Source organism: Juglans microcarpa x Juglans regia, chromosome 3S (assembly GCF_004785595.1).
Source record: "Juglans microcarpa x Juglans regia isolate MS1-56 chromosome 3S, Jm3101_v1.0, whole genome shotgun sequence".
NCBI classification, from domain to species: domain Eukaryota; kingdom Viridiplantae; phylum Streptophyta; class Magnoliopsida; order Fagales; family Juglandaceae; genus Juglans; species Juglans microcarpa x Juglans regia.
The window spans coordinates 3,466,823-3,538,494 of NC_054599.1; the positions used below are offsets into that span (position 1 = coordinate 3,466,823).

Consider the following 71,672-nt stretch of genomic DNA (forward strand, 5'->3'; position numbering starts at 1 on the left):
TAAGAGAAAGAGGCAGTGAAAATCTCATTTAGGCAATCTAGACCAGCAAATTGTAGCACATAACAATTCACTGCGACTTCTAGTTGTAGTATTGTAGTCTATTTATTGGACTAATCAAAATTGCTTCAGGCGGCTTCCTTTAGCCTCCTTTTGTGGGCAATGGGTGGGGGCCAAGTTATTGGCTTTAGATCTTTTTTTTTTTTTTTCCTTGTGTTGTATTAACTGGTTTGAGATGAATATTGGGGCCTCCCATCCTGTTTACTCTTGTATTTTACAACTGCTAGCTTAGAAAAAAAATACTAACTAATCTCCCATTGTATAGGATATCTTCTAGACCCTCCAAAATGTCCGTGGAAAGCTGTCAAGATATATACAAAAATGTTAATTTTACTGTACACAATCTTGTTAGATGGACCACATCCTACAATACTAGAGAAAGCCCCACTATGGAAAAGGAAGTTAATTACCTGCTCAAAACCAAGCACAAGACTTGCCAACTCTAAATCCCGAAAAAAAAAAAAAAAACCTGACCAGAACAATGGCATTATCTGCATCCAAAAAGTGCAAGCAGGGCTAGAGGCATAAAAAGGATATTGCCAAATTTCATATTAAGTATAAATTAATATCAGCCATTCACTCTATCTTCTGAAAATGTTAGAAATCTGAGGTCTAGACAAAGAGTTGGATGATAAGCATGGATTTTGGCAAAGCATTTCAGCTATATGCAGTAACAGGTAAAAGATAATCTCCAAGTCCACGCAGCTATGTCTACCTTTCTCTTGTGTTTTTTCTTTATTCCTTCTACTCTTGCTGGACTTTCATTAACCCGTGTCCTAACTTCACAGACACAGTATTTCGATTTTCATTGGAATTTGAAATAGCTATAACAAAATTGTAGCAAAAGCACAGTGAAAAGGCTGATGCATTCACCAAAGAAAATGATAGGAGCAACTGAACATTCATCGGCACGCCACCTATCATATTATCTCTAAGAACAGATTCTCATAAAACTCACCTCCTCTAAGACAGATTGGCTGAGAGGTGGTTCAGTCAAAACTGGATTGTCCTGATTCAAGAGATTACCTTCTGTAAGAGATGCACCTGAATTCCATCTTCCACATTGATTTTGTTTATCATATTGATATGGTGTTACGCCAAAATCTCTATGCTTTACAAATTTCTGTCTTCTTTTCCACTGGAACTTTTGATTTTCCTATCTGCAACCCAAAGCTATGCAAGAAAATCCCTATTCAAAACAGCCACCTTTCTCGAAAAACTATTACCCCACCCCCACAAAGCAACTAATTGCCACAAAGATCTTGCCGCTAGATATCCACTTTGAGATTGCAATCAATGACGGACTTGAAACTTCTCACTCGTAAAAGCACCATTTTGATTGATATTTATAGTGTGATACAATGTCACAGTAGTTCAGCAGTGGCGTTGGCAACCGCCCGGTACTCTGCTTCAATGCTAGAATAGGCCTCTATGGTTTGCTTTTTAGAGCTCTATGAAATTAGGTTTGGTCCCTAGAAAATACAGTACGATCGTCAGGTAGTTGGTAGGCGATTGATTAGGGAAATCATATAAATTGTAGTCATACCACATTTTGGAGGACAAGACATTTCCGTGTATCAAAATGCCAAGTAAAAAGCACAAACTGTCTCATTTTCTGTAAGGAATAGATTTAGATAACAGTTTATCAGGTTGTGTTATTGGCAAATCCAAGAACTAATGGATGAATCTATTAATAGTTTAGTTTAAATTTAACAATTTTCTTTTTACTCAAAACACATACAGCTTAAGAAAATAACACTTCAAATGAAACGATGTTGCTGAAGCCAGATTGAAGAAAGTCCCATTTTCCCCAGAAAGTAAAGAAGACCAACATCCTTATTTTATCATAGCAACGAATGCAATTCACCAACTGACGTATCTTCGTGCTCAAACAAGTTCTTGAGCATTATTATTCTTCTGAGGGAACTGAGGTTCTCCAATGGCTATCCCTTCCTGCCCACCTTGCTTAGGATTGTCGGATGGGATATCACCTTGGTTTGCAGAAATTAAGGTGAAATAGATAATACCAAGAATCGAACTCACGAGGGACAGAACAGCACCAGCAGCAAAGACTCCAGGTCTCACTACAAGGCAAGGATACGTTACAGTGTAGTTTCCAGAGTACGTGGTTTCTATATCATGTTTATTGCTAACTGCAGCAGCAGCCAACAATATAGTAAGAGCAATGACAAACGTGATCCTGCTCGAGTTTGAAACATACTAATCAATTAAGAAACCAATGCGCAAATGAATATGTAATGGGCAAGAGCTAATTGTAAACATAAACTCTACACAAAAGGGGTGGATACAATCCTACATACTGGACTCTCCCCACTGCCAAAATTAATCTGCTTATAAATCTGTGTTACACAACATCATTTGATACTGTCACAGTTATATAGAAAGAAGAGTCATTCTATTCACAAACTGGTGTTAAAAAACAGGAGGATTAGTGCTAGGTGAAACTTCTCTGTAACCGCGCGTGTTTATAAAAAACACGTCCTGGCCCACTTTTATGCTATGAAAGGGGGGGATTGCTGGATCAAAATGAGAAAGGGGTACTGCGAGTTGGAAATGTCTTAGGGCACACTTGATGCATCTATTTCTTCTACTGTATAATTGAGGCGTTGAGATATTTTCATTTATGGGCAGTTAGTGCACGAAACTTACCAGGCAAAAAAACGGAGAAACCGCGCTACGGTAGAGGTAGAGTTAGAAGGATGAGTACTTCCGTGGCAACAGCCACACCGAGTTGCAAACGTTATAATTAGTCGAGCTATCAAAAGAGTCAGTGCTGCAGTTGAAGCAAGAGTAATAGCTGGACTCGAAGGGTATAAACATTGATTTTGTGCAATCTGAACTTGAGAACCCTGTTGAAAATAAACATATATATATATATATATATTATATGCACATGATAAGACTCGATCAGGCAATCATATATATAATTGTGCATGCATGTGTATGTGTTTGTATTGGGGCTTCTTGTTGAAGCTGTGCTGGAGGCATGCTATGCACTTTGCATTATGATAGAACTAACAACTATATTCCAATATCATTTTCCTCTGCACTTTTTGTATAAATAAGTTGGGAATTAGAGATTATATAACTTAATTTGTTGTGTTGGGTTTGTCTTCTGCAATTCTTTCTCTGCAGGTTGGTTTATGATGTTTCTCTGCAGATTATATAACTTAAGTAGAGAATAGGATACTCTACATTTCAACTCAAATATATAGAAACATAAGATATTTCGATCATTTCTATTGTCAATTTAATCCATGTTCGAGTCTAAATGAACAAAATACTCGAATGTTTTTCCTCTCCAGGAATACTATCAATTTCAAATGAAAATGAATAAGAATACATAAGATATGTGTATGTATGTATGTCTAACTTTTGCTTACCTTAATTCTTTTGAACTCTGCAACAAAAGCAGTAGCAGCTGATAGTAGCCCCAGAAGTCCTACGACAATGCATATCAGAACAACCTTTTTCTCCGTCATATCTCCGATCGATCTCTTTGTTTGAGGAGAGGATTAGCGTAAATTTGATCAAGTACTAGTGATGTTGAATTGAGTTGTGGAGTTATGATGTTGAAAATCAAGAGGGCGCGAGGATATATAAAAGCAATGCATGTTCTATTTTAAGGTTTATGATCAACTATGTCAGCAATACTTTAATGCATGTTGTTTCCTCAGCTGGCCTGCCTGAAAATTGGGAGAGTAATGTTGTGAAGCCTTGTTTCATTAATTAATTTCACTTTTCTCTAGCGATAATATCACTGTGTCTATATATACGACATGTTTTTCATATCTGTATGACAGCTCCTTTCTTATATTTTCTCAGACGTATTTCTTAATCAAATATTATACATTCATTTCGATTACAGTACCACTGGCCTAATTATATTAGAGTAATGTTATACATCACACTACCATCCTACTTTCATTCTACTATATAAGATGTGTCATATTTAATACCATTGGATGATAAAGAATTATATAATAAATGATCATTCAATGGTAATAAATATGCCACATCATGTATAGTCAGTGGCGGACCTATTAAGGGGCAGGGGGGCCATGAGTTTGAAAAAATATATATATATATATAGATTATTTTTTTTGATTTAATAGGATTATATTAATCTCATATTGTGTTGACCCTTTCTCTAAAAAAATTATCTTGGTCCCTTCTATAAAATTATTTTGATCTTATAGATTATTTTATCTCAGAAATAGAATAAAAAAAATATTTTATTATAGTTTTTAACTTTGCTCGGCCCCCTACAACAAATTCCTGGTTCGTCATTATATATAATGAGATGATGATGTAGTGTATAAAATTTTCCTTTTATAATTGGTACTGCAGCTTGTTATGTAGAAGGTGTTGTTAAGTAATTACTATGTTGTTGCCCTTTGTTGTTTGATTACTAAAGTTGCATGGGTTTACCGTATACGCTGTTGTTAGCTAATTACAATGTACATTGACCGGTCAAGTACCCTATTTTCGGGACCTATGTCGTTTAGGGGTGATACCCGCCCCCTACGGGGCGGGGCCACCCCTCCCCCGCCCCCTGCCCCCGCATATGCGGGGGTGGGGAATTTCTCCCCGGACCCCGCCCTCGCATGGCGGGGGCGGGGTCCCCCGTCCGTTGGGCCGAGGTGCGGGGGTGGACCCCCACCCGTCCGCACCCCCCGCACCCCATACTGGGCCTTCGGCCCAGTACATTTTTCTGGGCCCTAAATGGCCCAGAATCGGTTTTTAGGCCACTTTGGGCCCAGAATTCGTTTTTGGGCCATTTGAGCCTATTATTTAGATTAAAAAGTATATAGATTTAAAAAAAGGAAAATATATATATATATATATAGAATCATAGATTGAACTATTACGTTATTAACTAATTAAGTAGTAATCATCACTAAGGCAGTAAGGCACTATGCTAAAATATTTTGTTTACAATTATACAAATTAAGAAAACTAATAAACTATTACACTATTACAAACTCCTCTAAAAGAAATAAATATTACAAATTGTACAATTAACTATTGTAGCAATATTACAATTAATTATAAATTAACAAAATCATAATTTTTCAATTTGATCAATTTGATTTTGGGGTGAAGCCGTAGTGGTGAGTTCACTGAGTGGTGAGTTATGTCGATTGCTGTGAGACTGAAAATCAAGATCATAAAAGTCAATAAGTTATAAAACCTGAAATATTAATAAGTTAAAAATAAAACAAATTAGAATTAAAAGTTATAAAGATGAAACAAAATTTTAAAAGCAAAAAACAATTATGGAAGAAATTGTGCAAACCATGACAATGGTGGGTCAAATACAAAGTCATACTGCATCGGAGGTAGCCGTAGACGTCGTCTCATGTATCACTATAAGTATTAAATTTGAAATCAAATTAATGAATACCAATTAAATGAAAATAAATAAATTAAAATAAGATATTAGAAAATGAAATTAAAATAAATACCAGATCCAAACTGATCATCACTATCCTCATTGACGTCGGCCTTCTCATACTCAAGAACATCCGGAACATGAATTGGAGTTCCCTTGATCCAATTCTGCGTGCAAATCAAAGCCTCCACAGTGGCAGGAGCTAATGAACTCCGAAATGAATCTAATACACGTCCTCCCGTGCTAAAGGCCGACTCTGAGTCTACTGTGCTAACAGGGATGGCCAAAAGTATGCGGGCTATCTCTCCAAGGATGGGATGCTTCACGGCATTCACCTTCCACTAACTTAATATATCAAAATCTCGTGAAAATGATAGAATCTCTGCTGCTAAGTATCTGTCTATCTCTGGCTGAGCCTCTACAGAACTCCGAAGGAAGGGGGTCTGCTCATACCTCTCACCCCACTCCAATCTACGTCTTTTCCCAACCTCGACTTCAGGAAACTGTGAGCCTGAGGCTGAGGGGGTAGGTGTAGGTGTCGCAATATTACCACCCCGCAGGGTGGAAAACTCATCAAATAATCTAGTAAGGGTTTCCCGAACCCTTGCTGCAATAAGCTCTGCCCATACTTGCCCGTACGCAAGGCCCAATCCAAATATCATGCCATCCAACTTATACTTCGGGTCAAAGACGACAGCTACATATAACAAAATATTAGCCTTCGTTAAATCTCCCCAATACTTGTCGTACTTTGTCCTCATAATCAATGACATCTCCCGCATCCTAATGTGACCACCCGCGACCATGTCATCTAATTCTTCTTTTACCCTACATATTTGCTGACATACAACATTGGATGTAGGGTACAAAGTTCCTGATAGCCTCATGGTGACATCGTAAAAAAGCCTCAAAAACTCTACAAAATTAGTTACAATTTCCCAATCATCCTCTACGGGTTTCCCCAATCCCCCGTGATCATCAAAATATTTAACATATTGGATGTCTTCGTCACCCAATAATGTAAATGCCAGCTTATATTCTTGGGCCGCCTCCAACATCAGAAATTTTGAGTTCCATCGTTTAGGCATATCAGTACAAAGGCCCCTCTTAGATGTTAGGCCCGCAGATCTCGCAGCAACCTTGAATTTGTCCAACCTCGAAGGAGAAGATCTCACCCATCTCACAGTAGTCCTAACCCGAGCAATCGAGTCATGAAGATCTCTCAAACCATCAGTGACAATCAGATTCAGAATATGTGCCGCACATCTCACATGCAGATACTCACCACCCATGAGTGTCTTATTTGCCTCTCTAAGATAGGTCTTTAGATGTCCCAATGCAACATCGTTAGACGAGGCATTATTGACTGTGACTGTAACCACTTGCGTCAACCCCCACTCCTTTATTGCGGCCTCCAAGGCCTTTCCAATTGTCTCACCCTTATGATCGGTGATTTTACAAAATTTTATAATTTTCTTTTGCAATGTCCAATGACAATCAATAAAATGCACAGTCAAAGACATATAATTAAAATTTTGGATCGATGTCCAAGTGTCAGTGGTGAGACAAACAAATTGATCCGCCAATTGACCTCTCAACTTCTCATTTTCAATGTAATAATGTTTTTTTACATCCTTTGCCACCGTGTGACGAGAAGGAATATTAAACCTTGGTTCCAAGTAGCGAGAATGTAACGCCCCAAACCCGGGTGGCTTGGAGAATTTCTACTTGTCACTCATAAACATACCTCCCAACACATCCAAAGAATAAACTCCAAAAAACTTCATAAATGAAATCAATCTCAAATCTTCTCAATAATCTCATTACAAACTCCACACAATCTTTAATGCAATAATAATAAATCAAAGGGGTCCATAACTTCCCGATAATCATAACAAACCAACTAAATATTTCATAAATCTTACTAAACTCAAGACATAAATAACACTCAAGGATATTAAAACTAAGAACACCAGAAGTCCTTCTTCTACCAACATCTCCTCAGCTTATACACAACCAGCATTCTAATCCAGGTCCTCATTTGGACTCACCACATCATCTGAAAAATATTATAATGATAGGGGGTGAGTCATCAACAACTCAGTAAGCAGAAATCATATGCTAGCGTGCAAATATGAGCATTTATCAAGGAGAGTATGCAGAACAAAATATTTTTTTTTTCCAGAGTTATCATGCAGAACAGAACATATTTTCAAAATGACAGAGCGATGGTTTTAAAACAAGTAAAACCCATGGTACTTTGGCATAACATAAACTGAGTATCATCGTCAAATCAAAACAGAGCATCAAACAGAGCAGAGACCATGTTTCACCCCCGTGGTAGGGTTGTGCTAACCCCGGTGGCCAAACCAGGCAGAGACAGAGGTGAAATCTTTCCTTTATTCTTCTCGGAGCCTCGAGTGTGCACACAGGAAAGACCACAATAAAACCACTTTGTTTCCAAAGTGGGTGCACTCAGAGATAGAGAAGTTGGTACCAACCCAAACAGAGCAGAGCATAACAGAGCAGAGCAGAGCAAAGCAGAGACAGAGTCAGATACGAAAACCAGTACACCATGCCAAAGGTTTTCAGATGTTATAACAAAATAATACAGAGTACCAAAACAGAATCAGACAGTTACACACGCTGAACACAAAAGCCAGAACATCTTTCTAAATAAATGCACAACTTTTCATATCCTCAATATCGCTCTTTTTCCAGATTTCAGAAACCACATGACAGATTTTAGCTCATGTCTACACAATGCATGCCAAAACATATTTTTTCCTTTTTCACACAGATTTCATGAATAATGCAGATGAGTGACCGAGGTTGATCTTTATTTTCACAAGTTCCCAACATAACACAAAATATGCAAGTTTTTCATAAAATCAGCCTCAGTCTTATTAACTTGTATAAAACCTAGCATAGGAACCCCACTTACCTGACTCCTGCAGCGTATTATCTATGACTTGAATACGATCTCTATTCGTCTCGCCACCTATTCATAAGATAATATAAACTAAATATTAAAGTCCAACAATACACAATTGGTCTTAAACAACTCAAGACTCAAACTCTAAACCATAATTCAACGAGTTTAATCACACTTAACTAGCCAAATAACAATCCGGACAACCCACACTTCGACCCAAAATATTCTATACTAAACTCAGTATGCTGGTTATAAGTGGAGACTGATTTGGAACTGAAAAAGTGTTTGCTGAAAGTTGGCTCGACAGTTGGCTCGAGCCAAGTTCGCTCGACAGACCGCTTGAGCGAATGCAAGTCAGAGAGGTTCGCTCGAGTCTCGCTCGACACTCCGCTCGAGCGAAGGCAAGTCAGAGAGGTTCGCTCGAGTCTCGCTCGACACTCCGCTCAAGCCAATGTTCATTTGGCTGTTCGCTCGAGTTGCGCTCGACAGTCCGCTCGAGCGAAGTACGCAGATTTTGCCAACTTAACCAGTTTACACTACACAAAGCACTCTTCTTTCCATTCCCAACTCCATAACATAAAGTATAAACTAATACTTCCAAATATTTTCTCAACCACCAGTCCAACAATTCCACTACAATGAAACTTCAAATAATCCAAACCTAGGACAAAACACCAACCCGAAATACTCACCACGCAACAACCAGAAAAACTCATAAAAAGCTACTCAATCTCACAGCCAAAACAGATACTGCAACAAAATGAAGATAAACCAAACCCAAAACTAAGAAGCAGAAATCGCACGGTTACAGAAGGAGAAACCGAAACTTGGATGAGAAAGAAACCCTTACCAGTCGAAAATGGAGGAAAAACAGGGTGTAGCAGACGGCAACACTCGGGAAACCAGAAGCAACGCAGCAATAGAAATCCACGTGAGGAGGTCTAGGGCATGGGATTCGGAAACTCAAACTAATGCCAACAACAAGAAATGAAGTTGAAACTGAAAGGAAAAAGGAAAGAAACGTGGGACGGAGAGAGTTGCGGAGAAAGAAAAGAAAGAACTAAACAGAGTAACTGCAATGCCGAAAGAGAAGGAAAAGAAATCGGGGGAGGGAAAAAGAAAAGCTTACCCCTCCAAACGACGTCGTTCGCCCACCGAAAATGAAAGGGCTGGGCCCTCAAGCACGGACCGGCTTCACAACCCACTGGGCCTTACAGAGAATACGCTTGGAACCCTTTCCCATCAACAATTTGAAAAGGTAGCTCGTCCATTATGACCATACGAGCTAGGTGTCTTCTACACTCATCGGGATCATACTTAGTATACCCCCTCAAAGTTGCACCCCTACTAGTCCCATCCACCATTTTTTTAAGTCCAATTTCTAGCCTAGATTGGCTTTTGTCTTGTAATGATCTTAATATTGAACTTTTTTTGCATTGCTCTTCTAAGTGCACCTTTAATTGTGAGGTGCCATGTTTCCTATAGTGACATCCATAAATTTTTCCACAATAGTTACACTTGGCTTGGGGGTTACTTGAGTCACCACCCTCCAGTTTGGTGAAATGACTCCAAACTATTGAAGCAGGTTTCTTGCTGGGCTTGGGGGCGGGGCAAGGTGCCGTAGGGCTATGGGTAGGGGTTTGAGTAGGAGGGGTAGGTGTAGGTGTAGGTGTAGGGGTAGGGGTAGGGGTGCCCTTGGCCTGGAAAGGAGAGCTCGCACTAGAATCTGTTGGCATATCCATGAACTCAAGCAAACAACAAATCTGAAATTATAGAAAACATAGCAAATATATAATGAACATAAAAAAAAAAGTAGAATAAAAAATTAGACCATATAATTCATCAAACAATTGTAAAAAATTTAAAGTCATAAATTTTAGGCATTAAAAAGACACATTAATTATTCAAGTTATAAAAAGACTTGTAGTGGTTTTAGTTATTTTTTATTGTACTATTTTAATTATTTCCCCGAACTCAAAACAGACAAATTTGAACCAACATATTAAGAAAAATGATCACATCCGAGAATATTAAATTAAATAAAGAAATTAAATACAATACAATAAAAATGAAACGTCTAGAAATCAACTCAAAACAAGGGATGAGATGTTGATATGAATGGATAATAATGATTATGGTCGCTTTACAAAAGGATGGATGTCCATATCGATAATGGGCATGCACCATAATTATTGTGTTAGTATGAATGTTCCAAATTTGTTGAGGGCTTTGTCTTGTCACCCTAAATGCTTTCTTTTTACTAAAACAACATGTTTATGCAAATTCTCTTTTGTGTTCAAATGAATTTGACATTCATAATATATATATATATATATATATATATATATTTATAACTTGAAAGACTATAAGGCGTAAGCATAGCAACTATATAAATTATAATGAACATAAAAAAAAAAAAGTAGAATAAAAAAAGTACCACTTGACATTCATAATTTCATATATATATATATATATAAATATATATATATATATATTTCATCTTAATTCATTATATTGAATTTCGAAATACTCTAGTGCATTCTTTTTTTTTTTTTTTTTGTTCAATTTGGTAGGGAACATGAAATTCTGTTTTTAAACCCCTAAATTAATTTTTTTAAACCCCTAGTGCATAGCAATTTTAAAGATTAAATCCCTAAATTAATTTAGAGTTTTCAATCTTTGAAACCCCTAAATTAATTTAGGGTATTTCGAAACCCTAAATTAATTTAGGAGTTTCAAAGATTAAAACACCTAAATTAATTTAGGGTTTCGGATTGGAGCCCTAAATTAATTTAGGGCTCCAATCCAAATTAATTAGACAAAATAATAATCAAATTCAGTGATTTACACACATTATATAATGCAAAAAAAAAAAAAAAAAAACAATTCACAGCACACAATTCACGGGTCACGGGAGTCATTCAAAATTTCAAAGATCAAACCACATGCACAATCTAAACTCCACAGCACACAATTCACAAAATCCCATCCTCCATCTCCGATAAACCCCATCCTTCCTCCAATCTCCATTAAATATGTAAATCACAAAAAAATTAAAGTGTCGAATTTGGGTTTCTTACCTTCGGAGATGAAGAGAGAGAAACCGGGTGCGAGCCCGAGTCGTGCGACGGGGATGGCGATGCAGATAGACGGATAGGGCGACGGCTCATGGCTGCGAGAAGTAACTCAGAGAGAGAGAGGCGAGAGCGACTGAGAGTGAGAAGAAGAAATCGGGGGTAGAGGCGAGAAAGGGGGGGGCTGGGTTTCAGTTTTAAGTCTGGGAATTTTAAACCCAGGCATGAAACGACGTCGTTTCATGCCTGGGTTTTTTTTTTTTTAATATATATGTAAATAACGTATATAATATAATTATATATAATTATAATTATATATATATCCGGGGCGGGCGGGGCGGGGTATATATGGGGCGGGGGTCACCCCAGCCCGCCCCCGCCCCCGGATGTTGCCCCAGATGCGGGCGGGTGGCCCCGCCGCCCGCATCTGACGGGCGGGGTGATCCGCCCCGCCTAACGGAGGCGGGGCGGAAGTGGGGCGGGGCAGTGGGGGCGGGGCCCCGCTGCCCACCCCTAATGTCGTTTGCCTTTCTCCTTTTTAACAATGTTGACACCTGTACTGTGTACTCTGTTTGGTGAGAAGTCAGGTTGTCTTAGGACTGTTGATTCTTTTCCGGCCCGGAATCCAGTATACCCCGACCGGAATCGGGCCGGAACTTGGATTGAAGCTGATTTTTGAAAACTCAGAATTTGGATATTGGGTTGCACTCGTTTATCTTTTTTATTAAATCAAAACCTACATGTTATGAATAATTTTTCATAAAAAAATATTAATGCAGCATTCAAATTCTATTTATTTAATTTTTTAAAATAAAATTGTTTATAAAATAATATTACATTGTTTATATGAAAATCACATATTACGTTGTTTATGTGCAGTTTAAATCTTCAATCAAATGATAATCATCTATTAGCATTAGGACTGATATTTAATTTCTAAGAATCCCAATTAGTAAATAATTCTAACCCAACTTAATTTTGTTACTTCTATAGACCATCATCCCCAAGATCAAGTATAGGTTGTACCCACGTCTCTTTGTTCCATTTTTGGGATTATAGGTAAAGCTTATTTAAACGGTGCGTTTTACATTTGTGTTTCTTGGTTTCTCTCCCTCTACTCGATCTCTCTCCCTTGCCCTCTCTCTATGGGACTCCCGTTCCCAACCCTAACCCTAACGCGACAACGACGCCATCCTAGGTACTCAACTGGTTCGCAATAAAGATTAGGATTTGCAACACCATCTAACTACTGATTCACAATCCAGATTATGGAAATAGTTTCTCTACCTTTTTTTTTCTTTTGTATTGTTGTCTTTTCATAGATGCTTGTTCGGTAAGATGCTTGTCTTTTCATAGATGCTTGTTGACCTTTCTTCCTCTCTTACTAGCCACGTGAAATGAGCTATTTTTTCTGTTTTGGGAGTATATGAAGATAATTGTACTTGTAATTATCTTGTTAAATTGGCCTGAGACAAGGGGCTATGTCTTTAGCAAGTTGGGTCCTGTTGGAAGAGAATGAAATTGTGAGAGATCTTACGTGAGGAAGAGAACAAAATGGTGTTTGTCGCTACGTTTTCTCCTTTCAAGCTTGAATGAACAAAGCCGCATTCACACTCGGTTGCTTTTTCCCCCCTTCTTCTTCTTCTTTCTCTCTTTTTTTTTTTTTAATATAATTGCTGACGTGGCATCTTGCCACGTCAGTGGGGTTCGCGGGCAGGCACAGAATGTGCTTGTCTATAGCACTACTGATGATAATATCCCTTTTCATCTGTCCTTCCATTAAGGTTGTACCTCGATTAGAAAGGCTTTAGTCATGTGTGTATGCAGTATGCATGCGTAAATGCCTTTAAGCTAGCGTGTCCATTACGCTTCCAACCCCTGTTAAGCAACAAGACCCATTGGGCTTCGTTTGACGTTATTTCTAACTTGACAGAGTTTGGTCCATTTCCCGGAGTGAAGATCAGGCCTAACACTCCAGTAGATTAGGGTCCGTTTAGATTCAGAGATGAGATGAAATAAGTTAAGATGTGTTATGAATAGTAGTGAGATTTTTAATTAAAATGAGATGAGATGAGATTAGGTGTTTCGAATGTTCTATTAATATTCAAGGTCGATGCCACTAGATATCCCTCCCCAGAACATTGTAAGCATCATATAGACATATACTCTTTGCATGGATTTTTATCGTTAAGTGTAGCAGAGAGAATGCAAGCAGTAGGAATATGTATTAGTCTCTACAACGATTACATGGGTTGTGGCCTAAGGCTTAATTTGTCTGGTATCTTAGAAAGTATTTCCGGAATAATTCATGCCTCAAGCTCTCACAATTATATTCGGGCAAAAGAATTATTTAATTAATAAAAAAGAAAATAGTATAGCCTTTGATCATCAATTATAATATATGTGCATGCATGACAATCATTTCCGTCAAGAATATGGAATATGGATGGTTATGCTACATACAGTTAATTTTGTGTATTCTTTGCACATCCCGTTAATGTGATTGACCAAAATATGAACTATTTTATATTAAAAAAAAAGTGATGCAACCAATTACATTAGTGATGTGCGTAAAGAGTACACAAAAATAACTACACATAGAGTTTTTATTTATTTAAAGGGAAAAGCTTCAAACCGGATTAGGTGTCGTTTGATTTTACACCCTCCAACAAAATTTAGACACGTAGGAGATTTATATGTGTTATGGTGGGTGTGAGTTGAGGTTGTCTTTCCTTCTATTTCAATTTTCTGTGTCTCCCCCGAGCTCTACCCTCTTCTCTCTCATTTCCCTTTTCATTTCTTCTCTTTTCTCCCCCTCACTCTCCTCTCCCTTTCAGAGATAATATTTATATTTTTATATTTGAGAAGAGAAAGGAAAAAATTTGTAGGTGGAATAATATGCAAAAAAATGTTTCTTCAATTATTACATTAATATATTAATGCACAGAAACATTTTTATGTTTTTCCAAAAAAATGTTTCTTCAATTTTTGTGCTTAACAGAGGACTGAAACTTGACAGGGATTATTTGATTTTCTTTTGGGCTTGAGAGAGAGGGGGAATGTTGAGATACCCACCTTCGAAGGGGAGAGAGAGAGAGAGTGGCGGGTAGGAGAGAGAGAGGGCAGAAAAGGGATCTGGGAAGAAGATGATTTTGTAAGGAATAGCCTACATACAATTCTATTACTCATTTTGCTAGAATCTCTGTGTCATGCGTCTATTAGTGGGTGTAAAACAAGAATTCTCACTCATCCGGTTCCTAGCGCCTCCCTTATTTAAACACATACAACTTAAGAAACCACACTCATTAAAAGACAAGTCTAGTAATTTTGCCGATGCCAGATTGAAGATAGACCCCTTTTTCCCAGCGAGCCAAGAAGACCAACATCCTTATTTCATCATCATAGGAATCATGAACGAAATTCACAAACTAATATTTCTTCATTCCTAAACAGGTTGTTGAGCATTATTATTCTTAGGTGTAAACTGAGGTTCTCCTATAGCAATAATCTCTCCCTGCCCTCCTTGCTTAGGATCATCAGAAGGATTGTCCAACGTCGGGGTATCAGCTCGGCTTGATCTGGAAGTTAAGGCGATACAGGCAATGCCAAGAATCGAACTCACGAGGGACAGAACGGCTCCACTAGCAAAGATTCCTGGTTTCACTACAGGGCAATAATGTTTTATAGTAGTACTGAAGCCTTCATAGGAGTTTCCATCGTACCTGGTTTCAGCTGGTTCGCGTTCATCGCTATGTGAAGCAGCAGAGAACAACAAAATACATGCTACGATAGCCGTGATCCTGCTCCAGTTTGAAATATACAAAACCCATTTCTAAATGATCAATATCATGATGTAATGGGAAAAATTAAGCTAATAAACCACAAATTACTCTAAAGGTAAGGGTCCCCTCGTACCCAAATAATTTAAACAAGTTCTGCTACTTACAAATTCGATCGCGTGTACCGCGCGCGCTAACAAATTACTAGTACTTGTGATCATGATCATTACAGTAATTATTTAAAAAAAAATTATGATAGTACTTGCAGTCATAGATTAGTGTGTAACGCCGTGCACTCTTTTTTAGAAAAGTGAGTAAATTATATGAGTTTCACATAAAAAATTTATTTTTTAATAGTAAATCTCACTCTTTTTAAAAAGGAATGTGTAATACTTATAAAATCCATAACTATATTTAACATTACTTATTTTTTTTTATGCCAGTCGATGCGGGAGGCTGCTAGATCAGTATTATGTTAAGTAATTTGTCAATAATAGGTTTATAAACAATTTTTTTTGGAGTAAAAGAGAACATGACAACAGTGCAGGGAAAAATAAAATGGTGATGATGTTAAAGAAGCACGTACAACCATGAAACTTCTTTGTAGATAAGTGCATGCAGGCCGGTCAAAATAATTATTTATGCCACAAAGAGAAAAGGAGTGCAGGTTGGATATATATACTTTTCCTGACTACCAGAGCATTATCATCGGCATTACTATGATGCCCAAAATAAGATAATAAGATTCTTGGAGGCGCCCAGAGAAGCATATATATATATATATATATATATATATATATATATATATATATATAACACAGGCGCCTTCTTCGACTTGATCTCTTTTTCTCCCAAAGGTTTTAGTATGTTAATTTGGTATGTGAGAATTTCTGTACTAATTATTCGATCTTTAGAGTTATTGAAAAGAGTTTTGAGCTATATGTGTGTATATATATATATATATTTATTTATGGGCGATTAATAAGTAGGAAACGTACCAGGATAGAAAAGAGAGAAGACGTGGTATATTTGTGGATGCGGTAGACTTGGAATTAGGATGATCAGTTGTACTTCTTCCGTTGCCACAGCTACATCCAGTTGCTAACGTTATAATAATTCGAACTATCATAAGAAGCGCTGCTGCAGCTGAACCAAGATCCTTAGCTGGATTCGAAGGGTACGAACATTCATCATAATATTGTAAATAGTCAATCTCACGAGAACCGGCCTGCGAAAATTATAAACATATATATATATATATATATATATATATAAAATAAGATCCAAGCATATATAATTATGCATGCATGCATGTGTTTCAATGGAATTAACCATGCGCGCATCATAGATTTTTAAGAGATCGATCAAGACATGTACGTGGTTAGTGTTACAAATATAAATAATAAAATCTATATCTTTTAATCAGTTCAATCTTTTGAAAGAAGCGGTGATTTTACGGTTAGACTATATAGTCTAATTACTTACAAATGTTTGTTGTAGATCAATATTGGAGCCATTATTTCCATTGAAATATATGCATAATATCATCCATTTAGAGAGAAACACGATGGATATATTTTGATCATTTCACTTGTTATTTTAATCTTTATTCAAAACATAATGAACAAAATACTCTATCTTTCACTAGAGGAATGGTATCACAGGTTCCAAATGAAAATGGATACGATCATCCTTATCCATGAAACGAGATAGATCTTTCGTTGAGCTTCCAAAACGTATGCAGAATTTCATGCTCCCAAAATTGTTAATATATATAAAAGTATAATATAATGTTTCTTTAGTACCTTAACTTTTTTGAACTCTGCAGCAAGACCAGCAGTGGCTGAAAGTAGCCCCAGGAATCCCACGATAATAATGCATATCAGAACAGACTTTTTCTCCATAATCTCTCTCTCGATCGATCGAAATTCTAAAAATTAGTGTAAAGTTGTTAATGGTACTCAGGTACTGACGTTGAATTGATTTGTGAAGTTATGAAGTCTACATTAATCATGAGGGCATGCATATATATATATATATATATATATATATGAGGGCGCCGACGATCGATCGAGGGATAAGGACTTACAATGTTTTATTGATTTTAACGTACTACTTTTATCAAATGTGTCAGCAATTCTTTGATCTTCTTGTTTCCTCAGCCCTGAAAATTGGGAGAACGTACGTACAATGTCGTGAAAGCCATGTTACCTTAATTAACATCACTTTTCGTAAGCATCATTGTACGTATTCGAAAGGTTTTTTTAAATTTTTTTTTTAAATTTAATTTAATTTTAAAATTTTTTAATTATTATTATTATTTTTTATCGAGCTGTATGACATGCAGATGCAGTACCCCGCTGATCCTTTCTTAATATATATTTTCAGCTAATTAGATCATGTATTATACATTATATTCATTTCGATTCTACCACTCGACTAATTATATATATAATTTATAGATCAAATTATTATTTTAAGCTGCCATTTCAATATATCATTAATTTGTCTGCATCTGCATTCAGAAAGTCAAAATGCATAGGCAAAAATCATTAAGCTTACAATAATGGGTTTTATTATATTTATAATTTTAATCCAAAAATCATGTTTGATTAGATTTTCACCTTCTAACAAAGAGGTATAAAAATGGAATATATAGATGTTCTTGTTAATGGATTATATCATTTGATTTTCAATTAATATTTCTAAAAGTATGCTTTCTAAACTATAAAGCAATATTTGACTTATAATAGGGACGCAGGAAATATTTATTGACTATCTACACAAAAATGTACTAGTATATATGATATATTGTAACAATGGATAACATTTAAAAAAAAAAAAAAAACAACAACGGGGTTGTTAATTTGGATTGAGAGATTTTAAACTCATCTCATGATCTCATCTCATCTAATTATTATAATTTTATTAAATTTTTACATAAAATATAATAAATAATTCAATTTTTTTAAATTCTAAAATATTAATAATATTAAAAAATAATATTTTAATAATATTTTATTTAATTTTTAACTTTCGTCTTAATTTACTATCCAAACTTTCTCTAAGAGCCGACGGTTGGCTCAAGTGGCCGTAAGGATGCCCTTTATCTTTGAAATATGCTCCTCTATGGTTTAAACTTTGGGTGTAAATAATTTGTAGACATTAGTTATAAAAAAAATAAGTATTTGTACACGACAGATTATTTGCAATAAAAATAATTATTTATAATAAAAATATATTTATTTTAATAAAAAATAATTATTTTTATAAGAAATAATTAATCACAAATAACTAATTTTTTTTTTTTTTTATAACGAGAGATCTCGTCACATCGGTGAAAAACTGATGATTTAACTAATTTGTATAAAATTGCACACGTCCGAGACTTAACTGGATGAAAAGTAGACACATGTTACGTTTGCACGGTCTCCAAAGCTCCTTGTCATAAAAAATATAAATCGAAAAACCAAAAAAGATGTGGTAGTCTATAAATCTTGTTTTATCTACTACGTACGTTCAACTGATCTTCAAATGATATATGTATATATTTTTTATTTTTGGCTTTTATCGGTACTTTGTTAATTAGTGGAAGTATGTTGTTAGTTCCCATGTTGTTGACATTTGTTGTTTGGTACTGCCATTGTTTTTGTTACCAAGCTGTTCATGTTGTTGGTTAATTACAATGTTGAGCTACATGAAGTACAATACTTTTGAGACGGCCTATGTTACTACATCATGTTGTTAGTTACTATGCTGTTGGCTTTTCTCGTTTTCTACATTGATGATACCTATTTTGTATTAAATTATATTAATACATAGATTTAGTAGTGTATATTATATTAATATGTTTCCCACCATAAAAAAAAAAAAAAAAGATTATGACCATTTGCTAGTAGTTGAAGGATAGTACTAACTGTTTCCATTATTTCATGTGTGTGATCACTGATTTTTGTCTTCTACATATAAGATATTCTTAATGTATTGTTTTGAAGAAAAACTAATGTTTAGACCTCAAAGATGAGGACGTGATGCAACAATTGTGTGATACTATCTATATATGAGATGTTAAAAAATTATTCAGATCTTCATTACCTTTATTGATGACAACCGGCCACCTTCCACGTACAGTACTTCCACTTGTTTTAAGTCTTAAAGCTATTAATTAAACAAATAGTAAAAGCAGCGTTTACAATCTAACGTACTATATTAAGTCAGGTGATCAGTTTGCGAGTTTATTTTTATAAAATTATTTTGTCAATGAAGCATTTCTCATTTTATTTATAAGTTTGAAGACAAAGGCCGGTTGGAGAAGACTAAAGAGATCGAGTACTTACTATAGATAAGAGTCAATCTAGATCGAATAAGGGAGAAAATAGACTAGTGTCAAAGTCTATACTGCAATCTTTATAATTTACTGCACTGCACGCTAGAAAATATAATGGAGAATATCTCTATTGTAAAGCATATACCCCACATCATTTATGTGACATAATTTAATTTAAAAAATGTATAGTAGTGTAGAGAGCTTAGAATAACATTTTTCGAAAAGCAAGAAAATGAATATAATTCATTTTATAGTTGTTTTGTTGGTCAATTTTTGGTTGGGCATTTCATTGGTTGGTGACTATATATTTTAATATTCATCATGTCTTTTGATTGTCTTAATGCATGCTTTAAAAGTTTGTCACTATAAGTTAAAAAAAGAACTATAAACTAATGATTATTGTTTCCACTCAAATGAAGTTGGTGAGGTTTTCAAATAATAATGTACAAAAGTAAAAAGAATACAGAGGCCGGAGAAAATCAAGATACGTAACTAAATGTTGAAGATCAAAAAGTTGAGTCTTTTAAAAGATTTATTTATTGCATAAACTTCAAAGTAAAATGTCAACTTCATCATATACATTTTTAATTAATTTCATTATATACATATTTTTATCTTTGATTATATATACTTTTATTTAATAATTAATTAAGTACTATATATTCTCACACATCGCCCGTTTCTGCAACTAGTTGTAACAATCATGGACCAAAAGGCATATATATATAGACTGCTTCTAGTTCTTTATAAAAAATACAACTTAAGATCAAACCATCTTTACTGAAAGAAAATTTAACAGATTTTACCGATATTACTGACAAATTAACAGCAAAATGATGTGACTGAAGAAACCCCCCATTTTCCCATTGAGCCAAAGATCATCGAAATCCTTATTTGATGAAAGGAACACATGAATTAATTAACAAGGTGGTGCATGGTGTTTGGACATGCATGAAACTACTCATGATCATGGGCCAACAGGTTCTTGAGTACTCTTTGGTGGGAACTGAGGTTGTCCCATTGCTATTGCTGTCTCTCCTTGGCCTTCTTGATAAGTAGCAGAAGGATTTCCGGACGGATTGTTCATCATGTTACTGTTGTTTGCCGAAATTAGGGTGAGATAATAGTTAATGCCAAGAATCACAGTCACAATGGACAAAATGGCACCTCCTGCAAAGATTCCAGGTTTCACTACATAGCAAGAGTAATAGCCAGAGTAGTACGAGCTTTCTCCATCATGTTCATTATTAAGTGCAGCACCAGCCAGCAACAAAATAAACCCAGCCACAAATGTGATCCTGCGTGCTCGATCGAATTTGAAACTCAAGGATCAATTCATGAAAAACTCTATAATATTTATCGAAAAGTCACGTAAATAATAATAAATTTTTATTTATTTATAATCTCTAATAATGATAAAGCCTTCACATTCGGACAAGATCTTGAGCGATCCATCTTCCCAGGTCTAAACAATAAAAGCAAATTACTAAAAGAGTGAAGAAGCCGTAAATAACTCGTCATGCTACAGATAAATAAGGGAATTAATGGAGATCGTGTGATTGAAAAAACATGCAACGTCCAGGCACTTATTTGCAACAGTGTTTATAAAAATTACCTGGCCGGCTTTTATGCGTAAATATTTAGTAACAGGCCAATCGATAATCAAACTGCAGCCAAAGAGTTTTATCCGGAACCTCATGTCATGTATGAAAACTTACCAGGAAAAAACACAGAAAACTACATGTTTTGTGGACGTAGCGTTAGAAGGATGAGGGCTTTTTTTGCAACAGCCACACCCGGTTGAAAAATTTATAATTATTTGAGCTATCAAAAGAGCCACTGCTGCAACCAAACCAAGAGCCATAGCTGGACTCGAAGGGTATACACACCCAGAAAAACGAGTAATTCGAACCTGAGAAGCCTGTGAAAATAATCTGTTAGCTAGTAATTAAGATCCAACTATATGATGAATTATATATGCATGCATGATGCATGTGTTGGAATGGAGTTTGCGATGCGTCGAGTTCTAAGAGAAAGACAACTTTGGCAATATTTGCATGTCATATCATATAAAAGAAAAGTATTAATTCAGCTACAAAGAGATCACATTAAAGTAATTCTGGTCTCAAACTGTCATTGTTTGTATGTGTTAGATTTACTTTATAATAAAAGGAGTTTTACAATCTAACATACCACATCGAACTACATCATCAATTTAATTGTAAATTTAATTTATGAAATTTGTTTATGACTAAAATTTTTCTCCATATAAAATATCGAATATATTACTGATACGGAAGTAGTATGCATGATTAATATTAGCTTTATATATATATAATTGACTTTTAACCTTTTTTTAGAACTGTTCTGATTCCACAATAATTGGCCTGTTTATTTCTACTCACGAAAGCAAAAATAAAATAAGGAATGTTGGAATATCAAGGATACAAACTAGCTAGCTATCTAGGAAATCATCAGCTAATTTAGAACTTAAATTTCCAAAAACTACTTGCATATATATGACTGTTCCAATGATTTCCTAAGACTTCTGCATCTCTTTTATCTCTCTTTAAGTGGTTGTTACCATCAGTATGTGTCTTAGAATTAGCTGAAGTACTTACGTTGTCAGCCCACTTTCTAACATCTTTAGTTCGTCAAGTGATTGTTGCAGACACAACATGCCTGGTGCTGCATGGCCCCGTTATCTTTGGTTTGAACTAATCTTCTAATTGTTCACGTGTACTAAGGCTAGCTAGCAATTATCTGGTCACCATCATTGAGAGGGTCCTAAGCATATCCCTAATCATATTTCTTATACATATTATAGCGGGTTCGCTATTTCTAGAATCACGAGACTTATGTAACAAGTTAGGTAGCTAGCTAGCTCGGGGATATCCGCGTGGGTAGGTAGTGTTAATGAAGCTAGGTATATATAAATAACTTGTGGTATTTTGTGTTTACGTACCTTAACTCTAGTAACCTCTGCAGCAAAACCAGCAGCAAACGATACTATCCCCAAGAATCCGGCCACCAAAGTGACGATAGTACTGCATTTTAGCACAGCCTTTGTCTCCGTCATCTCTGATCTGATCTTTTGAAATTGGAAATACTTGGGATTCTTTGTTAATTGAAGAGAGGTCTAGCAGTAAGGTTGGTCAAAACTAGAGCAGTTTGAGCTGAGCTGAGCTGTGGATTAATTATGAGGTCCAAAATGATCGAAGAAGTCTGTCGACTTATATACAATGGTGAGACCGATCAGCGAGGAGGAAATTATTTCATGATCAATTGTCGTGAAAGCACGTTCTATTAATTATTTATTATAAAGGTTTATCACTTCTATCAACAATTAATACTTAAATTCTATTTAAGCATTTAGCCTGAAAATTCGGAGAAGATAGTTGTCATGAGACCATGTTCTTTTTAAGTTTTATCAATTATATTATCATGACAGCTCGTTTTCTTACAAACTTTTCAACAATTTCTTTTATCTTATTTTTCTGCAACAAAAGTCAAATATTCCGAATTAAAAAAAAAAAAAAAAACCAGTTTTGATTAAGTTTTTTCCTACGTACATTAATGGTGGAATTAATTTGTCGTTTTCTTCATTGTCAATACCTTCTTTGTCATGTTGACCTTAATTTGTTGATAATTAAGCATAATATATATTGTTGCATGCATGATCATATAAAGTCTATAATATTTTATTATATACTTTGCATTTATAATATGTGTATACGAGCGAGGATACAACTCATGTCTGGCTTATAAATATATAGATTATGAAAGGCCTATAAAACTAAACGAGCCAGCTTGTTTCTTATATCTAAATATTAAATAAAATCAATTTTAACTATTATATTCTTCTTTTTATTTAAAATTTATTTTCCTCTCAAAAGCTAGCGGTCAGATCGAACAAAGGAAAAAAAAAAAAAATTAAAGAAATAAGAGTACGGCCAACTTTCCACGATATATATCTTTGAATAAAAAATAAAAAAAAAGAATTCAAAGAAAAATCGATCGTAACCCACCAGGTGTTTTAAGGATAAAAAGGAAACGAACGTATCAGAGAGAAAATGTCTTTACATTGGGAATGTTAGGTCAAGTATTGTCAATGGGTGAAAAAATTGTTTTATGTGATAATCCTCTCGATATATATTTTTTTTATTGGGATACTAAAAAGGTACCGAATTATTAATTTCTTGATAAAAAATCGCTTTAATTTGCGGCATAGAAAATCGTAGCAAAAATTACTAAATGCGCCGTAAGAAGTTTTTTGCATCTATTCATTTTCGCCACAAGGTGGTACGGTAATACTACGTCAAAAAAAAATTCTATTGCATCGCGATTTTATTCGCCGCAAATAGTAAGATGTTCTGCCGCAAAATGCCATCACAAACTATTATTATTGTTGTCTTCGCAATACCTATTTGCTACGAATTTGTTATCGCAAATGAGTACTTCCGGCGAAATAAAGCGCCGGCAATAAATATTTGCGACAACAAAATAACCTGTTTTGGCTTTTGACCATGTTGTTTGGTCGCAAATATGTATTTTCGGTGATATTTGTTGATGCAAATAAGTATTAGTGACCAAAAAATATTTTCGACGTGTAAATATCGTCCCAAATAGTGCTACAAAATAAAAAATAATAATATTGAAACAAAATGCATAAAACAGAATTACACATTTTACATTATATTATAATCTATAAAACAATTAAACAAAATACTTGCTTTATATTCTAAGCAATTAGATTATATTACAATGCATAAAACAATTATATTATAATATTCATAAAAAAACTCATTATTGACTTCATAAATAACAAAAAGCAAATACTGCTTAAGAGAGGTGTCATGAAGTGAGGTTAGTAAATTAGTAAGCATCTTCCTTTTTCCTGTATATACTGTTATGCACGGGTAATTTTAATTTTTAATTTTAGCCTAACAAGTAGCAAAATCGAGAGAGAGAGAGAGAGAGAGATCATAGAATAATAAGGAGCTACACGTTCAATTCAAGACATAAATTGAAACAGGAGCAATTCTGAGATTTCGACTCAATTATCAGTGAGAATTTTCAACACTTCAAGCATACTTTAGTACTTTGAATTAAAAAAATAGTTGAAGGGCATCATAAACTTTCTTTTTCTCAGCAAGAAAGTTGATGAATCATTAATCCCAATGGTCATTTCCACCATTCTTCCCCGACTGAATTATATAGGGCATGCCTCACAAATTTGGTCTGCGCAAAACTTTACTAATTAACTCGCTTTTCAGAATCCAAAATCAACTTATATTCAATCAAATGATATTGAGCATGTTTACCATCTCTTCTCGAAAAACCCAAATCAAAATTTAATTGTAACAGAATACATGTAGCATGCCAAATTTGGAAAATTATTACAACCATGGACCAAAAAGCATATTTCTTACCTCAAAATGATCCTAACAAATTCATATGGAAATATATATACTGCGTTGTATATGAACGTATACGGCCTAAGAAAACCCACTACTGCAAAACAATTAGTACTTAAAAGATCATCTTGCTAATGCCAGCCAAGATAGTGAGATCGAAGAAAACCTCACTTCCCGCAGTGAGCCAACAAGATCATCCATTTCAAGACTCAATGGAGCATGTTGTTATCTGATGATAGGAGACCATGACTCAACAAATGCTGTTTGAACATCAAACTACCGATCATGTAAATTGTCGTCTGATATAAGTGTTTTCGTGTACAAAAACAGGTTCTTGAGTGCTCTGTGGTGGGAACTGAGGTTGTCCCATGGCTATCCCTCCTTGGTTAGGAACTGAAGAATTGCCCCATGAGTTGTTACTGTTCTTTGCTGATGTTAAGGTCAGATAATAGATAATACCCAGAATCACACTTGCAAGGGACAACAAAGAACCTCCAGCAAAGACTCCAGGTTTCACAACATAGCAATAGTAGTTGCCAAAGTACATAACTTCACTATGTCGATTATTGAGTGCAGCACCAGTCAGCAACAAAAGAAAGGCTATGACAAATGCGAACCTGCTCGAGAGTGAAATAGAAAAGTTCAACTGAAGCCAAAAACACTCCCAACTCTCACCCTGTGGGTTGGACGGGATGAAGAAGAAAAGAAAACAGCAGTGAAGTGTGGAAATGCTCTTCCTGTGTGCTATATTATCAGCAGGACTATATTCTCCATTATAAGATTGTCAAAGACAGGGAACCATATACAAGCACCCTATTTCATGTAGAGAAACTATTCTGTATTTGGGAATCAACAAAATGAAATAAGTAATTCTAGAGGGTATTGAACTTCGGGTATAGGGAATGCTGTTATTATCACTGTGGTAGTACCAAAGGGGATAAGCCTGAGCAAGTTAAAAGAAAAAAAAAATCGTAGCTTTTCAAGTCAATCTGTTAATCTTCAGGGTGCTCTTCACCAAGTCCAAGTTTTGAGAGCAGGAAAGTTGAAAAAAACTACAGAGTCATTTCCTTATTCCTCTATATTAACGGGTTGGTCATGAAAGGAGCATGTACGAGATGAAGGGCACCCAAACTTGCTTAGGGTAGAAAAATACAGATGACAGTAAACAAGGTCTTACATTTGCAAGACCTATGGCCAAAGTATGGATTCAGCAAGTGAAAAAAAAAAAAAATAACCCATTAAGTGGGGAGCAACTATCCCTATGTTAGAAGGAAGTATTAGGAAAAACAGTATATATATATATATAAAGAAATGTCCCGACAGGGACAGCTCCAAGTTAATGAGAAACCAGAATATTGGTATCTTGTCAAATTGAAAATTTGATGGAAGTGGAAAATATACTTTCGACATTCTAACAAACACATGTTTTGCAATGCGCATCCTAAAATACTAAAACTAATACATTGCGCCCTCCAACCATCAACAAGTTATAATATGTGCTCTTCATTAATCCGACTATCAAAATTCTGCTTTTCACCTATTTTCATCTACCTTAACAGCCAGGGTTGGATGGCGGTACTATTTGGTAGTTGGAGGGTGCAATGTATTAATTTTGGTAGTTTGGGGAACACATTGCAAAAACAAGTATTAGCTAGAGGGTGGCATGTATAGTTTCCCCTTTGATGGATAGTATAGTTGAAGCCATTAAGATATAGTCATTTACTACAAAACAGTTACATGAAATAGTGTTGCTCAGGGAAAAAAAATAGAAACAGTCTCACACCAATCTGGTTTTATATTTTGTCAAAAGCCAGGTCCTCTATTGAAGAATGCCCTTAAATTCCAACACAAAGGATCCTCATCAATTAAAATTTCACATGGGATAAAACTAAGAAAATCAAACCGGAATGATTACATACAAAACCAAAAAACCAATCAAACAGGAATAACTCTTACTAGCATTTTGTGCTGAGAACTTACCAGGAAAAAACAAAGCAGACCAATGCTACTCTCCAATTAGAGTCAGAAGGATGGGGACTTTTTTGGCAACAAATACACCCAGTTGAGACGTTTATAATTATTTGAGCTATCATAAGAGCCAGTGCTGCAGTTAACCCAAGCGCCATGGCCGGACTCTGAGGGTATATACATTCAGAAGGTGAAGGAGACTGAACCTGAGAACCCTGTGGATAAAAGTACTGTAACATTTCTGCATTGCTTCCATCATAAAACCGAAGGCCACTGTTGTAAAGAATAATAGTTCTTATGCATAAAAAATCTGAACCCAATATAGGAGGCAGTTGCTGCAGTATGCATCTCAATTTCATAGATGTGGAAAGGATTTCTATTGGCGTAATTCTTTCAATTGTGGAGTGCTATGGGGTGGATGATTTACTGACTGGTGTCAAATCTCAGAGATCTGGTGATGGTTGCTGCAAGTAATCAAGTGTAGTACATTTATAAACGCATCTATAAATCCTAGCTACAGTTTGAAAGGTTTGTTGAATTAAGTTCTTAAGCTCCTCAAACAGCTTTCATTCCTAGTAGATAGATTGCAGAAAATGTGTTGCTTACTCAAAAGATTGTAAAGAACTACTATCATATAGATGGATATACAGTCAGATCCACCATTAAAATGGAATTTATGGAAAGCTTAGGACGCTGTGTTAAACAAAATGGTCATTGGTTCTGGCCTCTAGCAAGATCCGAAGAATTGATGTTGATTTAAATGACACACCATGAAGTCAGACTAGACAAGATGAGGCGGGTATTTCATTCCTTTGGTTACTGGAGTATATCTGCACCCGACTTGGGAGGTAGTCTGAGCTAAATTTCCAATCATCCATCGATGATAACTTCTTCAGTTTGCAAAAGCTATCCCTAATCATGCATTTATTAGCTGTTAAGATGTACTTACAACTAGGAATAGATAGGCAAACTGGGGCTACACTGGAGACATTTCACGCATTTTTTGCATGGGCAATTTGGAAGCTATAGATCATCTGTATTTTAACGAGCATTGGAATTGGCTTCTTCAAAAGCCAATGCATCTTCAAAATTTAAAGAAATATAGATAAAATGATCTACATTGGCTTCTTCAAAAAGTAAAAACTTGAACTATGAGCTACAATAATTTTAAGTATATCTTCAAATTTGAAGATGTACTATTCATCTTCAAAAGTAATATTTTATTGTAAAAATTACCCCAACTGTTTTACTTTTCAGTTTTCATTTCCAACGGTTTTCACTTTCCCCAAACGCCCTTTCACTTTTATTTTTTTGTTCAGTTTTGAAATATGTGAAGGAATAAATATTATTATCAATTAACATATAGTTAGTGTCATTGCAAAATATGAAAAGAAAACTAAAAATATTATTATTAAAAAAATAATATTATATTATTATTTTGACTAATTCAACGTGGGGTTATGGCTAGAAAGGTTTTGGATTTATGGAAAATATGTACTTTTTATATCAAATTTTGAAGATGTTTTTGATGAAGCCAATACTAATGCTCTTATATGTATAAAGTATTACTGTCTCGTAAATGCACTTTCACAAAGGGAGTTTGAAAAGAGGTGCTAAAGGGAATGTTTGATTAGAAAAATGTTGGAAGCTGGGATGATGAGCTTGATTGGGTGGTTAACTAGTTAAAAGGAAAGGGCTTTAAGAGCACAGTGTGTAAGATTGTTTGGGTAGCCATCATCAATCGTCTATCTGATTAGAAGGAAATGCAAGAATTCACAATGGGAAAGTCAAAAGTAAAACCGACTAGCTGCAGTGATGGATGTGAGATGTAGATTGCCTATTAGCAAGAGAATTAAACATTCTATTCAAATAAGGTGCTTTGTAGCATTTGGAGGATTAATTCCTTCTCTATCTTTTATGCATTAGGTAAGTTTTGATATTGATAGTTGAGGTGCGACTGGCGTGTAACACAAAGATGCCAGATAATTTGTACTACTGGAGCAGGTTTACATGTGATTTTTAAGTTGGTTAAATGAATATTTTACCCAAAAAGACAAAGATTTAACGAATTAGAGCAGTAACTCTCATATTCTCCAGTCTCCACCATTAAAGTTCCTCCTCAGTACCGTAAGTTTACTGGAAGAGGAAAGTTTTTTCTCCTTTTCTTTTCACATTTCCTCAGGTTTCCCAGAAATCAATCAGAGGGCTAGGGCCATATTAGATAAAGAAGAAGCAACAAAACGAAGATCATAAATGAATCCATTAAAGGATAAGCCCAATAAAAAGCAAGCAAACACACACACACACCATATATTGTCTTTTTGTTTACCTTAATCCTTGTAGCCTCTGCACCAAAACCAGTAGCAGCTGAAAGTAGACCCAAGAATCCCACAACACCGCACATCAATACAGTCTTTCTCTCCATCATCTCTCTCTCTCTCTCTCTCTCTCCCCCCTTCTTAAAAGTATTTTCGCCTCTTTAAAGTTGGTGTAGTACCTTTGTGATATTATGATGTCTAATATCATGGCCAACAAACAAACGTCTGAAATCACGAGGGCAGCAATATTTGAAAAACAGTGAGTTGGCTTCAATGGTATAATGGTAATACGGCTAAAATGGTGAAGAAGGCATATACGGGACGAGGCCTGCAAGGCTGCAATAACTTTATGTTTCGTTTGAATATTGAAGTAAATAAAGTTGAAATGATAAAATATTGTTAGAATATTATTTTTTAATATTATTATTATTTTAAAATTTGAAAAAATTAAATTATTTATTATATTTTTTGTTGAAATTTAAAAAAATTGTAATGATGAGTTGAGATGAATTGAGAGGAATTAAAGATCTAAAGAAAATTGTTGTGTTGATCACCTTACTATTATTCAATATTTTATCACTATTTTTTATTACTATTTATTATTTTTTTATTAATATTTTTTTTTTATTTTTTATTACTATTTACAGATCATCTAAGATTACCTTACTATTCAAACATAACCTAAACTCTTAACAGTGGGATGAGTTTGGATACACAAACTTTCCTATCTCATCTCATTTCATCATTACAACTTTTCTAAATTTTCATACAAAAATATAATAAACAATTAAATTTTTTCAAATTTTAAAATAAAAATAATATTAAAAAAGTATAACTAACAATTTTTTATTCAACTACTATTTAAAATAGAGTCGGGTTATTTTACCGCCTAAAGTAACCTGCTCAAGTTGACTGCTTATTGCTTTTTGGTTTTTTTCTTTTTTTTTAATATATTTAAATATTTTAAAAAAAAAATCCTAATACACTTAAAATTACTTCCTTAATTATTAAGTTAAAAAAAAAATAAAATTTGTCAAGCAGTCAAATTGAACGGTACAATTGGAAGGTAAAATAGTTTTTTTTTTAAAATATTTTATTTCATCTTATCTCAACTGTATATTCAAACCCAACCTGAAATTCCGAGAATCGGGAGCAATGTTGTAAACGAAACGTTTTATTGTCATAACGTGTTAAAGATTTAGGCTCAATTGTAATACACTTTCTGGCAACCAAAACAAAGAGGGAAAATGCTACGTGTATTTAAGAAAGAATTACATATGTTGAAAATTATAAAATTTAAATTTTAAATAAAGCTGAAAATATAAATCTTACAAATAAAATTATAAGTATATATAACAGTAATAAAAAAATAGAATACCCGGCATAGGATTATCTCAAAATAAATTATTAGGCAACAATGAGAGACTGACTGCTAATTTCTTTGAAAAATTATATATACAAGTCAATGTATAGAATACACTTTCATATAATTATATGTCATAATTTGATTTATAAAAAAAATTAAAATTAAATTCTTTTATAAATTGTAACTAAATGCTTTTATTCAATTTTCGTTTAGGTTTTTAATAGCGTAATGTCACTTGGCACTAATGTCATATGTGAAATAATATAGGGTACATGTAACACCAAGCTGCAACATTAACAACTATATTTAAAAATTATTGTAAAATATAGTTTTAAAAATAAAAAAAAAATTATTATGAAACTCATTTAAAAAAAAAACAATAAAAACAATAAAAAAAGTAATCATGAGAAAAATAATTTATTAAATTATAAAACTGTAATCTTTTATTTTCCCGAACATCAATACCGTCACAGAAAATATCCAAGGATTCCATGTGTTTTTCTCAAAGAGGTAGAGAAATATTTTAACCAAAAAACATTATATAAAAAAAAATTTATAAATTGATGTAATATGATAGATTATAAAATAAATTTAATATATTATATCAAATCACATCAGTTTATGAATTTATTTTTGTTTGAACTTATCTTTATAGATATAACATTTCTTATATTTCAATCTTGTTTATTTTCACATATGAGATGAGATGAGATAAATTGAAAGTTGAATAAAATATTGTTAAAATATTTATTTAATATTATTTTTATTTTAGGATTTGAAAAAATTAAATTTTTTATTTTATTTTATATGAAAATTTAAAAAAACTATAATGATTAGATGAGATAAATTGTGAAAACAAACTTTATCCCCAGAAGCTTATCTCAAAGCAATTTACGGTATAGCAAATTACCGACACAACCTTCACCTTTAGATTCACTTTGTAGAATAATGCTAGAGCCACCGCCGGATGTTGGGAGCTACCGTATGTGTTTTTTTTTTAGTTCTTTTTTTTATAAAGATTTTTTTAACAATTTTAAATATTTTAAAAAAATAAAAAAATTTATAATATCATTAAAAAATACTTTTAAATATTTGTTAAAATATAATTTTTATTTCAAAATTTAAAAAATTGAATTATTTTTATTTTTTATTTGAAAGTTTGAAAAAATTGTAATAATTAATTTAAAAGTATTTATATTTAAATTGTGTTCGGAAAGAAAATGAGACGGAATAAGGTGATGTACTTGTTATTATTAGGCTGCAGATAAGATGTAATAAGCAGCAAGAGACCAAATTCCGAAAGTAGCTAATAAGTAGACAATTTACACAAGCCAATTAGTAGTTGGTCCAATTGTCCTTGAGATTCAGGCACCTGGAAGTATTGAAACTTTCAGCACAACGCCATTCTTCTTGATCAGCTCAAAGACACAAGCATCTCCTACTTTTAAATTATGGGTTTTCCAAAATGCATTCCATCCCTTTCCCATTCTTGAAGGCGCGTTTGTACCATTGGTGCGACGGCACACGCAATGCCACTGCTTTCCTTCACAATCCTCAAGTTCGATAGCTCTTTTCCCGCTTAGATACTTCGTAGCAAATCCCCTCGGCAATGGCTGCGCAGAAAACAAAGAATACCAACTAATCATACTTCATCATGCAACTTTTCATTTTCAGTCACATTGCTTATTACCTAGTATAACCCACCACCAATGTCAATAGCTTGATGGCATGGTTCTCCAAATAGAAAACCTGGATTCGAAACTCCCACCCCATTTTTCAAAAAAGTATAATCCACCAGTTCGAATAATTAGAAACGAAAAAAATCATCTTAGAGGCTCACCACAAAAGCGTTGGTTAAATTATATTGCCGAAGGATCGAGATGAAATGAGGATTTCTAGGCTTGAACATTGCGGCTGCTTGCTTTGCCATTTCTTTTACTCTGGACCTTATGATTCTTCTTCTTGAAGACACGTCAGAAAAACTTCTCATTTCTGTGTTTTCTTCTTGTTTTGTGAACAACTGATGATCATCATGTAATTCAGTAGACATTTCATTTTTGTCCAAATTGCGCTGCCCTGATTCTTCGACTGAACTATCTGCTTCAATGATTTCAACCTGGTTTCCCAATTTTGGATTTTGGGTCATTTTTTCATGATCTCCATTAGAGGGATACATGATCTCCGTAGCAGTCAGATCAAAGACAATAACATGGAAGTTTGAATCCCCTTCGTATCTGAAGACTAAAAAGTAGCCTTTCTGGATGGAATGATGATGTACAAAATCCTCCCAGCCATGATCATGAAACCAAATCATGTTTTCAGCTTTCTCCAATCCCACCTTCCAACTGCAACCATTGGGAACAGTGAGTACTGCAACAGTGGACAGTTCATCACCAAATTCCCTAACAAATTTTGCTGGGAGCCTCTGCATGCAGGTGCTAAAACTTAGTAATAAGAACTTTATATCGAACCACACAACTCTTTACTCCTAGCCCCATTTCGTTTCCCTAAACCCTCCTCCTCCGGAGATTTTCATTCCCTTCGATTTATAGAAATATGAGCCCTTGGGTAATTTGTTCTGTATTTCCTTTTTGCTGCAAAAAACCCATTGACTTCTAAAGCTAATTTGGTTGTGGGCTTCACTTTTGTTTAAGCTACATTTCATCATATTTTCTTTGGTTTTGATTGCGGATTTTCTTGTGGGTTTTGGTAGCCGTGCAGTAGTACTTTAGTGTGGGATTTCCGTTTCTCGGCAACCAAACAGAAGATTAAGAATTATTATTAAAAGGATAAAAGCTGAGGTAGTGATGTACTTTACCAGTTTCATGTCATCCATGGAATAGGGGAGAATGATTTTGAAAAAGTGTGGCCGGGCTCTATCACATGACCTCGACCGAGAACTTGACGGCCGCTGATGATCCCTGTCAAAGACAACTGCAGTCCGGCGAGTCCTCGTTTGAACTTCCATGGGAAGATTATATCGGATCAAGATCGTTCCCTCCTCAGGGCTTGTACTCCCTCTTTAGCCTCGCCACTCTCAGTCTCAGATCTCTCTCCACCTCAGGTGAGTCACCTGAACTTTCCCAAGTCTCATTCCCTTTTTGGTCTCAAAAATGAAGACCGTGCAGCGTGGCTTGCTCAGAAAAAGACAAAAAGACAAAAGAAAAAGTTTCCATCTTCAAGTATCGTCCGGTTCAGAGATGTGTCTATATCAAACAAATTTTATCCGTTCTTTGATTTCTCTCACTTCATTTATTTTCGCGCAAAAAGACAGAATTCCATGAAGAGAAGCACTCGGTTTCAAACTTTATATTTGGAGGCATTCACCATTCTCTAAAATCAATTGTAAAAGATTTTAGAAACGGAAAAAAAATCAAACAAAAGATCGTAATACTCTTTTAATTTTCTTCCTTTTTCTTAGTAATCAAACAAATTAAGAGGCTAAACTGAAACTGGAGGAACCGATTCCCATTCTTAATTTATATTTATGAACAGATATCTCATCAAAATCCCATAAAAATGAACAGATAACCATCACCACCAATCGCTTGTGATTTGTGATTCCGATTATCTAAACTCAAACGTAATGATCAGAAAAGCCGCTATAATATTGTTATAATTATAATCGATGAGGAGGACTACTAATTAATAGTATTTCAGTTGATCTTCTACTAGAATACAGTCTCTGAAGTCTGAATGGCGAGGTTCCTACAAATTTTTCTAACAGTCAACAAAACGAGATGGATCAAGTACTGAATCAGTTCCAAAAAAGACAAAGAAGAAGACTAGATATCAAACATGCATGAGCCTCCCTGATGAATCGATGATCAGTTTATACAAGTACTTCTTGATCATAGACTAAAAGTTAGTTCAAACATAGTCAGCTACGCGAAATATGGAGACCTTAAGCACAGTAGGCATCCTCTTGATGAGCTCAAAGACAAAGGCATCTCCTTCTTTCAAATTGTTGCCCCTGACAAATGCACTCCATCCCTTTGCTATTTTCATTGACGAACTGGTCTTGTTATGGTAACAGCACATGGCATGCCATTGGCTCCCATTATCAGAAGTCTGAAGTTTTACACTTTGGTTCAGAGAAAGATATTTTGCAGCAAATTTAGCAGGCACATACTGCACAGCAAAGAACTGCAACTCATCAGCATATTTCAAGAAAGTATTTGAACAACTTCATGCATTGCATCATCATCATGTGGTGGCTCACCATAAAACTTTTTCGTATATTATGGGGCCGCAAGAAACGCACGAACGAAGGATTTTTAGGCGTCAATGTTCTGGCTGCTTGGATTGCTCTCTCTCTTCCTCTGCAAATCCTGAGTCTTTCTTTCTCGGATGTGTCAGAAACTCTTTCCCAGTCGAATGTTTCTGCATCTTCATGTTTTATGGAAAACACAACTTTGTTTGACATTTCATTTTCTTTCAGCTTGTCGTGGCTTGATTTTTCTTCATCATCCAATACCATATGGTCAATTTCATCATCCGTTTTTCTTGATGGATACTGGATCTCAGTAGCAGTCTTGTCAAATACGAGAAGATGGAAAGTTGAATTTCCTTCATATCTGAAGACTAAAAAGTAGCCATTATCTATAAAATGATTCTCTACAAAATCATGCCAACCTTCATGAAACCAAATCTTCTTCTCAGCTTTCTCCAATCCCACTTGCCAATTACAACCGTTGGGAAGAGTGAGTGTAACAACGGTTGCAAGTTCATTCCCAAACAACCTTACAAACTTTTCAGGGATTCTCTGCAAAGATCAAATGAAGTTATGATTTCATAATCACATTGTAAACTTTTGCATCCAATTTATCATTTAATTTATATAACAAAAGATTTATCCCTATATTCTTACACAAAAAAGGGTAGGGAATTATTGGTATACAATTTGAATATTTAAAATATTTTTTTTGTTAAAATATTAACTAAGCATGAAATATATGTGATTTGACATGGTATGATAGCATTATTAATGCTCAATGCTAGAAACCACTTAGGGGATGTTTGCGAGTAGTTTTCATCTGATGATCTCATTTTCAAACATCTTTCAAATATAAATATTTTCAATTTTAAATTATCAACTTTTTCATCTAAGAATTGTCTAATCATTACATAAATTTTCCTAACCTTCCAAACAAAATACAAAAAAATAATTTCAACTTTATATTAAAAAATAATATTCTAAAAAATATTTTAACTTTATATTATTTTTATTCAAGTTTTTCTCTAATTTTCTAAAATCCAATAAAATATCATAACTTAATCATTTCATTACTATTCACAAACCATTTTACTACTATTCATAGATTTTTCATCTCTCATTCCCCAAGCATCCTCTATTATCTCACTATTATCTCATTTTGTGATGTTAGTTGTAACGTCCTAAAGGAAGCCCGAGGGACATCTGAGTTTTAGTGATACAAAATGATTAGTCAATGATACAATTAAAGATTCATTGAGACCAATACTATAAAGAGGAATAACTTCTCCACTTATATAAATTGTCTAAGTTCGGGTCTTTATAACTAATTTGTAAAGATATATATATAAACAAACTAAGATGTTCATGGAATTTAAATCGAGCTTGATTCAAACAAACTTATTTTGGTTTGATTTGTTTGTTAAACAAGTCAAATTGGAATAAGATTGACTCCACTCATATAAATTTGTATAAGCTCAAACATGAGAAATCCTCCTTCTAAAATAATAAAGGAAGTTCAAAACTAGTTTGAATATACAAAATTATCAATATACAAATTATATAAGAGGTGTGTATAAATTGAATATGGTTTATCTAAATTTATAGATCAAGTAATAGAAAATAAGGAAATTAAGCATCATATAACAAAGTGGTCCCACCATTCATTAATTCTCAGCTAAAGTAAAGTCGAAAAGATTAATGTAATCTTGTTAGATCATTATGATCAATAAAGTAAACTTAAAGTATATAAATGCAATGTCAGCTTTTAAAAGTTAGAAACATCATTTATTACCATCAATGTAAACTAAAATATTTAGAAAAAAAAATAATTTTAAAAGGATTTTTTAAACCAATCAAAACTTTAGAGAGAAACTATAATAAAATTATTTATTTGTGATCAATTATTTTTTGTCAAAATGAATAGATTTTATCGTAAATAGTTATTATCATCGTAAATAATCTGTTATAAGTGTATGATATTTTCTTATAACATAGAGAATACTCAAGAACTAAGCAATCCATTGCTATATAATATATTAATGCTGCATGCATATCACAGAATTAACCAGATAATTAATACTAAATGTGAATTTAAATAAACAAACAACCCCCTGCAAGATCAAATAATTAATAGCAAAGATTCCGCCCTCATCATGCTTTATTTTCCAGTCTTTCCGTCTTGATCCGAAGGTCAAAAACGCTTGATAGATCGGAAACAGGGCGCATGCATGTTAGACTAGAACTAAACAAGCAAGCCCTTGCAATGTATATATGGATATATATGCCTTAATTACCAGTTTTTTGTCGGCCATGGTAGATGGGAGTATTATCTTGAAGAAGTGCGCCGGTGATCTCCTACTCGCCACAGAACTCGACGGCCGCCGGTGATGATTATCATATTTCCAGTTGGGGACCAGTGCTGATCTACTCCGGCGAGTCATTGGTATATTATTAGCTGACATGCATGCAAAGTACAAAAAACCGAACTCAGATCACAATGGCCGTCGACGGTGGTTGAAAATTGAACATACATTAAGGGTTGATTGCGCTTAGAAAGAAGAAGATGATGAATTATGATAATAAGGATAATGCTAATAATAAAAAGGAGTGGTATCACGATGCATAGAAAAGTCACATGACCTTTCGACAAGAAATTGATGCTTTTAAGGACATGTGTATACTAAAAAACAGATGTTGGATAGTGGACAATCGATGTCTTGACGTACGTTTCCTTCTTTCTGAGGTCCGGGCCTTGTAATTTGTAACGTTAAATCGACATCAGTACAGGCCGGAGTTTTTTCTTTCTTTTTATTTATTTTTAATTCAAGAATACATGATATTTCTATCAATTTATCGTCAGATAATATAAATTTAAGAAATCCAGAATAATATTACAAATCATACTGATATCTTGTTGTTTCTATTTAAAAAATAAAAATAAAAATAAAAATAAAAAATTACAACATCATCATCTCATCCAATGAGTGCAATTTCAATCGAAACTAGATTCGATCTACAGCCTTATGAAAATTGGATGAATACCATTTTTCTGGCATCAGACCCGGCCCAAGTTGAAGGAACCAAAACAAAAGCTAGTACTTAAATAATCTTTAAAAGTATCCTTCTTCACGAAAACAAATCAAAGAAAAGACTGACGGCACCAAATGTGCATGAACATTGGCCTGAGTACTATAGACAATTCTATATATATCGTTGTGCTATACAAGGTGGCCTATATATAAGGTTAAAGGTTAGACAAGTGCCTTACTCAACTAATGGGGAATTCATATATAACACATATACACTAACACTGACATATACACTAACAGCTCCCCTCAAACTCAAGGTGAATAAGAAATTACCTTGAGGCTAGGTTGTCGACCAAATAACAAAACTGAGTCATAAGATGAGACTTTGTAAAGATGTCGGCAAGCTGATCTTGAGAGGAGACAAAGAGCAATTGAAGAGAACGCTAAAGCAAATGATGACGAACGAGATGATAATCAATCTTAATGTGCTTGATCTGCTCATGGAAAACATCATTATGAATAATCTGGATGACACTGTGATTGTCACAATATAGATGAGTTGTAAAGGTGATAGGTACACCTAAATCCTGTAGTAACCATGAGAGCCAAAAGAGTTCAGCCACGCCAAAAAGGAAGCAATAACCTGTGGTGGAACGACGATCAGTGGGATCACCTGCCCAGTCAGCTTCAGAGTATGCTCAGAGAAATAGTGGAGACTAAGCAAAGAAGTGTAGGCCAAGGAAGAGAGCGCCCTTAAGATACCGAAGAATGCGTAGGACAACAGTATAGTGGGCTATTCAAGGGGCAAACATGAGCTGGGTCACCTGATGCACAACATAAGAAATGTCTGGACGAGTGACTGTAAGAAAAACCAGGCTGCCAACCAGTTGCATATCGATAAAGTGTGGTCAAACAATAATTCTCCACACAAGGGAGTCAGATGTGCATGATGCTCAATGGGTGTATCATCAACCTTGTTGTCAGTAAGGCTAGCTCGAGATAGAAGATTAGTGACATACTTGGCTTGGGTGAGGTAGAATCCATTTGCTGAGGGAGTGATCTCCAAGCCAAGAAAATAACTGAGGTGACAAGATCTTTCATCTCAAATTGCTGATTGACGGAAGTACTTGAGTTCTTGAATGTCATTAAGATCATCAACGATAATAATCATGTCATCTACATATAGTAGTACCAAAATGAGACCTTTGTCGAAGTGACGAATGAAGAGGGCCGAGTCATAGCAACTAAGGGAGTAACCAAAGTGAGAATTTGTAGAGACGAGTTTTGCAAACCAGGCGCGAGAGGCTTGCTTAAGGGCATAGAGAGCATGACAGAGGCAACAAACCTTGGCTGATGGATGAGAAAGACCAGGCGAAGGCTGCATATAGACCTCTTCACACAAATCACCATTTAAGAAGACATTTTTTACATTCATCTGAAAGAGCTTCCACTGACGAGAGGCCACAACAGCCAAAAGAGTGTGAACATAGGAGAGATAGGCATCTAGGGCAAAAGTCTCCTCATAGTTAATGCCATATTCCTGTATGAAACATTTGGCAACAAGTCGAGCTTTATACATCTCGATAGAACCATTTGAAGCGAGTCTTGATTTTATAGATCCACTTACAACTACTCACAGACTTTTCAGGAGGCAAATCAACCAGATCCCATTTATGGTTCTTAAATAATGCATCAAGTTCCTCAATCATTGCATCCTGCCATAAAGAATTAGTGGAGGCCTCATGATAGGGTGAGGTTTTGTAAAGTAGTAAAGGCATTGTAACAATTGAAATCATGCAGATGATTAGGAAGAGATCTTACTCAAGAAGAACGGCAAAGGGAAAGGTCAGTTGTGTGATCCGCAGGCGGGGCAAGAACAAGGAATGCAGTCGAAGAGGGAGGCAGCTCAAGAGATGGAGATCCTGGCCTAAGAGTGTCTAAAGAATGAGTAGGTGGAATGCATGGAACATCGGATATGGACACAAGCGAAGAATGATTGGATTGCTCATCTGGAAAAAGCTCTAAGGCAGAGGATTGAGAAATAGAGGGACTAAAGTGGAACCTCAGTAAACAGGCGATGTTCCCATAACACAACATGACGGAAAATGCAGAGTAGATGAACAATAGAATCTTAACACCAATAGCCCTTGTAAGTCTCGTTGTAGCCAAGAAAGCTACAAAGACAAGAACATGGCTCCAACTTTGTATGTTCATGATACTGAAGAAGGACAAAGCAAGTAGAACCAAAGGAATGAATGTGGTAATAGTCAGGGGTAGATCCAAGCAGACGCTCATAAGGAGATTGATTTGAGATGAACGGACTTGGAAGGTGGTTAGTATGAATTGCAATAAGGGCAGCTTCACTCTAGAATGAGGTAGAGACTTTGGTAGAGAAAAGAAGAGTCCGAACTATGTCAAGGATATGATGAAGTTTTTGTTCGGTTTGCCCATTCTGCTGAGAGGTGCCTGGACAAGAAGTTAAATGGATAGTGACATATGTTTGTAAGATACTTTGAAAAGTAGATTGTTTGTATTCAAGACATTACCAGATCAAAAAATTTTGATATGTTTAGAAAATTGAGTTTTAATCATTTTTGCAAAGTTATAATATATATGCAATAGTTCAGAAAGAGTGTATAAGATAAATTCAACTGTAACAAGTGAAATTATCAATAAATACAACAAAGTAACGAGATCCACCGATACTAATTATGGGGCCAAGTCCCTAAACATAAGAGTATATTAAATAAAAAATACTAGTAGACAATGACTCACTACTATGAAAAGGCAAAACAAGTTGTTTTCTTATTGAAAAGAAATACAATCAAAGGTATATTGGGACACAAAACCTAAAAGACCTCAAGATACTAATTGTTTTATCCGGGAAGGTGATGCATGACCAAGCAGAGAGTGCTAGAGAGCGAAGGAAGGAGAAACAGATGTGACAGCAGAATACCAGCTGGTGCACCAAGAGGAACTGAGGGAAGATGCAAAGTGCTAATTGGAAACATACGCTCCACTCTAGGGCTTTTTCCAAGTGCCTGTCCCATTCGTGGATTCTGCACAAAACAACTAGAATAGTAAAAAATAACGCGATAGCCAAGTTGAGTCAATTGCCCCCACAAACACCAAGTTATAAGAGACTTTAGGAACATGAAGAACTTAAAAAATGGAAATGTTGGATGTAGAGATAGAGCCTATAATAGGAGCAAGCATAGTGGATCCATTGGCAGTGTGTATAGCAAGTGGTGGATATGTAGAGTGCATTTTAGAGAACAAGAACGAGAAATGTGCCATATGATTGTGACAGGTAGAATCTGTAAGCCAAGAGAGAGACTTACCAAGCAGAACATAAAGAGTAGATGATGATGCATTACCATACCGGATCAGGATTTGATTGAGGAGATTCTCCAAGTCATTTGTGGAGAGAGTGATGATGGATCCATAAGACTGAGACGCATCTCTAATGGTTTCAGAGACTTGAGGAGTGTCTAAAATAGCAACAACAGTAGGAGTTCCTTTCTTGTTGCGACATTAACATGTCTCGATGACATGGCCAAGCCATTTACAATAATGACAAAACAACCTTTTGGAGCAGCGGTTGCTAGGACCATGCTTTCCACAACCAAACTGCTGAGGTTGGTTAGGAAGAAACTGATAAGGTGGTAGCCAAGACACTGAGCTTGTTCTCAGTCTATAATGTCTCCAAACAAGTTTCCTCACGGATAAGATCATTGATAACAATATCTAGAGAATGAGTCATAGTGTGATTAAGCAGACAATATATAAGGAAGGAGTCAAAGCGTGATTAAGCAGTTGACCATAGATTAACTCAAAGTCATCCTGTAAGGCCATGAGAAACTGATAGAAACAATGTTGATCATGAAGAATGGCATACATGTCAACACTAGTGGGTTAGAGAGATCAATTTGATTCCAAATGTGACAAAGACAATCAAACAAGTCATTGATGGATTGGTCAGGCTCCTGTCTGAGTTAATAGAACTCAACCATAAGTTGGTACTCTTTGGACTCCTGAGGAGTAACATAATATCTGACTAACATGGTCCAAGCAGATAGAGCATCATCATAACTACCAAGTAGGTTGGAGATAGTCAAAATGGAGGTGTGCGTTGTGCATCCAAGCAAGGATATGGTGATTATGGCTATCCCATTTGTGAAGACATTGTTGAAATTGTTCTGCTTATTCATCTCCTTTTTGCACTGGCTTTTTCTAATCATCCGTGCAATAAAACCAAAGTTCACAATCTTTAAGAAAGCTGTGAAAAGACTGAGATCACACCAAATAGTTTCTACTATCTAATATCACATGAATAGGACAAAGAATTTTGTTGTTTGAGCCATTATGAGATTATATCTGCAAAAATAGACTATAAAAATGAGATCAGCATGCGAAAATATGCAGAAAACACTTGGATAAAAAAAATCAATGCATTGGTTAAAGTCAACGATCAACAGTGCTGACGTGGCACCTGGTTATAGCAGGATGGTGTGGCAGTGTGGTGATGTGGCTGCTGACAAGACTAGGGCTGACGTCAACAATGATACATGCGCGTTTGGTGCATGGATGTGAAGCTTTAGAGCAGTTGCAACGCGTGGGTGGCACAACAAAAACTTTGGAAGGTGCATGAAAGCGTGTGCAAGCTTCGATATGACTGATTTTGATGGCGTTGATTTAGTCTCAATGAGATTTTCCCAACAGTATGTCGTGTGATCAAAACAAAACTTTAGGCATAATGCTTCCGAAATTTTGTAGCAATCCTTATAGCGATTGCAACTATCCGACGGCAATGAGCAACATTTGAAAGAGTCAACCATGGAAGAAAGAGGCAGCAAAAAAATGCTGAGAATGATTAACTACTAGTACTTAAAGGATCAAATTAGTATCTCTGATTCTTTGTTAGAATTGTATTAATCAATTCTATATATATCATACAAAGTGGCCTATATATATATATAGGAGGCCAAAAGCTAGATAAGAGCCTTACCAGCCAATGTGGGACTCACAAAACACATATACACTAACACTAATATATACACTTAACAAATTAATCATCAGATAATATAAATTTAAGTCACTTGGTTCAGTCTCCGTTTCCAGGATAATATTACAAATTATACGTATCTTTTTTATTTATTTTTATTTATATTTATTTTTTTTCTATTTGAAAAGAAAAAATAATAAATAAAAAGTTGATGGACAACATCATCATCTCATCCAACGAGTCCAATTTCAACCGAAACAAGATTCAATCTACAGCCTTATGAACATTGGATGAATACCATTTCTCTGGCATCAGACCCGGCCAAAGTTGAAGGAACCAAAACAAAAGCTAGTACTTAATAATCTTTAAAAGTATCCTTCTTCAAGAAAACAAAACAAAGAAAAGACAGACTGCATCAAATTAACATGAACATTGGCCTGAGTACTATATTATATAGACAAGTTAACTTATTAGCTTACGTACTGCAAGTTCAAACATAGTCAACTACGCGAAATATGGAGACTTTAAGCACAGTTGGGTTCCTCTGGACGAGCTCAAAGACAAAGGCATCTCCTTCTTTCAAATTGTTGTCCCTTGCAAAGACTTTCCACCCACTTCCTAGTTTAAGTGACAACCTCGGCTGCCTGTTATGATGGCAACGGCATATGACATGCCACTCACGTTGTCCATCATTCTCATCGGAAGTCTGAAGTTTGATACTTTGATTCAGAGAAAGATAGCTGGTAGCAAATCCACTAGGCACATACTGCAACAGCAAAGAACAATCTAGTAGTACTGCATGCAACTCATCATGATCATGAGCACCATATATATAATAATATATTTCAATTTAAAGAAATAATTGTGATCACACATATATCATGCATGTAAAAAGGCTCAGTACCATACGATAAGATGCAGATGACCGCGGCATGATACGCATGAACGAAGGATTTTTAGGCTTGAAAGTTATGGCTGCTTGGATTGCTCTCTCTCTTCCTCTGGACATCCTGAGACTTCTTTCTTTCGTGGATGTGCCAGAAAGTACTACTGGTCTTTCCCTATCATGATCAGATGTTTCTCCATCTTTATGTTTAGACAATATAATTTCACGAGTTTCTTTCGACTTGTCATCATGGCTTGATTTTTCTACATCATCATCTGATACCATAATCGTGTGATCATCGTCCAAGTTTTTAGATGAATACTGGATCTCAGTAGAAGTCTTGTCAAATACAAGAACATGGAAATTTGAATTTCCTTCGTATCTGAAGACTAAAAAGTGGCCAGAATCTATAGAATGATATTCTACAAAATCATGCCAACCCTTGTGAAACCAAATCTCCTTCTCATGAGTAGCTCTTTCCAATCCCACTTGCCAACTACAACCATTAGGAAGAATGAGTGTTACAACGGTTGGCAATTCATCCCCAAATAATCTTACAAACTTTACGGGGATCCTCTGCACAAAAACAAAAAACTATAAGCAATTAACGTACATACGTTCCTATATATATATATATATTGGTCTTTGGAGTTTTGATCATTAACGAATTTCAAATTGGTCCATGCAAGCGGTGAAAAATTCGACAAACCTACTGATCTTGTGGCCGTACTAAGCATATCATGGAATAATATATATGAGATCATGATCATGACCAAAAATATTCTAGAATAGCATGCACTACTACTCTCAAATTTTATAAATTAAAAAAAAATATCATGATCAATCAACATGCAACATGATCAACTAAATGAGTAATGCTATATACAATCGTGAAGTGAACAAGTATCGTGCAGTCGCTTTGAAAAAAGAGTGAAATCCACTATTAAAAATTTAATTTTTTTCATGTGGATCCCGTATTCATTCACTTTTTTTCAAAGTGATTGCGCAGTGCTTGTACACCCACAACTGCAACTATCATTTCTCTTTTACGAATTAATGATGTTACGTTGGACTGGCTATTGCACTACAAAAATATATATTACAATGCCCATCTCGCAATTAGGGGAAGGGATTAATTTAAGGTATAAGTTTAGTTTAAAGGTTCATGATATAAACTTTATTGTGCTCAAATTATATTGATGAAAATATTGTAGCTGGTATCCCATTAATTTATCTTACATAATCAACATTGTTGAGGTCGTGTTTTGCAACTCGAGCAACTCCTGGGTCGATCTATTCCTACAAATATAGGAAATGAGGGCTCGAGATGGTAGGGGATACCTCCGATACCTAAATCAATTTGGATTATGGGTTTGTGATTTAAGGGAGTTTCAAATGAAAGTGTGTAGAGAGTTTTTTACCCCCGAGAGAAGGATATATATACCAAATAGGGGCGATCTCTTAACAAATTGATTGTGGTGGTGCCGCTCTGTACTCAGATCGTGTCCTTTGCTAACTCCCTGCCATGAGACAGGATGTCCATGCCTAATCATGGCATGTCCGCTTCCGTCCTTCATTAAATACGATGTGGCCTCGGTCAGACATGCCTACCTTCCAAGTCTGTCCAACCGTCTATGCCCAAGGGTTAGGATGGTCCCTGACCTAGTGGGTGCAGATTGTCTGCCAGTAAAAGTGTCAAACCTTCTGACTCAGTCCAATGCCCCTCACGTGCTACCTCGCTGCTTCTTTATGGGCTTCTTGGGCTGTCCTCGCCCTTCATGGCCTGGCCCGACCCATCCTATTCTCTCATACCAATTTTGTCTTACCAGGCTGTCTTTAGACCCATCAAGGCCTCGTGGGCTGGGCTCATGTGCGCAGTCGTTGGTTATTGCTGACAGCTAATTGATCAAAACGTTCAAATATTAGCTATTGCGCGCAGGTTTCAATTCCTGCCTTAATTAGTCTCAGAATTGGTCAAAAAATTGGATGACATACTTTTTTGGCATTTTTTACAATCGTCATTTATTATTTCCAATGAAAATTTCGATGCGACAAAAGCGATCGACGACTCCAAGACGAGAAAATATAGCCGGAAAAGATTATTTCTAACAACTTTACCTATTATTTCCAGTGATTTTAATTGCTGAAAAATGTCAATATTCTTGTAATAAGCCAAGCAATCGGCCGGCCATTGCTATATGGACACTGCTACGTCCACAGGATTTCTGCCGATCAGTTAAAATCTTTCTTTTATTTTTTTAACTTTTTCTTTAACCATTTTTTTAAACTATTTAGATATTTTTTAAAAATAAAAAATCATATATTTATTTAAAATACTTCCTAAGTAAAAAAAATTTAAAATAAATTTCGGTAGAGGAATTCGGCTGTGAAATTACTAGTGTTTTCTTTGCTATATATATATATATATATATATATATATATATTAATGTTGCATTAATATTCCACGGAGCAAGAATAAAATGACTAAGAATAGAGCGACAGAAAATAACTAGCGGCAAATTTTCCTGCAGTGTTAAACAAGCAAGCCCTAGCTAGCTCGCAATGTATGTATATCGGTGAGGTACTACTAGATCATTAGTTTATATATTTGCAATTAATATGGGTGCATAGCATTACCAGTTTTTTTTGGGCCATGGCAGAGGGGAGCATTATCTTGAAGAAGTGCGCCGGTCTCCTACCTGCCACAGAACTCGACGGCCGCCGGTGCTGATCATATTTCCAGTTAGGAAACATTCCGCTCCGGCGATTCTTTGATATATTACCAGCTGCTGCCATGCACATGAGTACAAAAACCTAACCAGTCGATATATATATATTTATGGCTGACCCTTACGACGCCCAGCTCCTTCCAATCTGCCAATGGCAGCCCTATAAATGTCTAGCATTCACTCACCCGGAATTCATGCAAGGAAAAGACGAAATAGGACATCGTTTTGAAGATAAAGACAATGCATTCATTATTAGTACTTTTACAGATAATTTCACACGCAACTTATCTTCTGGATATCGCATTCATGAAACTGAGAGCTTATATGAGCCCATATGTGCCCACTTGAGAGTTAGTTAAGAGTATTAGTAGCAGGCTCAACAAATTTTAGTCAAAATTAAATTAAGAAATTTATTTTTATAAATTTAATTAGTCACTTTTTAATAATATCAAATAACAGACTCAATAAATTTTTTACTATTCTATTAAAATATTAATTTTAAACTTTTCATTTATTTTAATTCTAATTATAATTTGAATTTCTCCAATAGTTATATTTTTTAACGGCTATATTTCTCCAATGACTATATTTTTAAACGGCTATATTTTCTAACGGATATAATTCTCCAACGGCTATATTCTTTTACTATAAAACATAACATTTTATCAACAATTTCAATCACTTCAACTCAAGTGTTCACGTGAAACCTTTTCTTTTCATTTCCTCTCATTGGATCATTTACTTTTTTACAAAATGACACTTATCGATTCAGATTCTGATGAAGAATTTGAGATAGCGAGATAACTTGTGGAAGAAGAAGGATCAAGCTCATGTAGTTCTTCTAAAAAATCACGTAAATTCATAAGGTGCGATCGATTGCAAGCCCACCAAAATCTTTTTCATGACTATTTTGCTAATCCTCCAATCTATCCTCACAAATATTTTCGAAGGAGGTTTCGAATGAGTCGTTCTCTATTTTTTTGTATCCAAGCTGCAGTAGAAACCCATGAATCTTATTTTGTCCAAAGACGAGATAATTCTGGAAGGCTTGGTTTTTCTTCCCTTCAAAAAATAACAGCTCTTCTGAGGATGCTTGCATATGGTGTCACGACTGATTTTATGGATGAATATTTGAAGATTGGAGAGACTACGATATTAAGAAGCCTAAAAATGTTTATCAAAGCAGTTGTTTCAATTTTTTCTGAAGAGTGCTTAAAGAAACCCAACAATGATGACATTGCTAGACTGCTCGCAGTTGGTGAAAAATATGGATTTTCAGATTTGTTAGGGAACATCGATTGTATGCACTTGAAGTGGAAGAACTACCCAACTGCTTGGCATGGTATGTACTCTGGTCATATCCATGAACCAACAATTATTTTAGAAGCAGTGGCTTCTTACGATCTATGGATTTGACATGCTTTTTATGGATTATCGGGATCTCATAATGATATAAATATGCTTGATAGATCATTTATATTTTCTGGCCTTGTTAAGGGCTTACTCCGACTGTTAATTACACTATTAATGGTAATAACTATGCAACGAGATACTATCTTGCTAATGAAATTTATCCGCAATGGGCAACATTTGTTAAGACCATCTCAGCTCCCCAAGGAAACAAGAAAAAATATTTTGCTGCCGCCCAAGAGTCCGTAAAGAAGGATGTGAAGCGTGTTTTTGGTGTGCTTCAAGCACGATTTGCTATAATTCGTGGACCTGCATGATTTTTTCATATTGAAACGCTCAATGATATTATGATGGCATGCGTAATTTTACATAATATGATCATTGAAAATGAACGGGCTGACAACGAAGAAGAAGAGTTCGAATATGAACAGTTGACAAAAAGCACACATGATTTAGTGTCAACTAGCCCTGCACCTGAATTTAGCGAGTTCATTCAACGCCATCATGCTCTCAGGGATATGAAAATCCATTGTCAATTCAAGCAGATCTCGTCGAGCACTTATGGCGACAATATAGTGCCTCATAATGAGTTAAAGTTTATGGTTGTATTAAAGTTTATGATTGAATTAGAGTTTATGATTCTTGGTCTATGGTTGTATTAGAGTCTATGGTTGTATTAAAGTTTATAGTTGTATTAGAGTTTATGGTTCTTGTTCTATGGTTGTATTAGAGAAGCTAACAAACATAAATGTGAATATAACACATCAAGTAAACGTTACTCCATAAAACATAACCAACAAGTCACAAATAAAACATTACTCCATAAAATACATAACCAACATTAGAGTCAAAAAGGGCAACAGACATAAAACACTCATAAGTTCAAATCACAAATAAAATATTACTATTACTCTATAAAATACATAATAGTTAGCTTTTACTAGCATGACTTGCAAGTATTTCCATTTGTCGTTGAAGATAGTATTGTTGTAGTATTGGAGGCATGGTACTTGTATTTAATGCCATAATTCTTTCATCTTCTTTCTTTTCTTCATTCTGTACCTTCTCCTGCTCAAGTAGCACATTCTTTTTCTGAATATGCACTTCTTCTTCCCTAAGACTTACTTCCGATTGTCTAAGACTCACTTTCTCTTGCCTAAGACACAACATCTTATTGTCATGATCACGTGCTTCTTGCATAAGTACGATTTCTTTTCTCTTTCGTTTCTCTTTTTCTGCTTTACGGCCAATTGGTCGATCCAAATTTGAAGATACTGTAAGAAAATCCTCATCTTCGCCTAAATTTATTGAATTTGGTGTCGAACCATTCGAACTTGGTTTTTTCTTCGGCTTCACTATTTCCATATGTTCCACTCACTTTGGATGGAATCTCAACACCCGCCAACAATGATCAAAGTTAAAAGTTTTCTTTTCTAACTCTAGGAACATGACCTTTGCCTTGCCAATCTACATACATAAAGTACCATGGTTACTTTATAAAATCAAGTATTTTAATAAATTACTAGCATGTTAAAAAGACGAAATAAAAGGTGGAGAACATACCTTGTCTTGCTCGTTAAAACCACTTGGATGTATTCTCGACTTGTGCCAAGTAACCACAAAACTAATTTGCCGCTTGTTGAATCGTCAACCACTGATTCATTAGAGATGAGTAGTTACGTAAAGAGTCAAATTTTTTGTTTTCCTCAAAATATTTATGAATTCTTTTCCATAACATTGTATGCTTTTGATCTTTTCCTTGTACTGCATCTAATGAAATTTCAAGCCATCCCTCCACAAGCATTAAATCTTCCTTGTTAGTAAAATTATAACCTCGTTGTGGTTTTCGTTCACTTGGTTCAACCTCAATAATCTCAACTCGGGGTGGAGAGAGTTGAGATCCATTAATCTCAGTTTTGGCACTCATCAAAAAGTCATTGTTGTTTAAAAGATTTGTGAAGTAGGCATCGTGGTGAGTGGATGGATCTATTTCTAACAAGAGATGTGAGAATTGATAAAATTTACAACTTAACAAAATGTCTTATAAAATGGAAATGCTGAAAAATGCTGCTAGCCGACTCATAACAAGACTTGATGAAGTGGGAACAATACTTATCGGTTTCAGTAAAAATAAAAGGAAGTGGGAACAATGCTTATCGGTTAAGGAAACTAAATTCTTACTTTATTGACCCGTAGCAAAACTTGATGAAAAGTCTATCAATAAATAGAAGAACAAGTTATATCTAACAGGGTATATCTATCAATAAATAGAAGAACAGGGTATATCAAAGTTTGCTCTAGAAGAAGTCTACTTTAGTAGAAGTTTCCCACATGTTTGAAACTATGGAGCATTTTCACAAACACAAAGAAGGCACATGCGAAAGAACTGAAATAAAAAAGTCTTGGGTGAGTACTGAAATAAAAAAACTGAAATAAAGTCTTAGCTATTATTTTCCATATCAAATAGTGTTGACAATAAAAATCAACACGAGGGTAGAGAAAACTAAAAGCCATCTCCTCCATCCTCTGCCAAATGATCTTCCCCATCACAGCCACTGTTACCGCAACCACCTACCTAACAAAGAGTCTCTTTCATCATGTGTGTCTTCTTTCACAAACACCACCAATCCCACGAATACAATATCAACCCACTCGAAACACCGACCAACCAACCAAAAAGGATATAGATAGATAGAACAATTAGGGGAGAAGGAAAGAAATCGCAAAAGAGAGGAAATAAATTGCAAGAGATTATCACACCGAAGGGAACTTTTTCCTTGGTTACTTGGGAAGGTGGGGTTGAAGATTGAAGATGTCTTGTGATCGTCTGCGTTGAGCCTTTGTTTTTTGCAATTGTGGGTTTTGTTCAAGCTACGTTGGAAAGGAAGAGAGTTGTCTGAAGTTTGTAGATTTTTTCTACTGTGCGGGAGAGAGAAGCAGCGGGAAGGGAATATTTTAGTCAAAAACAATATTTGGCTAATCTCCTTTGGCTCAATAAATTTAGCCAGCCAATTCATCTAAAACTAAAATTACTGTACATTTAGCTAGCCCATTGCTACACTTTATTTTACACTTTAGTTATTCTTTGGCTAAAATTTGATTTTAGCTAGCCCACTACTAGTGCTCTTACCTTTCAAAGAATAGGGTTCTCCATTGGCCAAAAGATATCTTCAAATTCCCGTAAAAATTTGTGGGTCTCAACTGAGAAATATATATACATATAAATAAGAAATAAATAAGTAATCGAACTCTTGAGAAACCCATCCATTTAGAGATGCCAATAAAGCCCATCCCTAAAAAGCCCACAGAAGCCTTTTGGCCGATAGCTATGCTCCATCCTCTAGAAGGAAATCTCCATCTTTCGCTAGATCCCCAGCAAGGAACGAAGATAGCAACCCTAATTGATGCAAAACAGTTAGGATTGGATTTCCCAGACAATGAAATCCCCCCAAAAAGGAGGACGATCTGTCACTTACTACATATCTTCAGAAGATTAAGAAGGAGAACAAGAAAAAAAAAATGGAAATGAAATGAAGTAGCAACCTGAAAAGATTTCATCCATACACAAAGAACAGAGTCTTCAACATAGGCTGTAAACTCTCTCAATCTTCCTCAATTTCATTACTTCAAAAGTCCATTTGGCCAAGGAGGCAGGGCCTTACTTGCCCCAAGATGACAAATGAGGATCCTATCATGGAACTGCAGAGGCCTGGCCCGACCTATTGCAAAAAGAAGCTTGAAGGCCCACATTGGGACTCACCAACCTGATGTAGTCTTCATGTCGAAGACAATTTTGCAGGATAACAATATCACTGGTGTTGTAAATACTTTAGGTTTTTCCTTGTTTATAAGTGTGCCTAGTGTAGGGAAAAAAGGGCAACCTCTTGTTAATGTGGCGCCCAAGTGTGGATATGGAACCAATCTTCATTTCTAGTAATATTATTATTGTAATAGTGTACTTGGATCCTATTTACATGCCATGGCTCCTATTATTAGTCTACTGTCCTGTGCAGCGATCTCAAAAATTGAGCTTTTGGGATTTGCTTAGCTCTATAACCAATAGCTACCCGGGTCCTATTTTATGTATTGGGGATTTTAATTCTCTCTTGAACCAAAAAGAAAAATCAGGGGGTAGGCCATTTGCTTCTTCATCTTCTCCTACTGGGCTTCAAAATTTTATGAATGTCAATGGGTTTGCAGACTTAGGCTATTGCGGTCCTAAATTCACATGGACTAATAATAGGCAGGGAAAATGTAGAATTAAGGAAAGACTTGACCGTGCCATCTCTAACTCTCAATGGACTATGCTCAATCTTGATTCTAGACAATTCAATCTCCCCATTCATAACTCAGATGATTCACCAATTCCGCTATCACTATAAGAAATTTTAGTTTTAGGGAAAAAATTATTTGGGGACGAAATAAATTTCACCCCTAAAATTAATTATTGGAAACATGGATGACTTTATAAAAACGTTCGAACGGATTTTTAGTCATTCGAACCAGATCTTTTGTGATGAATTAGATCTTCTCATAATGTCATAACCGTTCGAATCGTCAAAAATACGTTCGAACCTAGAATTAATGTTTGTTCGAATGGTTTATAATTTGTTTGAATCGTAATCTTGGCGAGGAAGTAATTTATTTTGGTGAAGAAAGTTAAAATCCTTTCGAACATAAATTGGTTCGTTTGAACCAGGAAAGATTTGGTGGGAAAAATAGGCGGGAATGTTGCAAGCTCGTTCGAACATAACATTTATGCATTCGAAAGGAACATTTGGTGGGAAATTAAGTTAAAATTGGCAGAAATTTTTTTAAACCTTGTTCAAATGGAAAATAAAATATTTACGAATTCATAAATTAATTTTATGTAATTAATGTAAAAATATTTTAGTGATTTATTTTATCTTAAATAAATATTACTTATAGTGTCATTTTTTATATTATTGTGAATGCTAAGTAAAATGAAAAAAAAATAATTAACAATAAACTAGCTAGCAAGTACTAAAAATAAAAACCATACATTAATTGCATCCCAAAAATTATAATGTATGGCGGGAATATAATGTATGACTATTTAAATATTTAAATTAATTATACAAAATACAAATAGTCATAATTGTCATATAAAAAAACACATTTAATATAAATAAAAGATATACACTACTGGGCCAGATCATGTAGCACCGCCTTGACTCCAGCAATACGTTCCTCAATATCAATCGCTTGAGACATGAGCTTCGACTCAGTCTTTGCGAGGGCAACTCAGACTGCATCAATGATCTCTGATGTCCGTGTGCGCATCTTTGCAAGCATGATATCTGCAATCTCCTCACAAATAGCACTTTGTGATGCACCTTGTGTCGATGCCTCACTAGATACGCCCTGTGCACCTCCCTGAGTGTTGACTGCCTCTGTAGTGGGTGCACGAATACGAAATCTGGAGTGTCCGGTGCTACGAGACAAGGTAGTCGAGTTGATCGATCCAATCGGGTCTCAAACACGCTCAAACTCATTTGGCCTGACTCCTTTTGCTAAAAGCAATCATGCGAGCATGACTCCAAACTACATTATATATGTCATAAATTTTTTTGATAAGTACAAGTATTATATATATCAAAAGGAGTAACCAAGTACACTAAATAAAATAAAACTCTAACTGTCATAATATAGGTGGCCTCTGATTGAATCCTAGCGAATATATATCTCGCTAGGTCGATAGGCACCTCATGAGCGACCCGTAACATGAATCTTGCCTGGTTCATGCTCATCTCAGTCTTGTGCAGTCAATGATCAATGTTGTTAGCTATTATAATGTTCATGATCTTAAAAAAACTAGATAAGTCCATCTGCTTGATGCTCTTGCTCCCATCATAGGAAGGAGCATCTAGACCCATAACCAAATGACAAACCTCATGATTAGTGAGGCTATCGATCTCATCAGGCACCACATTATCCTCTTCCTCTGCAGTCTCCCCATTGCCTGTGGTGTAGACTCTTTAGGCATTACGTTAGGATATGCAGTGGGCAGTCGAGGGATACCTAGAAAATCAGTAACTGCATTAACTGAAAATCATACCGAGACACCTTGGACTGAGAAAGTGTATGTGTCGTCCTCTTGGCTGGCACGACCAAGTTCTCTAAAGAACTCAGATACAATATTGATATACGAAACTACCTTGTCCGTCCCTTCATCCTTCTGATCCATGATCGGTGTTCAATCACTATCGAGAAAAACAGATGCAAGAGAATGTCTCTCCCATAGAAGATCCCTAAAATCATCTATTTTCACCTGCCTCTTCAACAAAATAGTCATCTCTCGGACTTCTTCACTAGATGATTACCTTGACGCAACTGGCTTCTTTCCCCGAAAAGCCATTGAAATGACGCTAAATTTATGATATAAAATTAAGGACAATGATTACAAAATATCATAATTATAATTAAATCAAAGTAATTATATCTATAAAAAAATTAAAATTAAAATATACTGTTCGAATGCTTAACAAGTTCCAACGATGTTATAATGCGTTCAACTGGTGATAAATAAACGTTCGAACGCTCATAGATTTCCGTTCAAACAGTCTAATTGTGGTTCGAACGATAAAAATTCTAGGTTGTTCGAACGTATATGACACGTTCGAATGGAGATTTCTGGTTCGAAATCGGCAATACTCAGCCATTGCCAAAACCGTAAGTAATCAGTTTATAATAGTCTTTTTTCCTCCCACAACAACAATGAGAGGCCGGGATGATCATAGGGTCATCTCGTCCTCCATTTCCAGCCAACTATGGGATTGAAATGGGGTTTTTTCTTTTAAATCTCATTTCCAACCTATTTAAAACATGTTTTATGAGAAATTAATTGATAAAAATAGTTGGGAGAGGGCATACCTGTTGCGGGTTGGAGAGTGGTGGTGGACGGTGGCTTCGACGGCAGCATTTGGCAACTCGTGGCACTAGAGCGGCCGTGTGGGAGAAAGATTTTTACGTTCTAATGACGCTGGGTCTGGACACAATGCCTAATATTTATTTTTTCTTGTTTGAATGGATAGTAGTGATGTTCGAACTTATTTCAAAAATATTTTATCCGTTTGAACACTTAAGAATACCATTCCAAAGGGAAAAAAATATTGCGTTGGCTATTATATATGGGTGCGGCTACTATGCCGCCCCATCTTGACTGTTGGGCTTACTGCCTAGCGTAAAAATGTTGTTTTTTCTCTTTTCTTTTCACATTTTTTTAACATATTTAAATATATTTAAAAAATAAAAAAATACACCAATACATTTAACATCACTTTCTTAATCACTAATTAAAAAACAAAAAAAAATTGACCAGCGGTCAAATGGAGGTGTCAAAATGAGTGGGCATAGTAGTGTTTTCCTTATTATATTTGTTATATAATATAGTATATATACTTATATACTACAATATATTATACTTATATATACAACTATAAAATTATATACTACTATAATTATAATATACTTATATAGTTATAAATATTTGTTAACTTATTCTCTGTTTCGATATTGTGTACGCTTTTGAGGCTAGGGTTGGCCGATGGCGGCGCCCCTCGCCCCCACGTCTTCGGTGGGGGCTGCTGTAGGAGATGGTGGAGCTTTGTCTTTTTCTCAAATGGTGTCAAAGTCGACTATGCCGTCGTCGTTCAAGATGCAAATGCGGTACCCTGTTGATGTGGATGGTGAGCTTGGTTTTATCTTTACGAAATCTGAGATGTCGAAGGCGGCTGAAGATTTCCTTTATGCTCTTGTTTTGAAATTTGTTTGTACACGGCTAGCCATTGATGACATTCGGTGAGGCATCATAACATCTTGGGGTTTGTTGGAAATCCCAACGGTGAGTATTATGGATGATCACCACGTCCTGGTTAAATTGCAATCTGAACGCGATTTTATTCATGGTTGGGCATGTGAAGGAAGATTGTTGGCGGGGTGTATCTTTCGTCTTTTCTGATGGACTAAGGAGTTTGATTTACGTAAAGAATCAACGTTGGCCCCGCAGTGGATCTTTCTCCCAGGTCTACCGCTACATCTATATATAACTGATTGTCTATAGATTTTTGCATCCCTTTTTGGGAGATACCTGGGCATGGACAACGCTACTTTGCATAGAACTCGAGCCTCAGGCGCTTTATTATGTGTGGAGGTGGATCTAATAGAGGATCTGGTTTAGGGATTCCAGGTTATGGTGGGCAATAAGAAACTGTGGCAAGAGGCAAGATATGAAAGGAAAGGATATTATTGTTTGAAATGTTGCAGACAAGGGCACACGTCAGTAGTTTGTAGGGTTGGTGCCGATGTTTCTAAAAAAGGCAAGGACGAAATGAAAGGTGGGGTTAAGAAAACTTGGCAAGAGAAGCAAAAGCAGGGCTTTAATCATGGGGAAGGTGGTGAGCCAAGTGGGACGGATAAGCAAGGTACATAGGTGGATACTGCGGTGGTTGTGGAGGAAAATAATGTTAACGTGACAGTTATGCAGGATGTGCTGGGTGATGGTCAGGATAGTCGGGAGGTTGTGGTGGTGGGGCGGATGCCGATTGAGGAGGTGCGTGGGGAGTGTGATGATGAAAATGCGGACGCTGGAAATAGTGATGTGGCTATTGTAGAGGAGTTGGAGTGTGAGCGCACTTTGGAAGAGTTTCCTTTAATCCAAACAAGCCCTGTGGATCAGGGGCAGACTATAGTGTAGGGCATACGCGGTGACCGTGAGCCAGAAGTGGTTACCACAGCTGTGCACTTGCCGTCTGATGAGGGATGTGGTAATGTGACATTGGTGACAGAGGTGCTCGAAATGGAATGTAATGTTGTAGTGCAAACGGAGACAATGGATGTGCAGAATAATTATTTTATTTCTGTTTCAGATGCTGAGGAGGATGACCAGGTACTAAGGCTGGCAAAACATAAGGGGTATGAGTCGGATAGTATTCAAGGGACTACCAGTATCTCTAAGAATAATGTAGTGCCGGTGCGTTAGTCACAGCGAGTATCCACTCGTACCGCGTAATTGAATTTATGATGAATTCCATCATTGCATGGAACATTGTGGCTTGGGTTTTGATGGGTGTTATTGTAATGAGGCTGTAGGAGTAAAATCTGGATTTTATGGAAGCAGTTGTATGCGTTCAATGTAGTTGGGGCATCTAGCTAGATGGTGACGAGGTGGTTTACTCTGGAGAATAAACGGACTCTAGTAGCATTTGTTTACGCTAAATGTATTCAATTAGAACGACGTCTGTTATGGCAAGATCTGGTGGAGCTTGGTATAGGTGACAATCCTTGGTTGATTCTAGGCGATTTTAGCATCATCAGAGAAGATAGGGAAAGGGTTGGGGGGCGTCCGCGCTCAGGTCAAGCTATGGAAGAATTTAATGCATGCATTGATGCGTATGGCCTTGTCAAATTGACTCATCATGGGAATTCACTCTCGTGGAGTAACGGTCAAGAAGGCAATTCTAGGCAATGGGCACGGTTGGACAGGGCTCTCACTAATGTGGTCTTATTGGAGAATTTTCCTTCGGCTAATTTGGAATATATTAAAAGAAAGTCCTCGGACCATAGCCCTCTGGTGGTTAATTTATCTCATTCCCCTACTAGGTATGGGCCCTCCCTTCTCAGGTTCCAAAGTATGTGGTGTTTGCATGAGTCATATCAAAGTTATGTGAAAGAAGTACGGGATAGACCTGTATATGGGTCGGGTTTGGTGAAACTGGCTGCTAAACTTAAGCGTACTAAGGTTGCCCTTCGAGCATGGAATTCTTCTGTGTTTGGGCGGGTTGATCAGAATATAAAAGTGTTGGAAGATAGGCTGGAAGGCTTGGAAGCCCAGCTGCAGTTGAATTTCTTAGAGGACATTGAGTCTGAGTATCTTATTTCCAAGACGGAGCTTGAGGTGTGAGAAAAGAGTGAAGAAGTCCGAGTGGCTCAAATCGCTAAGAAGAAGTGGTTAAATGAGGGGATAAGAATTCAAAATTTTTTCATGCAGTGGTAAATCAGAGAAGACGGAGCTCAGTTATATCGCAAATGATCCTTGAGGATGGGACGGTGCTAAGTTCTCCAGAAGCAGTACATATGGGTGATGTGGAGTATTTTCGGGAGTTTCTATCGGAGGACGTGGAAACGGAAGTGCCTGATTTGCATACATTACTGACTTCGGAAGTATCTTTGGTTGAAAATGATGAGCTGTGTAGACTGCCCACGGAAGAGGAAGTGCATGCAGCAGTTTTTTCCATTCCGCAGCAAAGCAACTCGGGTCCTGACGGGTTTGGATCGTCTTTCTATACATCATGTTGGTCTACTGTTAAAAATGATGTTCTGGAAGTGGCAAGGGATTTTTTTAGTGGTACTGAGCTTCCTTTATTTTATATCTCGTCTTATATTGTTTTGATTTCGAAGGTGACGAATCCAAAAAGCTTTGAAAAATTCCGGCCTATAAGTCTTTGTTCAGTGGCATACCAGATCCTCTCAAAGATCATTGTATCACGGTTGATGGGTATTTGCCGCGGCTGATTTCTCCTGAACAAGGGGCATTCATCCCAGGGCGCAGTATCTTCGAAAATATATCTCTTACTCAAGAGATGGTGCACGACCTAAAAAAGAATACCCGGGGAGGGAATGTCATGGTCAAAATTGACATGGCGAAAGCGTATGATCGGGTGCACTGGGAGTTTTTATTCCAAGTGCTTGCTGGATTTGGATTTTCTCAAAATTTCTGTCAACTGGTTCGTTCGTGCGTGAGTTCCCCATGGTATTCGGTAATGATGAATAGCTCATATAAGGGTTTCTTTAAGTCAAATAGAGGGCTCCGACAGGGTGATCCTTTATCGCCATATCTATTTATTTTGATGCAAGAGGTATTATCTCGTCTTCTTCGAAAGAATTTTCAGAACAGAAGCATTAGAAAATTCTACCATCCGAGGGGGGCTCCAATGATTTCACATATGATGTACACAGATGATGTCTTTGTTTTTTTAAATGGGATGAAGAGATCGATGTTGAATTTAATGAAGATATTTGTAGTGTATGAAAAATGGTCTGGACAACGGATTAGTAATGCTAAATCTGCACTTTTTATTGCTCCATATGTTAGTGTAGCAAGGCGTTGTGTGTTATTAAGGAGCACTGGTTTTAGGGAGGGCAAGTTTCCAGTGACTTATTTGGGGGCTCCGTTGGTGGAGGGGAGGTTGAAGGCTTATCATTTGGATACGCTGGTGGCCAAAGTGAGAGCAAAAGTTGCTGGTTGGAAGGCTAGATTATTATCACAAGGGGGTCGGCCGGTTCTGTTAAGGCATATTCTAACTAGCATGGCTTCTCACATTCTAGCTGTTATGGATGTACCAAAGGTGGTTCTTTCCAAGTTGAATACTATTCTTTCCACTTTCTTCTGGGGTGAATATGGAGGCAAAGCTAAGACAAAATGGTGTGCTTGGTCTCGGATCAGCAAGCCAACTAGTGAAGGAGGCTTGGGATTGAGGAGTTTTTCGGAGATGTAGCGTGCCATGCACATGAAGCTGGTTTGGTCTCTGTTGCCAACAAATTCGTTGTGGGCTCAGTTTATGATGCACAAATATGGAAAGGGAAGGCATTTATCTTTGGTGGTTCCTACAAGTGCTAGCACTCGACTATGGAGATCAGTTGTCTCTATTTTTCCAGAGGTTTGCGTGTATTCAAAAGTGAAGGTGAGGGAGGGGCAGGCGTCATTTTGGTTTGATAGATGGGTGAGGGATGGGCTACTATGTGATCTGGTTACTTCAGTTGATTAGCCTCTTTTGAAGATCAGTGATGTTTGGCTTGGTAATCAATGGGATTTCGAGTTACTAGTGCAATTGGTGGGTGAAGAGTTGGCTGATGAGGTTGTAAGGAAAGTTTGTGCTGGCAGAATGGGGGAGGATGTTTTGATCTGGAGGCCAAACCCGAATGGCCAGTTCTCTTCAGCTAGTGCATGGGAGCTTATACGGGTTAAGGAAGAGCAATCCCCTTGGATGGAGTGGATTTGGAATAAGCGACTACTTGGAAAGTTTTCAATGTGCATGTGGAGGGTGAAGTTTAGGTGTCTTGCAGTTGATGATCGCATTCGTAGCCGTGGGGTTCATCTAGCCTCGAAATGTGATTGTTGCGGGTTGCCACATATGGAAACTCTGGATCATGTTCTGGCAACTGGTGAGGTGGCTCAACAGGTGTGGAGGATGGCTGCGGTAGCACTGGGAGTTCCGTGTATGCAGACGGGTACTTGGTGGAGTCGAGTAATGGCATGGTTTTCGTGTACAAAGAGTTCTATGAAGAAGGGCCTTCTTATTGGCTTGCTCCCTAGCGTTTTGACTTGGTGCCTATGGAGAAGGCGGTGTAGAGCAAGGATGGAAGGGATTCAAGATAATGTGGCGGGCGTTTGGAGATCTATTCGAACTTGGCTGGGAGCTATAGTGATAGATGATAGTAATGTTCTTGAATCATTTGATGACTTATGCTTACGGGAATTGGCCATTCCATTGTGTCGTCGTTGTGGTAAACATGTGCGGCTCATAGCTTGGCAAAAGCCACCTGCTGGGTGATGAAAGTTAAATGTGGATGGTAGTTGTAGGGGTAATCCAGGTACCTGTGGTGGTGGTGGAGTGGTTCAAGATCATCGGGGAGTGGTAATTGGTGCATTTTCAGAACAGTTTGGTGTTGGAACGAACACTGAGGCAGAGCTGCGTGCTCTCTTACATGGCGTGAAAATGTGTAAGCAATTGGGTGGTTTTCAAATTGTTTTGGAAAGTGATTCGAAGGTGATAGTGGACTGGCTTAGAGCTCGTTGTTGTACGTTATGGTATTTATGGGATTATTGGGATGAGTTACTTCATGAGCTTGAAGGTTTATCCTATCAAGTAGTTCATCAAGTCTGAGAGGGAAATCAAGCAGTGGATTTTCTTGCAATGAGAGGTGAAGCAGGCCATGTAGGATTTTATGGCATGGCTGATTCGTTGCCTGGGTTATTGCGGGGTATTGTCAGATTAGATAAAATGGGGCTGCCTACAATCCGGGGTCACACATGGTCGCACTCTTAGATATTGAAAGTTTTGTTGGTTTTTAGTGGTTTTGTTGGGTTTGTTATTAGTTTCAGAAGATTTTTGTAAGGTTCTGGTTTTGTTTTCTATGTTTTGAACATAAGTGATTCTATCTTGGGTTTTATGTGTTAAGGTATTCCTCCACCATAAGTGATGGTTTTTTAATAAATTTGGGTAGAGGCCACATGTGACCTCGACTCTTTTTAAAAAATATATATATATATATATATATTTGTTAACTTATATTATAGTTAGATATATAACTATAATATATACTATACTTATATATTTATAACTATCATATAATATACGTATATATAATACATACTTGTAAAGTTCGTGATCAATACATATACTTAGACTAATAAGAAGATATGTCATTTATTTACTTATATATAGTTATACTTACATATATAGTTATATATATACTACCATATACTACCATATATATACTACTCTATATATATATATATACTTATATATATTTGTTCACTTATATTATAGTTAGATGTACAACTATATCTACTTATATACTATGATATATTATACTTATATATATATATTTAATATACTTATGTAGTTCACCCATATAAGTATATTATATAAGTGTATATTACATAAGTATATAGTCTTGTACACTACTATGTCCTTATCTTCTACTATATATTTAGACTTATATATATTCTTAACTTATATTATACTTATTAACTTATACTTTATATATATTATTAACATAAATATTAAGTGTTCTATATACCTATACTTTTATATATATAGTAATAAAATTATATATATATATTGTATGCTTGAACTGCCTATTATCCCTGTTCAAACGGTTTAAATGCTTGTTCGAATGAAAATTTCCACAGTTTGAACATATATAATATGTTGGCATCATTTATAAGCTGTGACGGGATCAATTTGCGCTATATTATACCTTCAATTATCCATTCGAATGTCTATAATTGACGTTCAAACGGGTGTGAGCTAAATTGATCCAGGTGGAAAATTTTTCTCGCTTCCCTGTTTTTGGGTTCGAACGGTTAGTAAATTGTGTTCGAACGAAAAAATAAGAAATAAGATGTCCAGAAGCACAAACGTATTGGACATTTGGGAAAACTGGTTCCTTGAGATATAGAGAGCATGAGAGCGAGAGACCGTGAGAGGGACCGTGAGAGGGGCCATGAGAGGGCTGGACATCAACTATTTCTTTCTCTTCAAATTGGCAAGTTCTTTTACTTTAATATTCTATTTGTACTTGTTTTATTAAAAAACTCAAATTTATGTTCTCTTAAACTCAAATTAGTTATTTTCTCTTCTATTTTTGAACAAAAGATTAAGGCTAGAATAATATATTTGTGTTTGAATATGAGAAACATGTAAATATATTTGTGTTTGAATGTGAGAATATATTTGTATTTTTTAACAAATATGAAAATATATTTGTGTTTGTATAATGTTTATGAAATATGTATCTTATGAGTTTGTGTTTATTCCATGAATGTGTTCTCTGATATGGTGTTTGTCTCTGTTTCGTGTTTGGAATCTGGGTTGCAACCGTTCGAACACAATGATTTCCTGTTCGAACAAGTTATCATATTTGAATAGATCTTAAAGTGTTCGAATTGGTGTACTCTTATGTTGTAATACTTAAACTCAAATTTAATACTTAAAAGATAATTTATTAAAAACTATAAGGTATAATTAAAAAATAAGAAATATAAAATGGACATTAATACTTAAATTAGAAATAATACTTAAAAGATAACTTATTAAAAACTATAAGGTATTACTAAAATATAAGTAAATTTAAATTATAATTAATACTTAAAAAATGATTTCCCATAAGATTTATTAATACTTAAATTAGAATTAATACTTAAAAGATGACTTATTAAAAACTATAATGTATTACTACAAAATAAGTATATTTAAATTATAATTAATACTTAAAAAATTATTTCCCATAAGATTTACATTACTACTTAAATTAGAATTAATACTTAAAAGATAATCGGATTAAAAGCTATAAGGTATAATTGCAAAATACCCTATATATATATATACACTTAAAAAATAAGAAACATATGAATTATCTCTCACTTAAATAATTATTAATACTTCTGCTTATATATATTATTGGTGATTTGGAATGTGATTTGGAAAGTGATAGTTGTAGGAGTTGGTTTACTAATGGCTTGGTTTACTAGTTAGGAGGTAGATGGATTTCAGAGTTATTTTTATATGCAATTGAATTTTAGACCCGTTTGAGAGTTGTGACAAAACATTCTCTTAAGGAAAGAATGCTTGTGTACAACTCTTGAATTGTCCAATGTGCACAGTTTGAGATTCTATCATCATTTATATGACAGATATATTCAGTTTAAACTCTTGTGTTAGTCAATTAAAATTTTGGTTCAGTGTTTTCTTACATTCTTCAGGTATGTCGTCCGTAACTAGCATACTTGAAGAATTGTAGGGAAATGCTGCCGAAATTTTGACTAATATTAGAGTTTAAACTGAGTATATATGCGATATAGATGGTAGTCTCTTGAATGAGATAAGACCAATTACCTTATCAAAATAGAAGCAGTATTCATAAAAAGACTCTTGTAAATGTTTATCCCATGAATTAGGTATTTTTTATAGACAGTCGACGAGTAACGAAAATACAATGAAGAAGAGTTGGATGTTGTTGAGAGATAGACTTGAGCGAGACTATATGGAGTATGCACAATAGGTGAAGTTTTTTTTATAGAGTTTGCTCACATGAGTGTTGACAGTCGAGGATTTATAAGATGTTCGTGCAAGAAGTGCAAAAATATTAATTCTTATAATTTGGTGGTAGTGGAGGATCATTTATTTGTAAATATGATCGATCATAAATACTAACCTTGGGTCTTACATGGCAAACCATTTCCTAAATGAGTTAGATTTAGCAGTCAGTCCAATAAAATGAAAGAGGGTAACGACATCGACATAGATGACATTAATGTGGATGCTTCTGATGACAATGATGATAATAGAGAGGATATGACTGAGATGTTAGGCGATCTGGGTGTAGGAATATTTGGGACGAGGGATGTAGAAAGAACACCTGCACAATCATTTGAGGGAAATGAAAACTTTGGAAGACTATGGGAGGATGCACAATGAGAGTTGTACGAGGGGTGCACCCGTCATAGCAAGTTATCTTTCACGGTGAGGTTGCTTCATATTAAGTCTATTTGTCGTATTTCTGCCAAGGCTATCGACATGTTGCTAGAATTATTTAAAGAGGCCCTCTCTCAAGATAACGTAGTAACCCGTAAATTTTATGAAGCAAAGCAATTAAAGCAAGAGTTAGGCTTTGATTATAATATCATCCACGCTTGTAAAAAGATTGTGTTATCTTCTGGCAGCAATATATAGAATTTGATTAATGTCCAGTGTGTCATGAGTCAATATAGACATCCGATAAGCGTAATGTACCCTAAAAAGTGTTAAGACATTTTCTGTTAATTCCTCGACATCAAAGATTATATACGTCTCGGTTGACTGCAAAAGATATGTCTTGGCATCACATAGAAAGAGTTCAAAATGAAAACTTCCTCTCGCATCCTACAGATTTCTTATAGATAGTTTTAATATATTTGGCAACATGAGCACTTCTTACAGTACTTGGCCTGTCATATTAATGCCCTATAACTTGCCACCATGGAAGTGTATAAAGGATATGTATTTTATGATGACTTTACTGATACCAAGGCCAAGGTTACCAATGAATGAATTAGATGTATATCTGCAACCACTGATTGCAGAGTTGAAATAGTTGTGCGATCAGGGTGTTAGTACGTATGATGCGGCCTCGTCGCGGGAGTTCAAGATGCATCCTGCAGTAATGTGGACGATAAATAATTTCTCAGCATATGAAAACTTGTCTGGGTGGAGCACAAAAGGTAAAATGGCTTATCTTGTTTGCAATAAAGATACACGGTCTCAGTGGTTGACAAGTAGTAGGAAATTATGTTTCATGGGATACCATCGATATTTACCACATGATCATAGATGACGTTCAAATAGAGTGATGTTTGATGGAAGGGTTGAGTGCAGGTCATCACCGCCAGAATTGTCTGGGAATGATATTATCGAGCAGTTGGAGGATGTTTTAGAAAACATATTTGGGAAAGATATAATAATTTGAAAGAGAAAACGACAAGTATCAGAGTTGAATTGGACAAAAAAAAATATATTTTTTAGTTGTCATACTTGTCTACCTTGTCATTGTGCTAAAATCTAGATGTTATGCACATTGAGAATGAGGTTTTAGAGTCGTCTACAAGGCGGCTATGATCATGAAGTCTAATGTGATTTCTTGATTACTACTTGAACTGGATACTTGGGAACAACGGGAAGAAATCAGACTTTCTCGATTGGAAAAAAAGAAATGGCTTATAGAAGGGGATCGGAATACAAAATTTTTTCATGCGATGGTTAACTAACGGAGGAAAAATAAAGTTATTCTAACATGCGACTAGAGAATGGCACAATTTTGGAGTCATCAGAACAGGTCCATCAAGGAGCTTTAAATTATTTTCCGAACTTTCTTTCGACTAATTCTGATGTTGAACAGGTGGATCTTTCATCACTTATTCAGTGTTCGATTTCTGAGGAAAATAATGTGTCTCTTGGTAAGGCTCCGTCTGAGGCTGAGATTTTTTATGCTTTGAAGTCAGTCTCGAAAGAGAGTTCTCCTGGACCTGATGGTTTTGACTCGGGTTGCTATCTAAGTTGTTGGGATTTAATAAAAGAGGATGTTGTTGACGCAACTAAGGATTTCTTTTTAGGTTCTATTTTACCTAGATTTTACACGACATCTTATTTGGTGTTGATTCCGAAGGTAGATGATCCCAAGAGTTTTGATAAGTTTCGTCCTATCAGCCTTTGCTCAGTTGCTTATAAAAGTTTTTCAAAGGTTCTCGTGAAACGAAAGACACCTTTCTTAGCTCAATTGATTTCGCCTGAACAAGAAACTTTTATTCCAGGCCGCAACATTTTTTAAAATATTACTTTGGCATAGGAATTGGTTCACTCTATGAATAAGAAAACAAAGGGTGGCAACATTATGGTGATGATTGATATAGCCAAAGCCTACGACCGCGTGGATTGGCATTTTTTGTTATATGTTTTAACTTCCTTTGGTTTTTTGGCTCAGGTTTGTAATATTGTGAGGGAATGTGTTCAGTCACCTTGGTTCTCCATTATGATGAATGAGACTTACAAGGGTTTCTTTCAACCGTCTTTGGGCCTAAGACAGGGAGATCCGGTATCCTCATATTTATTTATTATTATGGAGGAGGTGTTGTTAAGATTACTTCGCAAGAATTTTGAAGCGGGTCGAATTGGATGTTTTTCACATCACGTGGCTGCGTCTCTTGTCTCTTATTTACTTTATGCTGATGATCTCTTAGTTTTTGTGAATGGTGGCAAGCATTCGGTTCAGAGACTAATGAAAACTTTGGAGGTGTATGAAAAGTGGTCAGGGCAATTAATCAATAAAGATAAATCGGCGTTCTTCTTCTCAAAATACATTCTAGAAGCTCGACATTGCAATCTCATGTGTTCAATGGGATTTGTGGAAGGAAAGTTCCCAGTCATCTACTTGGGAGTCCCTCTTGTTTCAAGTAGGCTCACATTAAGGGACTTAGAACCTCTTATTGAGAAGATACAGAAAAAAGTAGTTGGCTGGAACTTAAATTTGTTGTCTCAAGGTGGTCAACTTACACTCCTCAAACATGTTCTGTAATGTATGGCCACACATCTACTGGCTGTTTTAAATGTGCCGCTAAAGGTGTTTAAAAAACTAAACTCTTTGCTTTTAACATTTTTCTGGGGAGAATTGAATAGGAAGCCGAGGATGAAATGGTGTGTTTGTGATCGACTTTGTAAACTTTACAAGGAAGGGGGTATTGGCCTGAGAAACTTTCATGAAGTGCAGAGGTCCCTCCACATGAAATTTGCGTAGAGATTGCTAATGGTGGATAATCTCTGGACCAAGTTCTTATGAGCAAAGTATGTGAAACAAGGCCACATTTTAATTGCTGAGGCTAGACGAAATGCATCTCGGTTCTGGAAGCCAATCACGAAGGTTATTCCTGATGTAGCAGAGAATGTCATTGTGAAAGTGAGGGAAGGTAGTTCTTCCTTCTGGTTTGATCACTAGTTGGTGAGTGGGCCTCTATATGCCAATAGGGATGTTGTGCATACTGAAATAAAAATAAAGGATGCTTGGATCGATGGATCATGGGATGAGAATTACCTTGTTGAACTAATCGAGATTGATAAAATAGAGGAAGTTATGCACGAAATAGTGGCTAGGAAGGTTGGAGAAGATGTTACCATTTGGAAAACGGTAGGAACTGGAGTGTTTATGTCGACCTCGGTGTGGGAAGTAATTCGTGTAAAAGGTATTAAGCATCTTGGATTGGATTGGGCACCACCTCCTCCCAAAGAAGGTATCCGTGTGTATGTGGAAAGCTTGTTTTAATGGGCTATTCTTTGACTCTCGGGTGCAAGCTCTAGGAATCCCACTGGCCTCTAAGTGTGACTGCTGCTCTCAAGGCCATTTTGAAAATTTAAATCATGTATTACGTAATAGAAGTCTAGTTGCAGAAGTATGGAAGATGGCTACCATTGCACTAGGAATTAATTATGTTGCTGGTATGTCATGGTGGGCGACAGTTCTGCAGTGGTTTAGGTTAGCAATAGGTTAGCAAAGAAATCGAGCCATAGAGGCACTTTGCTTGGCGTCATCCCATCCATTATCACTTGGCGTCTTTGGCTGCAACGATGCAAGGCTCGGATGAAAAATAAAATAAAGTTGGCGTCAGAGGGTTGGATGGTAGTTAAATGCGGCTAAGGAAGATTTCATCTCTCCTGGTGAAACAATGGCCTCTTTCGGTTAGAGATGAGGATATTCTTTGGGCTCTTGAAGTTCCTTGCGTTGATTGTGTTCGGCATAGACCGAGACTTGTTTATTGGGGAAACCGGTTGAAGGATGCGTCAAACTGAATGTAGATGGGAGTTGCCATGGCAACCCGGGGAGGTGCGGTGGAGGAGGCATCATTCGTGCTCATCGAGGTACTTTCAAAGGGGCTTTTTCCTCTTTCTTTGGGCAGGGTACGAACAATGAGGCTGAATTAAGGGCATTAATTGCTGGTATATCTTTGTGTAAAGAGTTGGGTTTCAATCAGATTATTATTGAGAGCGATTCCAGTTTGGTGGTTTCTTGGTTGCTTAGTTACAAGTGCACGGTTTGAAACTTATGGGATTATTGGGATGATCTTTTGGTCTTATTGAGGGATGTGAATTTCACCATTGAACATCAATTTTGAGAAGGGAATAATGCGGCGGATTTTCTTGCTCGTAGGGGAAAGGAAGGTCACAATAATACTTTTGCTGATTTTGTTTCTTTGCCTTGTAAATTGAAAGGTATGCTTCGGTTGGATAAGGCTCGTCTATCACATGTTAGATTGTAACTTGGTTTTTGTAAGCTTGTTAGGTTTGATTTTGCTTTGTTGGGTTTGTTTTTATTTACAGTGTAGTTTTGATTTTCTCATGTATAAGGTTTTCTTCCGCCATGAGTGAGGACTATCTTAATAAAGTGCTGGAGGTGCCACCCTCCTTTTTGGAAAAAAAAAAGTATTAAACATATAGACATAATATTTTTTTTAAGCAACGGAATACTGTCAACAAAGCAAATATATCAAATTTAAAGATATACCATCATGCGGATTCTCAATCTTTTCATCGTTTGTCCAACAAAATGGTAAGTTATTCTAGTCTACGTTAAATATTAACATATAATACACTTTTCTGATTTAAGTTCTAATATAGATTTTTCTTTTGCAGAAAGAAGAAATTCCTACTGACTATGATCTGACCCAATTGTATGCTAAAACACATAAAAATCGTAATGGTATTTGGACCAGTCTCGAAGCAGAGGCAAATTATGTAAGTTTGAATTTCTTTAATTCCATTGTCTAATAATATTTTTGTTACTTATACTAACTTTAATATTTTTTATTTTTGTAGGACAATATGGTATCTCTTAAGGAAATTGTTGCAGATCCATCTGATGCATCACCTGTTAATGATGCTCAGATCTTTTCTCAAGTTATTGGATCACATTTTAGATATTTGAGGGTCTTAGGACATTGCGTGAAGTCATCCTCAATATCATCATCCTCTTTTCGAATCAGATCGAATGACGACAAGATTAAAGAATTGGAGGAAGTAGCACTTAAGATAGAACGATTGAGGTATAAGGAAAAAGAGTTGCTGAGCCGATTAGATCAAGCAGTGGATCTTGAGGCAAGATTAGAAGAGAACATGCAGAGGAGACTGGAGACAAAGGTACAAAAAGCTGTGCTTGAACAGTTGCAGACAATTATGTCCCAAAACTCTATGCCACCACCACAATATTAGAATTTATTTTTTTCTCTAATTGTCTTTCTATTATGATTTTCCAAAACATTTGAACAATTGTGATCTTTGAATTAAAAGTTATGTAATATTATTATTCTATTTTTAATTAAATTCTGTATTGTATGATTAATACCGTTCGAATGTCAATTACCTTTATTAAATCCATTCGAACAAAAATAGACTCATTCGAACACAAAATAATGCGTTCGAACGACTACTGTGAAATACAGTCCGTACGTCCATTCAAACAATAAAATATTTGTTCGAAGAACATTAATTTCCAAAACTCCATTTGAACGAAACAAATTTTAAAAATAATTAGTCGATTCGAACTAACATAATTTATGTTCCAACGCAAGTCATTTGATAAGTTTATTGGTTGAAACACATAAAATCCGTTCGAATATTTCATCCGTTCAAACAGAATCAAATATGGTCATTTGTTCAAATGAATATTTTTTACATTCCAACGGTATGTGTCGGTTTTAACCTATATTTTTCCATTCAAACGGATTTTTGAGACAAAAAATCTTCGTCTTAAAAAAAACACCAGTTCGAACAAATTTGACTGGTTCGACCTATTTTCGTCCCTAAAAATTATTTTTTGAAATGAAATTTAATTTTCATCTCCAAAAAATTTTTGAGACGGTCTTTTTGAGACAAAATTTTTTCGTCTCCAAAAACAATTAGGGACAAAATGTGGATTTTTTGAGACAATTTTTTGTCTCAAAAAACCCAATCTCTTGTAGTGTATTCACTCAAGGAAAAACCAAAGTCAAAAGACCCTTTAAATTCGAGGAGTTCTAATCAAGAGATGAGTCTTGTGCCCTAGTGATCAAGGAAGCCTGGTCTACCAAGTGGTATGGCACCCATTTCTTTATATTGACCCAAAAACTCAAAGCAGTGAAAAAAGCAATTAAAGTCTGGAATGCTAAGTACTTCAGTCACATCCAAACCAGTATAAAGAAACTTACAGGGTTGCTTAGTCAAGTTCAAGAGCAAGACCCTCCCAATAATTCTCTTCCTTAAGAGGACTCAATCAAAGATTGTCTTAATGAATATCTTAGAAGAGAGGAATCATTGTGGAAACAAAAATGAAGAATCCAATGGCTGACAACAACTAATTTGAATACTAGGTTCTTTCACATGTCGACTACTATTAGAAGAAGAAAAAATGAGATCAACTGTCTGAAGAATGATTTCATTCAATGGGACTCCAACCCTTTGAACATTCAGTCCATGTTTCTTAATCACTTCCAGAATATATTTCAATCTTCTAATCCTTCTTATCCTGAAAATTTGGACAACCTCTTCCAAGAGAAAATAACAGATCAAGATAATGAGTTACTTTGCCAGATTCCATCAAATGAGGAAATTCTGAATACCATCAAGCAAATACCTTCTTCAAAGGCTCCTGGTCTAGATGGGTTTACTGGTTTTTTCTACAAAAAATAGTGGGATATTGTCAAAGAGGATTTGCTCCAAGCCATTAAGAGTTTTTTCATGAATAGTAAGTTGCTTAAAGAGACGAACCACACACATTGTTCTCATTTCCAAGATTAGTTCTCCTAGCATAGTTCATCAATATAGACCCATTAGTCTCTCGAATGTAAGCTATAAAATCATTGCTAAAATTCTGGCTAATAGGCTAAAGGGTGTCATGCACAAGTTCATCTCTCCTAACCAGTCAGCATTTCTCCCAGGAAAAGTCATTCAAGAAAATATTATCCTTGCCCAATAAGTTTTTCATGTATTGAGGAAAAAACAAGGTAGAAGAGGACCTATGGCTATCAAAATAGACATGGAAAGAGCATTCGACTTTATGGAATGGAATTTCATTCTAAACATCTTCAAATGTCTTGGGTTTAACTAGACCTGGATTCATTGGATCAAGGAGTGCATCACAACAATCTCATATTCTGTAGTGATTAATGGCAACCCCCATGGATTTTTTTCATCTCTCAAGAGGACTCAGGCAGGGAAATCCTCTCCCCTTTTCTCTTTATACTTGGTTCAGAAGTTCTCTCTAGGTCGTTAATAAGACAGGAATAAATCGAATCCATAAAAGGAATAAGTATTTGTAGGAATGGACCTTCTCTCTCCCATATGTTATTTGTGGATGATTTAATTCACTTTGGATCTACTAATTGCAACAATGCTTTAGCCTTTGCAAATACTCTTAATACTTATTCAGATTGATCGGGGCA

General features: G+C 35.7%; 7 protein-coding genes across 8 annotated transcripts; 1 reads left to right on the top strand and 6 right to left on the bottom strand.

Moving 5' to 3' along the window:
- Window positions 1–14,927: 14,927 nt before the first annotated feature.
- Window positions 14,928–15,976, bottom strand: LOC121257863. Its single transcript, XM_041159113.1, has 2 exons — window positions 15,957–15,976; window positions 14,928–15,282 (listed from the first exon to the last, which is right to left on the bottom strand). Exons 1-2 carry the CDS (start codon window positions 15,974–15,976, stop codon window positions 14,928–14,930), a joined length of 375 nt encoding a protein of 124 aa, XP_041015047.1.
- A 4,579-nt stretch (window positions 15,977–20,555) lies between these two features.
- On the bottom strand, window positions 20,556–22,667 carry LOC121257864. Its single transcript, XM_041159114.1, has 3 exons — window positions 22,554–22,667; window positions 21,385–21,509; window positions 20,556–20,886 (listed from the first exon to the last, which is right to left on the bottom strand). Exons 1-3 carry the CDS (start codon window positions 22,665–22,667, stop codon window positions 20,556–20,558), a joined length of 570 nt encoding a protein of 189 aa, XP_041015048.1.
- Window positions 22,668–24,918: 2,251 nt separating this feature from the next.
- LOC121258575 (protein MODIFYING WALL LIGNIN-1-like) lies at window positions 24,919–29,516 on the bottom strand. The gene is made up of 3 exons (XM_041160112.1): window positions 29,303–29,516; window positions 26,986–27,188; window positions 24,919–25,622 (listed from the first exon to the last, which is right to left on the bottom strand). Exons 1-3 carry the CDS (start codon window positions 29,399–29,401, stop codon window positions 25,289–25,291), a joined length of 636 nt encoding a protein of 211 aa, XP_041016046.1. The 5' UTR covers window positions 29,402–29,516; the 3' UTR covers window positions 24,919–25,288.
- Window positions 29,517–31,890: 2,374 nt separating this feature from the next.
- LOC121258131 (B3 domain-containing transcription factor VRN1-like) lies at window positions 31,891–33,846 on the bottom strand. The gene is made up of 3 exons (XM_041159504.1): window positions 33,476–33,846; window positions 32,498–33,082; window positions 31,891–32,270 (listed from the first exon to the last, which is right to left on the bottom strand). Exons 1-3 carry the CDS (start codon window positions 33,623–33,625, stop codon window positions 32,022–32,024), a joined length of 984 nt encoding a protein of 327 aa, XP_041015438.1. The 5' UTR covers window positions 33,626–33,846; the 3' UTR covers window positions 31,891–32,021.
- Window positions 33,847–34,303: 457 nt separating this feature from the next.
- LOC121258132 (B3 domain-containing transcription factor VRN1-like) lies at window positions 34,304–37,529 on the bottom strand. Of its 2 annotated transcripts, none has more exons than XM_041159506.1 (3): window positions 37,168–37,529; window positions 34,880–35,422; window positions 34,304–34,803 (listed from the first exon to the last, which is right to left on the bottom strand). In XM_041159506.1, exons 1-3 carry the CDS (start codon window positions 37,333–37,335, stop codon window positions 34,528–34,530), a joined length of 987 nt encoding a protein of 328 aa, XP_041015440.1. In that variant the 5' UTR covers window positions 37,336–37,529; the 3' UTR covers window positions 34,304–34,527. The 2 variants fall into 2 exon arrangements, with proteins under 2 accessions (XP_041015440.1, XP_041015441.1); XM_041159507.1 differs by having other exon boundaries at window positions 34,304–34,788; window positions 37,168–37,524.
- A 5,730-nt stretch (window positions 37,530–43,259) lies between these two features.
- LOC121257963 (B3 domain-containing protein At1g49475-like) lies at window positions 43,260–46,851 on the bottom strand. Its single transcript, XM_041159264.1, has 3 exons — window positions 46,431–46,851; window positions 43,812–44,369; window positions 43,260–43,673 (listed from the first exon to the last, which is right to left on the bottom strand). The coding sequence occupies exons 1-3, from the start codon at window positions 46,593–46,595 to the stop codon at window positions 43,398–43,400; spliced, it is 999 nt and encodes a 332-aa protein (XP_041015198.1). The 5' UTR covers window positions 46,596–46,851; the 3' UTR covers window positions 43,260–43,397.
- A 760-nt stretch (window positions 46,852–47,611) lies between these two features.
- Window positions 47,612–48,249, top strand: LOC121257865. The gene is made up of 2 exons (XM_041159116.1): window positions 47,612–47,864; window positions 48,020–48,249. Exons 1-2 carry the CDS (start codon window positions 47,612–47,614, stop codon window positions 48,247–48,249), a joined length of 483 nt encoding a protein of 160 aa, XP_041015050.1.
- Window positions 48,250–71,672: the final 23,423 nt, after the last annotated feature.

Bases quoted from the DNA above. Each gene is read 5' to 3' on its own strand.
- LOC121257864 (XM_041159114.1), bottom strand. From the start codon at position 22,667: ATGACGGAGACAAAGGCTGTGCTAAAATGCAGTACTATCGTCACTTTG. The intron at 21,510-22,553 runs GTACGTAAACAC...TTATTTTCACAG, and splicing joins CAGAGGTTACTAGAGTTAAG to GCTTCTCAGGTTCGAATTAC. The intron at 20,887-21,384 runs GTGTGGCTGTTG...TCGAGCACGCAG, and splicing joins ATTATAAATTTTTCAACCGG to GATCACATTTGTGGCTGGGT.
- LOC121258132 (XM_041159506.1), bottom strand. From the start codon at position 37,335: ATGTCAGCTAATAATATACCAATGACTCGCCGGAGTAGATCAGCACTG. The intron at 35,423-37,167 runs GTAATTAAGGCA...TGATCTTTGCAG, and splicing joins CCATGGCCGACAAAAAACTG to AGAATCCCTGAAAAGTTTGT. The intron at 34,804-34,879 runs GTGAGCCACCAC...GATGAGTTGCAG, and splicing joins ATATACGAAAAAGTTTTATG to TTCTTTGCTGTGCAGTATGT.
- LOC121257865 (XM_041159116.1), top strand. From the start codon at position 47,612: ATGCTTGCATATGGTGTCACGACTGATTTTATGGATGAATATTTGAAG. The intron at 47,865-48,019 runs GTATGTACTCTG...GGCCTTGTTAAG, and splicing joins CTACCCAACTGCTTGGCATG to GGCTTACTCCGACTGTTAAT.
- LOC121258131 (XM_041159504.1), bottom strand. From the start codon at position 33,625: ATGGAAGTTCAAACGAGGACTCGCCGGACTGCAGTTGTCTTTGACAGG. The intron at 33,083-33,475 runs GTAAAGTACATC...ACCTGCATGCAG, and splicing joins CCATGGATGACATGAAACTG to AGGCTCCCAGCAAAATTTGT. The intron at 32,271-32,497 runs GTGAGCCTCTAA...TTTTCTGCGCAG, and splicing joins ATTTAACCAACGCTTTTGTG to CCATTGCCGAGGGGATTTGC.
- LOC121257863 (XM_041159113.1), bottom strand. From the start codon at position 15,976: ATGCCGATGATAATGCTCTG. The intron at 15,283-15,956 runs GTAGTCAGGAAA...AAACTGGAGCAG, and splicing joins ATGCCGATGATAATGCTCTG to GATCACGGCTATCGTAGCAT.
- LOC121257963 (XM_041159264.1), bottom strand. From the start codon at position 46,595: ATGTGCATGGCAGCAGCTGGTAATATATCAAAGAATCGCCGGAGCGGA. The intron at 44,370-46,430 runs GTAATGCTATGC...GTTTTTGTGCAG, and splicing joins CCATGGCCCAAAAAAAACTG to AGGATCCCCGTAAAGTTTGT. The intron at 43,674-43,811 runs GTACTGAGCCTT...TTGCTGTTGCAG, and splicing joins CATCTGCATCTTATCGTATG to TATGTGCCTAGTGGATTTGC.
- LOC121258575 (XM_041160112.1), bottom strand. From the start codon at position 29,401: ATGATGGAGAGAAAGACTGTATTGATGTGCGGTGTTGTGGGATTCTTG. The intron at 27,189-29,302 runs GTAAACAAAAAG...TTTTATCCACAG, and splicing joins CAGAGGCTACAAGGATTAAG to GGTTCTCAGGTTCAGTCTCC. The intron at 25,623-26,985 runs GTAAGTTCTCAG...ACTCTCGAGCAG, and splicing joins GTCTGCTTTGTTTTTTCCTG to GTTCGCATTTGTCATAGCCT.